Raw genomic sequence first — 72,089 nt, 5'->3', positions numbered from 1 at the left:
CTCCTGGCGGCAAGTGGCAACACACAGTCTTTGTAATAAAGTACCAGTCCAAGCACAATAAATCACAGTTCCAAGGCACACATGACCTGATACTTCAGGCTTAAGTAAATCCTGTTCGTGACGCCAAGTTGTAGCGCCCCCACCGCCGCAGGGCCGAGGGGTACCCGGTACCGGGCCTCTGAGTCTCTGCTCTGGGGTTGTCACGGTGGCTAGGCCCAGTCCGTGACCCTGCTGAGGGGCGTACAGTGAAAGAATAGATGTGGATGGTGGTGGTGGTGCGGTGCAGTAAATAACGAGGACACCAGGTTGCAGTCTCTTTACCTCTTTACTGAAGATCTCTGGGTCCTCAGTCCGGATTCCGGATAACCAGGCTGCGCAAGTCCGGCCGGTCCAATGGCACCTCCAGAGTTCTCTTTGCAGGTGGAAATCTGTGCCTTCCTGCTAGCGCTATGTGTTGTGGTCCTCCCCTGCTGTGCTTACGGAAAGTCCCCACAACTATTGTGTCTGTTTCTTATGTTCCCTCACAACTCGTTCGGATGATGTTCTTCTCCTCCGTCCCTCCCTGATGTTCTGGTTAGGATGGCACCCATATGACGAGTAGGCTCGGAGCTCTTCCGGGACCCTAGAGTCGCCCCTCTCCTAGTGCGCCCCCCATGTCTTCATAGGTGATGTATGTGAGACAGCCCGCCTGAGACTGATTGTCCTGCCGTTGGTTTGAAGTATTGCTTGGAGCTAGATATATAAATACTTCCTCGGCGTTCCGGCCGCCGGTTGTGCGCCTCAGTAGGATGTTGCCTCGGTCTTACAGCACGACTCCTAAAGGTATTTCTCCTCTTGCTTTGATCTCGTTTCTCACTCAGCACAATCTATCTCGCTTCCAATCCTTCCTTGGGCACCGCCGCTATACTGAGCAGGCACGGTCCCGTTACGTTCTCTCCAGTTGCCAGGCCTCTGTCAGGATCCCACCCCTGACAGGGACCCTACCGAATCTTCCCCCACAACACCCTCTGCCACAAGGTGTTGCCTGGTTCCAACCCAGTCAGCTTTCTCTCTAACTTCCTGCCTGACCCCCAGTTTTACCAGTATGTGAGGAGTGGCCTAATGCATAGAACCCTTAGCTCCCCCTGGAGGCCCGGCTGTGAAATGTATTGGTGTCTGTGATACCTGGTCAGATGAACTCCTTCAGTGCCATCAGACGTACCATAGCTCCCCTTAGCGGCGGAGCCACAGTACTGCAACGACCAGGACTCTGGGGCGCTGCACTCATAACGGCTTTATTTTTTTTTATCAACTTCTATATTGATGACATTTCGTATGAGAATCCCAATGCAAGTTGAGATATTCAAACGAGTCGTCAATGGGCAGAGGCTATGGACTTTGGCGCAGCCTCTGTTTGCATCTTGAAACGAAACATCATTAGTGCCCTCCAATTCAGAAGTTGGACTAATCCCTGTTCTACTGAGCATGCGCCAATTGTCAATTTTGACCTTGGTTCCGTATGTGCTCCCTTGTCACTGTGAGATATTATTTTCAATATACAGTGACAGTGCGCTCCCTCACTGGTTCTAGTGAGAAGTGGTGAGCTGGCAACAGAGCAACACTGTCAGTGTGCATTGTAAGGAAAGAAGATGATGAGCAGAGAGAACAGAGACCGGCCCTGCCCACAAAATAGACGCCATTGACAGTGCGCTCCCTCGCCAGCTGTAATGAGAAGTAACGAGCTGGCAACAGATCAAGACTGTCATTGTGCATTGTAAGGAGAGAAGATAATGAGCAGAGAGAGCAGAGACCAGCACCGCCCACGAAACAGACGTCATTAACAGTGCGCTCCTTCATCAGCTCTAATGAGAAGTGATGAGCTGGCAACAGATCAACACTGTCATTGTTTATTTTATGGAAAGAAGATAATGAGCAGAGAGAGCAGAGACCAGCCCTACCCACAAAACAGATGTCATTGACAATGCACTCCCTGACCAGCTCTAATGAGAAGTGACGAGCTGGCAACAGAGCAAAACTTTCAGTGTGCATTGTAAAGAGAGAAGATGATGAGCAGAGACCAGCCCTGTCCACGAAACAGATGTCATTGACAGTGCGCTCCCTTGATAGGTCTATTGAGAAGTAATGAGCTGGCAACAGAGCAACACTGTCATTGTGCATTGTAAAGAAAGAAGATAATGACCAGAGAGATCAGAGACCAGCTCCACCCACGAATGAGATGTCACTTTCAAGGATGGGGCTGGTCTCTTCTTGCCATATTCTCTCCTTTCAGTGTGCATTGACAGTGTGCTTTCTTGTTGGCTCACCACTTCTCATTAGAGCTGGCTAGGGAGTGCACTGTCACTATGCTTTGAACAGAATATGGCACAGTTTGAGGGAGCTCATATAGGAATTGACACTGACGTATGCTAAGTAGAGTATGGACTAGCCCAGTTCCTGAAATGAACATCACCCATGATGGTTCATTTCAATGGAATACCCCTTTATGAAGTCCCATTTGAGTACTTTAACATGTACTGGGAATTCTCAAATAAAATGTTAACATGGAAATAGGTAAAAAAAAAAAAAAAGCAATAGACAGATTAGAGAGGGACTTTTTTTAGTTAAAATATAATAGATTAACCCCCCCCCCAAATATAGTTAAAACGTTAATAAATAAATACATTAATAAATATGGAATACAAAAAATATATCCATAAAGATGTATATATTAAGTAAAAAAATAACAAAAAAATGTAAATAAATATATAAATAAGACACAAACAAACACAGGAAAAAAAATAGTAAAATCATGAATAAATACATTGATACATTAAATAAACATATGACAAAACTTTAAATATAAATAAAAGATGAATAAATATAGAAAACTCAATGAAAAAAAAAACCCTTACAAAATGAAAGATACTTAAAAAAAATAGTAAAATAATTTAAAAAAAATGTTTTTACACCTGAGGAATACTCCCCCATGCTTTTCATTTCTCCTCTAATAACCCTCAGTGACGGGACACAGGACTGAAGAGCTGGTGAAGTCGTTTTGCAGAGGGCAGCAGTTCTGACTTGCCATAAAACAATAGTGAGCTGATATCATTAGTGCGCATAGTTCCTTCGGTATTTCAGCTTCACAATAAAGTTTAATTACTATAGAAGTTGAAGAGCAACGACAACAGAACGACGGCGGATAATCGTCTTCTTGACACAGTCGGCAGAATTACTTAATCACCTGCTTGTAATTTGGCTAAGTGCAGACATTTTGCCGTCGCACACTGTCCCCGCGCTGCATCTTATCTTTACCCTTCTAGGATGTGACTTGGTGTTGACAGGCGACTGTCTGATTCTGATAGAATGGGGGTTTGGAAGACCCCAATTTGCAAAATAGTGATGGGTTCCAAAAATGTTACCCACATCTATTAATCATTTATTCCGGATATGCCATGAAAAATATAGGTAAAAAAGATACTTTGCGGCTTGGCATTTATTCCCCTGTTATTCCCCCAACAGTAAGAAAAGCTTAAGAACCTTAAGGGTAAGTTCACACAGGACGTTTTTGCTGCGTATATTTTTCTGCAGCAAGACCTGATCATCTTGGCAGGAAAGAAGCTGCGTCAAAAAAGCAGGTTTAGGTGCGTTTTTTGTTGCGTTTTTGTTGCGTTTTTTTTCTCTTTGTCCAGGCTAATATCCTTGGATTTTCAGCAGCAAAAACGCAGCAAATAATGATACCTGTGTTTTTGCTGCGTTTTTGCTGTGTGTTTTTCAACACCCATTCAAGTCAATGGGTGAAAAAACGCAGCAAAAACGCTGAAAGAAGTGACATGCTTTATGTAAAAAAAAACGCAGCAAAGCACAAAATACCGATCAAACAAAAAAAACAATGTGTGTGCATGAGATTTCAGAAATCTCATAGGCTTTGCTGGTATTGTAAAAAGCAGCTGAAAATTAGTATTAAAAAACGGAGCAAAAAAAGCAGCAAAAACCTCCTGTGTGAACTTACCCTTAGAATATATAAACATATGCAGACAATTGCTAATTCCACATAGTGATGGCTGCAGAAACCAAAAAAAAAGTATATTTTAACTTTGTGTCTGTGTAGATGTGAAGCCCAGTATCAGTGCTGCTCGTTCCCTTTTTTGCGCCTTCTCCGCATCGTCCTCTGCAGATCGGTTGAGTCTAAGTATAAAATGAATGTAGATTCCGACATTATTGTGAATCAGCGTCACAGGTTGTATGATGTTTCATGGGAGGAAGGGGCTGTGTGTCCTAAATAGGGTGCAGGCACAGTAAATATGAATGCTGCACTGCTTTCCCCGCTTCCGATAAATCAGCGCCCTTAGACAATGCATTAAATATTACGACCGTCCGCCCGCGCTCAGCGCTCTCTCCGGTTTACTGCTTGTTAAATCCAACATCTGAGCATTGTCAGGATCATGAAATTTACAGCACAAGAGATTTCATTCAAATCTGTCGCAAGGGCGGTCGGATAAATGTTTGTTGATGCACAAGGTTATTACCAGGAAAGGTTACAGATGTAGCGGAGACAAATGGATCGTTCCTGCTCTGCACTGGGATAACTTTGACTTATCGAGATTTCCATTATTATTTGTCCACCCTGGATCCAGCGCATCTGAAATAAAGAATGAAGCAACTTTGTAACTAATCTTAATTTGAAATCTTCTTTTAACATTCAGGTCAGTTCCTGTCCCCCTGTTTCCACGTCTGTCACAGAGCAGCATCGCAGTTTGTCAAAGGTGACGCAGAGCAGGGACTCTACAGTCCTGCTTAATTTCTGGGACTTTTGGGGCTGATCAGTCCCGGAGCTATGGGGATAATCCCTAGTTGTTTAGGTTGCTCTTTTTCTGTGAGCTGTTTCCTGTTTAATCTCCTGAACCTCTGACTCTCACTGCCAGTTATACATTAATCCACTCTGGTTCAGTCCTGTGATTTCAGCTCCTGCTTAGCTTGTCTGAATTCCTGTTGTTTGATCTTGTCTCATTTCCTGACCTTCTGATTTTGTACCTTGACCTGTACAGCTATATTCTCATTATCAGCATATCTGTCTCTTTTTGGTGCTTCCCATGATTTCCATTGCCTTGGCAGCGGCAGCCTGACACTGAGCACCACTAGTATCTCCAGGTCTCGATCTTTATCAGGGCCATGTTTGACCAGTGCTTTATTACTTAATATTTATTATAGCTGCAAAATATGTTGGTAGGAAAATAGATTTATCTACGTTGTTTTATTTGTAACTTCTGTCTCTTCCAGATTCCATAGTGATATTATATAGTGTCCGTCCAAAATTAGTATATATTTTACAGAATGCTGTGCCTCCATTATTCACAGCATTTCTAAGTGCAAATCTCCATAAAATGTTGAATATTTATGTAAATGGTATTGTTTGGGGTTGATCTTGTTAGATTCTGCCCCCTCCTCCATTCACATGCAAAGTCTCCAATGCCTCTTCAATTAATCTGTTTATGTGATCGTCCTGAGCATGGGACAAGGCATCTTAGCTGTAATCTACAATTGCCATCTGAGTTTCCACATTACACTGCATTCTGATAACAGGATTGCCGAGTTATGAATGCAGCTCTGGAGCTGATTGGAGTAGCAAACATTCACATTACACTGCATTCTGATAACAGGATTGCAGAATTATGAATGCAGCTCTGGAGAGGATTGGAGTAGCAAACATTCACATTACACCGTATTCTGATAACAGGATTGCAGAATTATGAATGCAGCTCTGGAGCTAATTGGAATATCAAACATTCACATTACACTGCATTATGATAACAAGATTGCAGAGTTATGAATGCAGCTCTGGAGAGGATTGGAGTAGCAAACATTTACAATACACCGTATTCTGATAACAGGATTGCAGAATTATGAATGCAGCTCTGGAGCTGATTGGAGTAGCAAACATTCACATTACACTGCATTATGATAACAAGATTGCAGAGTTATGAATGCAGCTCTGGAGCTGATTGGAGTAGCAAACATTCACATTACACTGCATTCTGATAACAGGATTGCAGAATTATGAATGCAGCTCTGGAGCTGTTTGGAATATCAAACATTCACATTACACTGCATTATGATAACAAGATTGCGGAGTTATGAATGCAGCTCTGGAGAGGATTGGATTAGCAAACTTTCACTTTACACCGTATTCTGATAACAGGATTGCAGAATTATGAATGCAGCTCTGGAGCTGATTGGAGTAGAAAACATTCACATTACACTGCATTATGATAACAAGATTGCAGAGTTATGAATGCAGCTCTGGAGAGGATTGGAGTAGCAAACATTTACATTACACTGCATTCTGATAACAGGATTGCAGAATTATGAATGCAGCTCTGGAGCTAATTGGAATATCAAACATTCACATTACACTGCATTCTGATAACAAGATTGCAGTGTTATGAATGCAGCTCTGGAGAGGATTGGAGTAGCAAACATTCACAATACACCATATTCTGATAACAGGATTGCAGAATTATGAATGCAGCTCTGGAGCTAATTGGAATATCAAACATTCACATTACACTGCATTCTGATAACAGGATTGCAGAGTTATGAATGCAGCTCTGGAGCTGATTGGAGTAGCAAACATTCACATTACACTGCATTATGATAACAAGATTGCAGAGTTATGAATGCAGCTCTGGAGCTGATTGGAGTAGCAAACATTCACATTACACCATATTCTGATAACAGGATTGCAGAGTTATGAATGCAGCTCTGGAGCTAATTGGAATATCAAACATTCACATTACACTGCATTCTGATAACAAGATTGCAGAGTTATGAATGCAGCTCTGGAGAGGATTGGAGTAGCAAACATTCACAATACACCGTATTCTGATAACAGGATTGCAGAATTATGAATGCAGCTCTGGAGCTAATTGGAATATCAAACATTCACATTACACTGCATTATGATAACAAGATTGCAGAGTTATGAATGCAGCTCTGGAGAGGATTGGAGTAGCAAACATTTACAATACACCGTATTCTGATAACAGGATTGCAGAATTATGAATGCAGCTCTGGAGCTGATTGGAGTAGCAAACATTCACATTACACTGCATTATGATAACAAGATTGCAGAGTTATGAATGCAGCTCTGGAGCTGATTGGAGTAGCAAACATTCACATTACACTGCATTCTGATAACAGGATTGCAGAATTATGAATGCAGCTCTGGAGCTGTTTGGAATATCAAACATTCACATTACACTGCATTATGATAACAAGATTGCGGAGTTATGAATGCAGCTCTGGAGAGGATTGGATTAGCAAACTTTCACTTTACACCGTATTCTGATAACAGGATTGCAGAATTATGAATGCAGCTCTGGAGCTGATTGGAGTAGCAAACATTCACATTACACTGCATTATGATAACAGGATTGCAGAATTATGAATGCAGCTCTGGAGCTGATTGGAATATCAAAGATTTAGGCAACTGAAAGAAAAGCAGTTTCCGCTGCAGAATTGCATGGACCTGACATCAACTAGGCAAGATATTTACTGTTTTAATTATTTTCAGATATTCCAGTTGACCTTTTGTCCTAACAGACATATTTCTGAGTCTCTGAGGAAGCGCTTTAAATGTAGAATCGTTACAGATTAGCGAATTGATTCGTTATGTTTGAGTTTCAGAATAAATAGTTCATCAGGACTCACATTAAAGGGGTTTCCCGAAAAATAGAAAAGTGGTAACCTTTGCATTATACTGCATCTGACTTCTGATATCTCACTGCAAATATTAGAGATAAGCAAATTAATTGATGAACTCTATATACTCTGGTCACTTCTCAAGATCCCTCCAAACTGCCTGCTACCTCCTGTCATCCCCAGCTCCTTTTATCATCATCCGGCATGGTGCAACATCATGTATCCATCAAGTCACAATGACTGCATTGCGTCAGGCCGACTAATACAAAGAGGGACACGTGACTGCAAGTATGCGATTTGCATACAAGCTGTCACATGCCGACTAGACGTGAATTGAGCTAGGCCAGACACGTCTAGTCGGAATGTGGCTAGAAGTATGCAAGTCTCATACTTGCAGTCAGATATTCGCCCGCTTCCAGCTCTGGCAAATCCTGACAGCATGCAGTGCTTGCGATATGAGGATTCGCAAGTCTTCCGTTCCATCTTTTTCTCTGAAGAGGCAATTTGCATAGACAAAATAGAAACATTAAATCATCTCCCCAATATCAATTTAGTGACCAATGCATTGGAAGAAAATTAGCTTTTAAAACTGGAGAAAAGTGATGGAGACTAATGGACTACGTTTGGGAATCTGTACATTTTTTCTCTGTGCTGCTCTCTAGTAAGATTTTTTAATTTTCCAGAGCTGGATTTACAGCTACACTGCTCAATACAACCACTGTATAATGTTCTCCATGCTGCTGCTGCTTTTCATAATGATGTACCCAAGCCCCAATTTTCTTTAAAAGTTTACAGAAGAGGCAGGACTCCCTAGTAAATACTTTATCTGACCCCAAATCTAGACTCACAGCTACACTCTTCTGTACATTTTTCTCTATGTTGCTGTTGGGGAATTTTGGGCTATTTTAGCATTTTCATCCAATAAGGACAGCTGCGATTCCTCATTCTGATTGGAGGAGATGATCTCTGGGATCAGAATCTGGTGATTTGCATTCACGTAAGTCCATGAACCATGATTCCTTAGCTTGTGGCTTCTTTGGCTTTGCCTAGAATGGAATATTCAGTGGATAGGCTACAATAATGAGAATGACCTCGAGGTCATTCTCATTGTTGTGATTTGCAGAAAAATGATATGAGGCCTTAATACTTCTGCCCCTCTCCACAGACGTAAAGATAAAATGCCCATACGTCGCGTTGTCGTTAATCACGTATAGCTTCGGCGTCCGTCGTGACTGGTGCCGTTTCGTAGTGGTAATCTCGTTATTTCCGCATGAACTTGTAGCGGATAAGGATTACTTCTCATCAGATGTTGTTGTAGAAAAGATGGATTTTGTAATAATTCTGGGGCTTGATTCTCTCGGAATGAATAAAAATTTATGTTTTCAGGCTCCCTAAGAATAAAATACACCGGAGATCGCATTATCCTGACATAATAGACTCCGATGTGAGTGAGAAAATTCATAGAATAGTCTAAAGCGAGAAAATGGAGAATATTTCACCTGTTTAACAGTCGATAAAGAACAGGAGGTGGCGCGCATGGATGTGCCAATAATATGGATGGCATGACACTGGGGAAAATGTGTCAAATCTTTGCATGCCTTAGGTGTAGGCGATGGGGCAGATTTACGGGATGGTTCAGCAAAGCTTTCATGCCACAAAACTGGTGGAAGAGCTGTGAAAAGTCAATTTGGAGTTGCACAAAAATTGGGCAAATTATGGTGTTTTCATAAAAATCTGAAGCTGATCTCCTGAAATGGACGGAGATGGGGAGGAGGCGGCAGAGAGCATAGCCAAGCATTTTCTACACCAGAATTGCTACTCCAATCCCTGACTGGAGTACAATTTCTGGAGAGGCACTGGACACTCAGAACATGCACCGGATTCATTAAGTTGCGAGTTTGCTACATTATACTCGAGATAGCAGTTCATTAAGACTGGTGGGTGCTACGCCAACCTTATGGAATTGGCCCCATAGTATTTATTCCTTAAGCTTAGCCTAAATGTAGATCTGACAAGTGGAAGAATGAATCAAAATGTATCTCAGTGGTGTTCATTGTGTGATAAATTATAGAGGTTGGCCACCAATATTTTATTGACCAGAAGTCCTCGGACGCTACCGGAACACAGTAACTCCATTGTTTCTATAGCGGTCTATGCCGGGTACTGTAGATCCACTACTTATACAAATGAATAGCGGGTGGATCTGTAGTACCCAGCTGCAACCACTAGAGTTTTGACGGAGATGCAGAGTTCCTATGGCATCGGAGAATTTCCACCCCACCGCCGGTATCATCTGGTTGGTGTTATAACCTGACCTCAGGATAGGCCATTAATAAAAAAGTATTGCCCCTTTACAGTCATCATATCATATAGCACTGTATTCTTACAATTGCTCATTTTGCCTTTCTACCCAGATAATTCTTCTCTTTTCCATTAGGTCTGTGATTTCCCAGGATCAAAAACTGACGAGCTGAATCCTTCTAAGCTATGTAGATAGAGGTTGTCTCGTTTCCCTGCATGAGTCATGAGTCACTGCAAAAAGTCCCTGGCAGGGGGAAAACCTGAGTCAGGAAGTGAAAAGGGGAATGATAAATGCAGGGAGAAGAGACTTCCTGCGTCTACATAGAGCAGAGAAAAGAGAAGAATTAACTGTGTAGAAGGGAAAAGGAGAAATAATAATAATAATATGATGACTGCAATATATTAAGAGGATCATGTAAACTATGATGGGAGGAGGAGGAGGAGGAGGAGGAGGAGTGCTTCTTTAATCGCTAGACATGTCAGACACTTTATATCACGCTTTGGTTAGCTGAGATTAGATGAATATGTGTCAAAAGTTCTGTGCAATGTGACACATGTTAACATCCTCCCTTTCTCGATGTCACAGTTACATTTTTTACACTATTCAAAAAAGTCTAGTGAAGGGAAACTGTATCTAAAATGCATATTAAATATGGAACCAGGCGTGAATGCTACTTTATTATTACAAATTGAGTTAGAGTTCTTGTGCATTTATCTTAGTAAATCTGTTTCAATATTTTTCTCAAAAGTAAATCCAGATTAATAATTTCCAACTGGATCTGCACCCTGAGAATACAGGGGCAGTGGAAAATATCATTGGCCAACAGCAAATCCGTCTTCTGTTGTAGTTGTACTCCATATCATATTGTTATGCTTTTAGATAGATGGATAGAGGAATGGATCAATCCATAGATTAACAGATAGATAAATAGATAGATAATACATAATACACTCACCGGCCACTTTATTAGGTACACCATGCTAGTAACGGGTTGGACCCCCTTTTGCCTTCAGAACTGCCTCAATTCTTCGTGGCATAGATTCAACAAGGTGCTGGAAGCATTCCTCAGAGATTTTAGTCCATATTGACATGATGGCATCACACAGTTGCCGCAGATTTGTCGGCTGCACATCCCAAAGATGCTCCATACAAGGCAGGATGGATCCATGCTTTCATGTTGTTTACCAAATTCTGACCCTACCATCCGAATGTCGCAGCAGAAATCGAGACTCATCAGACCAAGCAACGTTTTTCCAATCTTCTACTGTCCAATTTCGATGAGCTTGTACAAATTGTAGCCTCAGTTTCCTGTTCTTAGCTGAAAGGAGTGGTACCCGGTGTGGTCTTCTGCTGCTGTAGCCCATCTGCCTCAAAGTTCGACGCACTGTGCGTTCAGAGATGCTCTTAGGCCTACCTTGGTTGTAACGGGTGGCGATTTGAGTCACTGTTGCCTTTCTATCAGCTCGAACCAGTCTGCCCATTCTCCTCTGACCTCTGGCATCAACAAGGCATTTCCGCCCACAGAACTGCCGCTCACTGGATTTTTTTTCTTTTTCGGACCATTCTCTGTAAACCCTAGAGATGGTTGTGCGTGAAAATCCCAGTAGATCAGCAGTTTCTGAAATACTCAGACCAGCCCTTCTGGCACCAACAACCATGCCACGTTCAAAGGCACTCAAATCACCTTTCTTCCCCATACTGATGCTCGGTTTGAACTGCAGGAGATTGTCTTGACCATGTCTACATGCCTAAATGCACTGAGTTGCCGCCATGTGATTGGCTGATTAGAAATTAAGTGTTAACAAGAAGTTGGACAGGTGTACCTAATAAAGTGGCCAGTGAGTGTATATGGGTGATAGATCGATCGATAGGTAGGTAGATAGATAGATGATAGATAATAGATAGATAATTGATAGATAATAGATAGATAAGTAATAGACAGATAGATAATAGATAATGGATAAATGATATATAGATAATAGATAGACAATAGATAATAGATACATTGATAATAGATACATAATAGATGATAGATAAATAATAGATAGATAAGTAATAGATAGATAGATAATAGATAGATACCAGATAATAGATAGATAATAGATAATAGATAGATAGATAATAGATAGATAAGTAATAGATAGATAGATAGATAATAGATAGATACCAGATAATAGATAGATAATAGATAATAGATAGATAGATAATAGATAGATAATAGATAGATAATAGATAGATGATAGATAGATAGATAGATAGATAGATAGATAGATAAATAATGGATAAATAATATATAGATAATATATAGATAATAGATAAATTGTTAATAGATACATAATAGATGATAGACAGATAATAGATAGATAGATAGATAGATAGATAGATAGATAGATAGATAGATAGATAGATAGATAGAGTTGAAGTGCTGGGCATAACGTCCTTGTAATTAAAGATCATAGACACAGTATTATGTACAAATAATTGCATATTCCTAATCAATGAAGAAAGTTCCAGAATTCCAGAAAATGTCAGAGACCCATCAGTAGACTGCACTGTTTGGGGGTTCTTGCCCCCCATTAGTACAGAACACAACACTGTTTGGCTGAAGGAGGAAAGAGATGTATTAGAACACTGGATTTTACTGATGAAGGAACCCAGCTCTGTTCTGATGAGGTGCAAGGACCCAGAAACTGTGCAGTCTACACATGTGTCTCTGGGATGGCTGGTGTGACTTTTTGTACTTTGCAGAAAGAAGAAAACATGGATTTGTCAGTTGAAGAAAACCTGGCATTCTGAGGTCTGTAGAAAAATAGTTGACCATCCATATGGTATTGGTCACCTCTCCCCCAAGCAAATATGTAGCCGATTGGCAATCATTTAATGCCATATGTTGTGTTGTCTTGTATACACCTGTAATGTCCCATATTCTTGCCCCTAAATAGTAATAATGTGCCTCCATTGTGGCCCCCATACAATATAATATCTATCATTGAGACCCCCATACAGTTTAATATCTCCCATTCTGGCTCTAATATAGTATCCATGTCTCCCCTTCTTTCCTCCAAACAGCAATAATGTTCCCCATTTTGGCCCCAATATAATAATTCTCCAATTTTGGCTCCCATAGAATATAATAATTCACATCCAGGGCTTGATACAGTGTAATGTCCATCATTCCGGCTCATACAGCAATAATGTCCCTCTCTGTGGCCCCTATACAATGTAAGGTCCCTCTTTTTGGTCCCACTAAAGTATAATGTTTGCAATTCTGGCCCTCATATTAGTGTCATTTTACATATTCTGGTCTCCATACAGTAAAAGGTCCATCACTGTGGCCCTCACACAGTATAATGTCCCACACTGTAGCCCTCATGTAGAATAATGCCCCCCTCTATGGCCACCATACAGTATAATGTTCCCCTCTGTGGCCCCCATATAGTATAATTTCCCTCATTCTGGTCCCACACAGTACAATGTTCCTTTTTCTTGATTCCATATAGTATAATGTTCACCTCTGTGGGTCCCATATGGCATTATTACCCTTATTGGGCTCCACACAGTATAATGTCCCATTCTGTGTCCCCCAAACAGTAAATTTTCTCCTCTGTGGCTCCCATACAATATATTGTCCCTCATGCTAGCTTATACAGTCCCCCTCAGTTCCTCTCCATTCAGGGTAATGTCCCCCTTTGTGACCCCATAAAGTATAATGTCCCTCCTTTATAGTCCCTTGCAGTATAATGTCTTCCATTTTGGCCTCAATATAGTAATAATTCCCACCATTCCGGCCCCCATACAGTATAATCTTCCCCATTCTGCCCCCATATAGTACAATGACCCCAATTATGGCCTATTTACAGTATAATGTACCCCTCCATGACCTTCATTTTAATATAATGCCCCTTCTGTTGCTCTCTTACAGTATAATGCCCCATGCTGTTGCCCCCATCTACTATATAATTGTCTAAGGGGTACTTCCGTCTGTCTGTCTGTCCCGGATATTCATTGGTCGCGGCCTCTGTCTGTCATGGAATCCAAGTCGCTGATTGGTCTCGCCAGCTGCCTGTCATGGCTGCCGCGACCAATCAGCGATGGCCACAGTCCGATTAGTCCCTCTCTACTCCCCTGCAGTCAGTGCCTGGCGCCCGCTCCATACTCCCCGCAGTCAGTGCCCGGCGCCCGCTCCATACTCCGCTCCAGTCAACGCTCACACGGGGTTATTGCCAGTGGGTTAATGCCGCGGGTAACTCACTCCGTTATCGCCGCTATTAACCCTGTGTGACCAAATTTTTACTATTGATGCTGCCTATGCAGCATCAATAGTAAAAAGATCTAATGTTAAAAATAATTAAAAAAAAACAAAAAACCCTACTATTCTCACCTTCCGTAGTCCGACGATGCGCTCGTGCCTGCCGCCAGCTTCCGGTCCCAAAGATGCATTGCGAAATTACCCAGAACACTTAGCGGTCTCACGAGACCGCTAAGTGATCTGGGTAATTTCGCAATGCATCCTGGGAATGAAAGATGGCGGCAGCCGCGCACGCATCGCCAGAGGTTCGCTGGATCCCGGCGGGTGATTATATAACTATTTTTTATTTTAATTATTTTTTTTTAACAGGGATATGTGCCCACACTGCTAAATACTACGTGGGCTTTGTTAGATACCGCATGGCTGCTATATACTATCTGGCCAGTGTTAGAGACTATGTGGGCTGTGTTCTATACTGCGTGGGCTGTTATATACTACATGGCTGCTATATACTACGTGGGCAGTGTTATATACTACGTGGCTGTGTTCTATACTGCGTGCTATATACTACGTGGCCACTGTTAGATACTATGTGGGCTGTGCTATATATTACATGGGCTGTGTTATATATTACGTGGCCAGTGTTACATACTACGTGGGCTGTGTTATATACTGTGTGGCAGCTCTATACTGCGTGGCTGCTATATACTGTGTGGGCTGTGTTATATACTACGTGGGCTGTGTTATTTACTGTGTGCCCTATATTAACGCATTGGGTATTCTACAATATGTATGTATGTATATAGCAGCCACATGGTATATACCACAGGCCACGTAGTACTCCTTCATACTACGTGGCCTGTGTTATATACTATGTGGCTGCTATATACATACATACATATTCTAGAATACCCGATGCGTTAGAATCGAGCCACCATCTAGTGCAATATAATGTTATCCCCATAGAGTATAATTTCCCACTCTCTGGCCCTTATATACTATAACTTCTCTTTCTATGGCCCCTATACAAGATTTTGTCCCACTCTGTGGTCCCCATAAAGTATAATATAGTGTCCCGCTCTGTAGCATCAATATGGTATAATGCCCAATATGGCATACATTAGAGCAATGTATTGACGGCATTTTGCCGCCTGTGATGGGACATCGATGTCAGCTGCTGGTGCGGACCTCTAGTAGGCTGGAAGCATGTACCGGCATGGCGGGGCAGGGAGCCAATGGATCTCTGCTTAAAGTAGTTTTCAACTGAATGTGCACACATCCATCTGAGAATAGAGCTGGGCTGGCATTGGTGGGTCCTCCTCTACACCTTGCTCACGATCCTCTTGCCTCTGTCTGATAGGCTGTGATGGGCTGCTGTCACCCCCTGAGTTGTGATACTCATCTTGCCTCATGGCAGGAGTGGCCCTGCTCATCAGATACAGGGCATGTGCTCATCAGATATAATGCAACATCCTCATTAGATACTATGTAAGGACCTCATCAAGTCTAATGTATGTCCTCATCAAAGACAATGTAATACCCTCATCAAATACGACGCACATCCTCATCAGGAACAGCGTAACATCCTCATCAGATACAATATAATGTCCTCATTGGATACAATGTATGTCCTCATCAGAGATAATGTAACATGCTCATCAAATACAATGCAATTTCCTTGTCAGATACAACGTATGCCCTAATCAGACATAATGTATTATCCTCATCATATACAATGTTTGCCCTCATCAGACACAAAGTAACATGCAATGTATCTCTTAGACTTCTTCTATCTCCCCCCTGTGCCTTTCCAGTACTCTTTCTCGTAATTGGTGGATTCTTCATCTCAGCTCCTGGAGTTCTTACTTCTCCGCCTTAAGACAGCAGGATCTAAATGAAGCATAATGATGGTTCATTTGCTGTTTTAATGAGGATCAGAACCCAAATTCCCAGCTCTTGCTGAGCTCCCAGCTGCAAAAACCTATCGCTGCTCATCTGATGCCATGTCGTCCATATGTTGTGAATTGTGGCTAATGGTCGAGCCTGGATGGACATTATTTCTCCTTATTAGTGATGAGTGAATTCAGAATGAGTATTTCAAAAGTCATCAAAGCTTACATATCTAAATATTCTTGATAATTTTTGGACGCATAACCTAAAATGTTAATGGCAGGATAAGACCTCTGGTGCGGCTCGCCTCACTTTGCCATAATAATTTGCAACAAAATAACATAGCGCCAGTCATCAGGGATTACAAGCGTGAGGTCATTGATGACCTGTAGCCACTATAAAAGCCCAAGCATTTTGTAGGGAATGTGGGTAGAAGAGAGGACCTCAGAGCTCAGATAGGATGACATAGTCCACAGAAAGATATGTGCCATTGCACTATTTTTATTTGCACTGGTAACTGTGTAGTGTCTTTCTTCCGCACAGTCCCAATAATGCTACTACTTCTGGCTGCCATCTGCCCGTCCATCATGTTCTATACAGTACTGCTTTCACTGACAGAGCTGACAGTGCCATTTCTCCTACCCAGCCGGACATCTCTTGCCTGTCTATTCTCTTCCATGCTGCACTGGTGCTACTACCCCTGCCACTTTACAGCCACAAATCTCCTGCCTGTCCATCATGTTCCATATTTTAAAGCTGCTGCATGAAAGCGTCTATACTCTGCACATGGTAAATATGACAATAAAGCTAAAAAGCTCCAAAAACAGGGATAATTTTTGGACGGCTAAAACATGCCATTACTACTTCACTTTCCAAGCAACAAACCTGATAATTTTTGATCTGCCTTCCAAACAAAACATTGCTTTGCATGAACACAGTTACGGCAGGCACCTGCGCCCCCCAAAAAGCATAAATATGTGTACCTTTTATAATTTTACAAAGCATAACAATTTTCTCAGTACAGATTTTTTTTTAAACATGTTGTTTTTACTGGGTATCACGTTTACACACAGCCATATATGTTGATGTCACTTTGACATTATTAAGGTTGTCTTTGTATTAAAAAGCTTGAAAGGAATTGGATACAGTCCTAGAGACCTCTGAGTGTTACACATCATTTCAGGGCCATCAAAAGTCATCTCTACTTAATGGATGGCAATTTCTGCCAAAAATTATCAACCTCCATTTCCACATCTCACCGTTTCCATTGATAACTTCTCCACCATGACGCAAGATGCTGATCTGTTACATGTGAAACGGAATCTGACAGTAAGATCATTCCCCCTCAAAACACTATATGGGGCATGCAGATCTTTGAAATGTAACACCTTTATTTACTCCATCTGTTGCATTCCCAAGTAATTCATTTTTTTTATTAATATGTAAATATGGCATTAGGTGCTCTGGGCGTGACGGAGCACTTAGCAAGCCTTTGCCTCCCTAGGCCAATAGCTCGATATTTGTATGGCCTCAGAATCCAGACAGAGGGCTATCAATCAATCTCAAGAGGTTGGTGCCTGACAGGGAAGCAAACTAGGGACGCAAATGTTTGTTAAGTGCTCTGTCATGGCCCGGAGCACTTAACTTCTCATATACATAGTAATGAAAACATTAAATACTCTGGTATCCAGCAACAGGTGGAAGATAAAAATATATGTTGATAGATTTAGATAAAAATGACCTGCATGCCCATTCTGGGGAATGGTCGATCTTACTGACAAGTTCCCTTTAAGGAAACAAATCGATATCCAATGATCCGTAATCAGTCTGCTTCTTTGAAAATGTCAACTTCAAGTGATTAGCAATTGTTATTGGAAACTAAACAATCATGATCTGGGAATACTGAGTGTAAGGTGTACACTATGTGCAGAATTATTAGGCAAGTGGTATTTTAGAGGATTATTCTAATTATTGATCAACAACTATGTTCTCAATCAACCCAAAAGACTCATAAATACCAAAGCTTAATATTTTTGGAAGTTGGAGTGTTTTTTTTTAGATTTGGCTATCTTAGGAGGATATCTGTTTGTGCAGGTAACTATTACTGTGCAGAATTATTAGGCAACTTAATAAAAACCAAATATATTCCCATCTCACTTGTTTATTTTCACCAGGTAAACCAATATAACTGCACAAAATTTAGAAATAAACATGTCTGACATGCAAAAACAAAACGCCCAAAAATTAGTGCCCAATATAGCCCCATTTCTTTATGATGACACTCGGCAGCCTCCATCCATAGATTCCGTCAGTTGCTTGATCTGTTTACGACCAACATTGCGTGCAGCAGCCACCACAGCCTCCCAGACACTGTTCCGAGAGGTGGACCGTTTTCCCTCCTGTAGATCTCACATTTTATGAGGGACCACAGGTTCTCTATGGGGTTCAGATCAGGGGAACAAGGGGGCCATGTCATTATTTTTTCTTCTTTGAGACCTTTACTGGCCAGCCACGCTGTGGAGTAGTTGGAGGCATGTGATGGAGCATTGTCCTGCATGAAAATCATGTTTTCTTGAACGATACCGACTTCTTCCTGTACCACTGCTTGAAGAAGTTGCCTTCCAGAAACTGGCAGTAGGTCTGGGAGTTGAGCTTCACTCCATCCTCAACCCGAAAAGGTCCCACAAGTTCATCTTTGATGATCCCAGCCCATCCCAGTCCCCCACCTCCACCTTGCTGGCGTCTGAGTCGGAGTGGAGCTCTCTGCCCTTTACTGATCCAGCCTCTGGCCCATCCATCTGGCCCATCAAGAGTCACTCTCATCTCATCAGTCCATAAAACCTTTGAAAAGTCAGTCTTAAGATATTTCTTGGCCCAGTCTTGACGTTTTATCTTATGTTCCTTGTTCACAGGTGATCGTTTTTCAGCCTTCCTTACCTTGGCCATGTCCCTGAGTATCGCACTCCTTGTGCTTTTTGTTACTCCAGTAACATTGTATCTCTGAAATATGGCAAAACTGGTGGCAAATGGCATCTTGGCAGCTTCACACTTGATTTTCCTCAATTCACGGGCCGTTATTTTGTGCCTTTTTTGCCCAACACGCTTCTTGCGACCCTGTTGGCTATTTGCCATGAAACCCTTGATTGTTCGGTGATCACGCTTCAAAAGTTTGGCAATTTCAAGACTGCTGCATCCCTCTGCAAGACATCTCACAATTGTGGACTTTTCAGAGCCGTCAAATCTCTCTTCTGACCCATTTTGCCAAAGGAAAGGAAGTTGCCTAATAATTAAGCACACCTTATATAGGGTGTTGATGTCATTAGACAACACCCCTCCTCATTACAGAGATCCACATCAGATGATTTACTTAATTGGTAGTTGGCTCTCAAGCCTGAACAGCTTGGAGTAGGACAACATGTATAAAAAGTATCATGGGATCAAAATACAACTTGCTGAATAATTCTGCACACAATGTATGCTGTCTTAAGGGCTATATTAAGGCAAAGATTGCCAAATCCTTAAGTGAATGGGGTCCAGTTTAGCCCATAAAGAAGTGTGCATGTGTCTGTAGGTGTCCATCCGGTGCTTGGAATGTTACAGTCGATATTAAGATGTTGGGCTCATATACAGGGTGGGCCATTTATATGGATACACCTAAATAAAGTAGGAATGGTTGGTGACATCAACTTCCTGTTTGTGGAACATTAGTATAAGGGAGGGGGAAAACTTTTCAAGATGAGTGGTGACCATGGCGGCCATTTTGAAGTTGGCAATTTTGGATCCAACTTTATTTTTTCCAATGGGAAGAGGGTCATGTGACACATCAAACTTATTGAGAATTTCACAAGAAAAACAATGGTGTGCTTGGTTTTAATGTAACTTTATTCTTTCATGAGTTATTTACAAGTTTATGACCACTTATAAAATGTGTTCAAAGTGCTGCCCATTGTGTTGGATTGTCAATGCAACCCTCTTCTCCCACTCTTGACACACTGATAGCAACACCACAGAAGAAATGCTAGCACAGGATTCCAGTATACGTTGTTGCTCGCTGCCCTTTTGGTGTTGAATGGTAAAGTCGTACTGCTGGAAGGTGAGGCTCCAGAGTAGCAACCTTCCATTAGTACCAGACACGGTGTGCAGCCAACTGTTGTGGTTGGTCACGACGGTGAAGGTATGCCTGTACAAGTAGGGCTGCAAGTGTTGCAAGGCCCATACCATGGCCAGGGCCAGGCACTCCTTCTCTATAGTGGAATAGGCCATTTCCCTCGGCAGAAGCTTCCGGCTCATGCACAACACGGGGTGCTCTTGGGTCCCCGAGTTGACCTGGCTGAGCACAGCACCGAGGCCAAACTCGCTGGTGTCAGTCTGTACTAAGAACGGTCGACTGCAATCGATAGCCCTTAGCACAGGGGAGTTGCTCAAGGCAGTCTTCAAAGTCTGAAAGGCCACCTCACAGTCATTGGTCATGAGGTCCGTCAAAGTACCCTGCAATGCCCAAGAAGGGCATCACCTGCTTCTTAGTCCTGGGGCTGGGCCAGAATGCGATAACTGCCACTTTTCCAGGCTCTGGCTTCAGAGTGCCCTCACTTACCCGGTGCCCCAGGTAGTGGACCTCGCTCATGCCTGTCTGCCACTTTCCAGCTTGATGGTCAGGCCTGCTTGGTGAATGCGCCCGAGAACATGCTGCAGATGCTCGAGGTGATCTTCCCAGGTGGGAGTGAAGATGGCAATGCCATCCAGGTACACCACTGCATACCTCTACAGTCCCTGGAGCAGGTTGTTAACCATCTGCTGGAATGTAGCAGGGGCATCCTTCATGCCAAAAGGACTATGGACTGTTGAGCCCACTGTAGTCCACACAGAGCCGGGTGGTCCATTCCTTCTTTGGCACCAGGACTACAAGTGAGCCCCAAGCGCTCATAGGCAGTTTAATCACCCCCAACTTTAGCATCTCATCGATCTCCTGGCGGATGACATGCTACACCTCGTCCGAGGTGTCTGATAGGATGTCCACTGGATTGGGGTATGATTCCCGATGTCAACTTTGTGGACCGCTACCTCAGTCTTTACAGGCGTGTTGGTAAACACGAAATTTGCACATGTTTCATAATGGTGGGTGCCATAGGAAAAATAAAGTGAAGAGGTCATATAAATAAATTGAAAGAATAATCTTTATTAATCAATTTTTTTTTAATAAAAAGAGAGGAATTAAAAAGACATTGTATATAGCCTCCAAAAAAGAGGGGGATTTTGTTCCATGGCAGAAAATATATGTTACAAATACCATGGAATTATGTTGGAACCTTAGCTCAACAGGGGGGCATTGTTACATATATGCGCTGTGGTGGCATCATTTATGTGTATGAGGACAAATACGGTATATATGACAATATTATAGGGGCATATATTTATGTGTGTGGGGGCACATAGGGCACAAGAGGGGCTATTACACATGGAGAACAGGGGATATATATATTGGGACACTTCCCTTTATGACTATTCTTTGAACACTATGGCAGCATTTATGTGGACACAGTATGGTGATATTATACTGTTTAGTTCTCGTTGTTTCCTGACATGATCCAAGTCCCAGTTTTGTGTTCCCCAACTATTTTTAATCTACAAGGTGTTTTTTGGAAGGGATAGTCTGACTTGCCTCGACGACCGTCCTCAATTAGTTTAATAACGGTCATTTTATTCTTTAAGAAAAGCAATTTAGAAAACACGTTGGCGATACACAAAGCCTAATCTTTCATTTTGCGAAGTGTCCCCCTCCTCCTGCCTCATTCTCCTCCTGACACTATGAAAACACACAGGAGGCGAGAGCAGCCACCATTCCCACAAAGGAAAAAGTGGAGCATTTGACCTGAAAATATTACATTAACATTTAAATAAGCAGCCGGAGATGGAAAAAAGAGAAAAAGCACCCATGCTCTTCCTTTTTTTATTATTTGCCGGGAGAATCAGGATTGGGGTCTAGGAGCTGTTGACTGCTCGTAATGTACCAGGTCATGGATCTGCTGCTTGACAAAAGGTTTTCAGTTTTATGCAAATGACGTTTGATCAGGGTAGAAATGATGAAAAGTTCGGTAACTTTCTGAGATATTTTTTGATTCTTTCTCTTGCCATTTTTAAGGTCTTTGCTTGCTGTCTACTTTACATGTAAAGGTTGAAAAACTGTATCCAGTGTAGACGACGCTCTGAGCACAAATCTCTCTGCAGGTTTGCTACAATGTATCAGTCTGAAGTGCTCAGATTGTTGCCTACACTGGATACATTGTATACACAATTGTTGGTGTTATCCAATCTGATGATGGAAATGTCTGTTCCTTATATTTGTTTCTTTCTGTTTATTTGCAGGTAATTTCCCTTCCAGTTCAGTTACTTCTGTATCTACGTCACAGTAAGACATAACATCTACCCTGATCTTTGTGACTGTATATTTTATATATATCTTGTATCCTGAATGTATCACATCGTATGATGTGTCCTGCGCTATGGATGATATCTTGGTTCTCTGATCTTACGTTTCATCAATTGGAAACATTGTTTATTAGCCATGTCGAGGGGATCAGAAAACCAAACCGCACTATATGTTTTTCGGTTTGCTATATTTGTAGTGTATTCTTTTAGATTTTTCCATATCAGAGGATAATCTTTGGTTTCTACCTAATGAGTAGTATGGAAATAGATGCTGCCATGGTCTGGGCTGGGAGCGGCAGCCATGACGTCTTCTTCTTCAGTTATCTGAACTTTGAGGCCTTTAATTGGCAGCAGCATTCGCAAGACTGGAACGTCCGATCACATTGTTGGATGTGTCTCTTATAACACAACCAGCTCGTCACAGGACAAATGCAGCCAATCTCAAAAATTAAAGAACCATGGAAAGACCTATGAAAATTAAGATTATTGTTGTCAACATAGAGATTTATAAATGGTCATCTGCAAAAGGGTGACATCGCCTCACCTGGTCCTACTCCAGCAATGTCTACCTCTGTCACCACGTACTGGTGCACGTACTCTGGAGGTGAAGCTAAAAATTGAGTGACAATGCCATCATCACTGAGTGGTGCAGGCACTGTCCAGCCAAGGTTATTAATGTATTAGTGTGACTGGCAATTATGGGGGTGTCCAACCAAGGAATGTGAGTGGGTTTCTCCAGACCAGCTATTCAAAAAGTATAATTTGCTTTTACTGTGACTGATGGAGCAACACCACACCCTATTTAACCTCACCACAGCTTGCATACTGACCCAGGTTTGCTACTCCTGGTATGCCCTGATATCCAACCCAAGTCATTTGACTGACTTTCGCTTACTTACTTCAAATTGCCTATATTGTGACCTCATCCCTGCCTTCTGATTCTGTCTAGAACTTGCCCTTTGTAGTTTTGACCCAATTAGTTGACCTTCATCGGACAACTCACTTCACTGGCAAACAACCTGTCTATAGACATAACCCAGGGATCCCTATTCTAAGTCTAGATCCTGCATCTGACCTTGCCTATCTGCTGATCTCATCCCTGCTTTCTGATTTTGTCTAATACCAACTGTGGAGACATGGGGGGGGTCAGTAGGTACCTTCCAAATGCCTGATCTCCTTTTACTGTTGGCGTAATACTTATCAGACAACACAGGGTGAGGGTAAAGCAGTGTGGCAATACTTTATTGAACCACAAAACAGGACAACCTAACACATAGAACAGTCCCAGCAAAATACCGAAGATGGTTCAGATTACAGAGTGTCACCCTTCCACTGACACGCTGGGATAAGATCAGCTGTTACTTTTGAGCTTCCAGGGCCGACTACCCTACCTGTACCATGAACACAGAGAGGAGGTAATGATAAGGAAGATGACAGCCTATTGGGGTACAAGGCCAGTTGACCAGTGGGTCACTGCCTGGCTTCTCCGAACATCTCTGTGGAGTCAGGTGACCAGTGGGTCCCTTTCCTGGCTTTCTCAAATGTATCCATGGGGCTCAAGTGACCAGTGGATCCAAATCCTGACAACCCCAAAGGTATTCATGGTTCAATGATGGTCAGTGGAGCAGATCTGTATTTTTTCAGCCAGGGCCATGGTCCCCCAAGCTGACATCCTGTAGAATGTCAAATCTGTGTCACCTGTGATGGAGCCGTGATGTCTTGGTTGCTGTATTGTAAAGAGTATCTGGTTCTTTGGATGTCTAGAGGTATCTCTGTATCTGGAGGTATCTGTTACAAAGTTTTATACATCCTCTTTTCATAGTTAACAAGTCTCCTTCAAACCAGTATCCAGAGGTAAAGGTGAAGAATGGTGACAAGATCAACTTGCATTGTTTAATTATTTAATCTAGTTGCATAGTTTTTACTCTTCTGTTTTGCAAGTCAGTAAGCTAGCAGCCTGGACAATGTGTAAATCAACATATCAGTAAACATAATTGTTCAATTATCCTGCGTCTCTAGTCATCTAGTATAACAACACAATATGTTACATCAAATGTCAACTTACAAGTCAATAATACAGGCTTGTACAAACAAAAACCTGTGTTTTCTTGACCAACCAGAAAGAAGCACATAAATACATAAATTCAAAAGTCAACATATAGATAACGGTCAATGACTCCTGGCTTACTAAAATCAGAAGTCTGGCTAATTAAGATAAAATGCTGTGTCGTGACACGAACTCTATCTAGTCTTGACCTTGTTAGTTTACTTCCTTATGCCAGCTCATTCCACCGGTCAGCATCTTCTCAGTGGATAAAACCCAGGGGTCCCTATTCTAAATCCTGATCCTGGATCTGACCTTGCCTATCTCTTGATCTTGTCTCTGCTTCCTGACTGTGTGTAGTACCTGCCCTCCCTTGTTTTGACGTAGTTAGTTGATGTTCCTCTGCCAGGTCATACCACTGCCCAGTAGCTTTTCTGTGGACATAACCCAGGGATACCTATTCTAAGTCTAGATTGTTGTACAATATATACAATTACATAAAAAGTTGGATCGATTTGTGAATACACTCCTCAACATTGAAACTTTAACAACAGGAAGGAAAAGTCATGGAACGACGGAAATCACAGGATGAATAGACGTGTTAGTGATCTGCAAATGAAAAATGGAAACATAATTTTCTTTTCTTCAGTCTGGAGTCTGAGCCTAGTGCAGAAATCTTGACACTTCCAGCCTCGGCTGCTATCAGTGAGGTCATTAATGGTCGATTGAAGAAGGTTCTGCTGCTGAATGCACTCGGGCAAATCATCAGTATCCACTACTAGCTGTTCTTGTGTAATCATTGACCAATGACGTCCTCGATGTGCTTGATGGAGACAAGTCCAGAGTTTCCGGAGTTGGTAAAGCAATGGGGGCACATTCAGGCCATGCAGGCTACTTACAGTAACACCAGCAACATGCATCTTGGTATTGTCATGTTCAAAAACTTCTCCTGGGACATTTTAGAGAAGTGGCCGCACCACTGATTCAATTATCAAAATCATGCAATGCAATGTAATCCAGGAGCCAAAACATACGATAGAGGGCTCTGGTGCAAGAATCGTACATGGACCTTTTGAAGTCCAATAGTTCATCATGATGCATCAGTTAATGTGTCTCTATGGAGCTTCTTGCTGGTTTGGAGGGGAAAGTGCAGGTCCTCTTATCTTTTAGGCCCCTATCCCTTAGGGATCTTTTAGCAGGTGCACAGATTTTACCACTGTTTTTTTCCGTTCCTGCAATAGTCCTACGAGTAAGACTGCTGTGATGCTCCCTCAAGAATGCCTCTTTGTAGCATTACCGATGTGGTCTACAGAAAGTAACCGTAGGCTGGAAAGGAGCAATTAAGGCTGAGATAAAGGAACGGTATGTCCTCTTCAGTGATGAGTCCCGCATTTGTCTTGGACGCATTCATAACTGGAAATTGGTCTGAAGACCACGTGGGTACCTACATGGAGAAGCTGTCACGAGGGAACGTCACACCGGTCCAGCTCACAGAATTATGGTGTGAGATGGTGCAATGTGCAGTATTGGTCTGGATACTGCACATTGCGCCATCTCACACCATAATTCTGGGAGTTGGACCTTTGTGACAATCCCTCGTGACGGCTTCTCCATGTAGGTACCCACGTGGTCTTCAATTTTCAGCTATCAAGACAAAATCAGGACTCATCATTGAAGAGCCATTAGGCTTCAGTCCAGGTGCACTAACTGCCCTATGTTACATTGATTTGGTGATGGAACCAATGGTGCGGTCATTTCACCAAATGTCCTGGGAGCAATTTCTCAACACAACAATGCCAGTCCACATTTTTCTCGTGCTACTGTGAGCCATCTGCATGGCCTAAATATGCTCCCATGGCTGCACCATCTCTGGACTTGTCTCCCTTTGAAGACGTCATTGGTCAGTGATTGCACAGGAGCTGCCAGCAGCGGATCCTGATGATTTGCCCAAGTGCATTCAGTGGCATGGGGCTCACACTCATATTCCAGACTGAATAAATTCAGTTGCTTTGAAAATGTTGTTTCCATTTGTTCCACCATTTGCCAATTATTTACATTAAAGATAAGCAAACTGTTTATTTGAAATTGCGGGCTTCGACAAATTTTCCCCCAAAATTTGATTGGTCTTGAATTTCATTAGTTAAAGTTTCTAATTAAACAGTAAATGGGGAGAAAGAATTTTCAGCAACTAGAAGTATAAAAAAGATGCCTCCGTTTATTAACAGTAAGCAGAGGACTTGAAAAATGTAAGAAATTTAAGCACAATCTCCTAGGAAAGTGCATAATTCTTTAGGACCGGTCAATCCTTTGTAATGTTTTTTTCCACCTGTTCATCAATCGGATGTCTCCACGAAACGAGTTACAAACCTCTCTCTCCTTTACTTTTTTGAATTTTGCTGGAAGGATCTCTGCTTGAAAATTACAGTGCAATTTCTGCCTCAATCTCAGGACATTGAGGTTGACAGCGTCATACATTGTGTACCTCGGAGCAGCAGCAGCAGCGGGGAGAATCGTTTAGAGGTAGATTTTGTGCTTCGACTTCCCAGTTACAAAACGTCTTATTCCAGACCACCTCGGGACCTGTTTGTTTGGCAAAATATCCTGATCAAAGTTATCATGGCTGATTTTTCTTTGTGCACAGAGCAGAATTTTTCCACATAGACTGAATGTTCTGAATGCTGCGTTTGCATGGTTGTAGTTGGATACTTGGAACATGCCGATAATGGGGATCGTTCCGTTGGGACTTACCATAGATTAAAGGTTTATTTCTAATCAATCAAGTTATCCCTTATCTATAGAATTGGTAATAACGTGCTGATCGCTAGCTATCTGATCACTGGGACCCACAAAGTTGCCGAGACTGGCCATCTGGAACCCTGAGAACGTAGCTCTTCAGCCCCATCAGTAATGAAGCATGGGGCATATGCACGAGCTCCACTCCAATCCCGGCATCTTAATCCCCTCCATCCCTGACTAGGTCATTCTACTACTATGGTCCAGCATCTTCATCTGCTCCATTATTGACTAGGCCACTCTCCTGCTATTTCCCAGCATCTTAATCCCCTGCATCTCTGACTAGGTCATTCTACTGCTACATCCCAGCATCTTCATCTGCTCCATCTTTGACTAGGCCACTCTCCTGCTATGTTCTGGCATCTTCATCTGCTCCATGTCGGACTAGGCCACTCTTCTGTCAGGACCCGGCATCTTCATCTGCTCTATCTCTGACAAGGTCACTCTCCTGTCATGTCTCGGCATCTTCATCCGCTCCAGCTCTGTCTAGGCCACTCTCTTGTATGTCCCGGCAACTTCATATGCTCCATCACTGACTAGGCCATTCACTTGCTACGTCCCGGCATCTTCATCTGCTTCATCTCTGACTAGGCCACTCTCCTGCCATGTCTCGGCATCTTCATCCGCTCCAGCTCTGTCTAGGCCACTCTCTTGCTATGTCCCGGCAACTTCATATGCTCCATCACTGACTAGGCCATTCACTTGCTACGTCCCGGCATCTTCATCTGCTTCATCTCTGACTAGGCCACTCTCCTGCTATGTTCTGGCATCTTCATCTGCTCCATCACTGACTAGGCCACTCTCCTGCTATGTCCTGACATCTTCATGGGCTCCATGTCTGACTAGGCCACTCTCCTACTATGTCCTGACATCTTCATGGGCTCCATATCAGACTAGGCCACTCTCCTGCTATGTCCTAGCATCTTCATCCCTCCATCTCTGACTAGGCCATTCTCCTGCTATGTTCTGGCATCTTTATCCCCTCTATCTCTTATTAGGTCATTATCCGGCCATGTCCTAGCATCTTCAGCCCCACCATCTCTCCTTAGACTACTCTCTCAAAACGTCCTTGCATTTTCAGCCACTCCATCTTTCGTTAGGCCACTCACCCGCTATGTTCCGGCATGTTCAGCCCATCAAACTTTGTCTAAGTCACTCTCCCGCTACATCCCAGCATCTTCGGCCCTTCCATCTCTCACTTTGCCTTTAGAAGAAATAATAAGGTCAAGGTTGAATGGTAAAAAAGGCAGGAAAAATGGCTAAAGAGTAAGACCAGAGTGGAACGGGAAATGGTGAGTGTATCTGGACCGATGAGTGCCGCGGCAAAATTATTTTATTTATTTTTTCTTCTTATCCTATATTTATTATGACCTGGGATCTTCGGGCAGATTCGATGCTCAGAAAATAAACTTGTTGCAAAGTAGACTTCCTTTCCACATTCAAGCAGATCACTTCATCAAACTTGCTCATTACTAGGTCTGACCATAGGGTCCCCCATCATCCCCGTAAGTGGGCATCTTAAATGCATTGGTGAGCATCACCCCTGCATTCCTTTTCCATAAAGGTTACAAAGTGTCCAATTTTGAACCCTCTTCTTGTGATCAGTGGGGACCTACAGCAATCAAAAAGGTATCTCTTATCCCATGATTAAGTGATCATTTTCAATATTGCAAAAAATCCTCCAGCTTATACCTCTGATTCCCATCCTTCCCTTTAGTGCTGCCATCTTGCTGTGTAGAAGGATGACATTTGAACACTCTACAGTATATTGGCTATACTTTCTGCTTTGCTATTTTTGGATAACTTCCTGAAGGATCCTCCAAACTACTGTAGATCGATCTTTAAAAACAAGTCAATCTCAAAGTGATGTAATGGTTATCCATTTTATCGGTCATGGAAAGGGAAAATAACCTCACAGTGTGACCATGGATCAATCTTCATCACAATTTGCCAGTGGCAGAAGAAAATGAAGAGCAGTAGGGGGAAAGAAAACAATTATGGCCAGAGAAAACCCAGTGGAGCCATGTTTGAAGACCCTTCTAATTGTGTTGGTCTAGATTATTAAAGGTGATTAGTCCATTGAGGCTCTTGATTAATGGATGGAATGGTTGTAAACTTCATTGGGGTCTATACTAGTGCCTGTAATAAGGATTTAATAGGGTTTATTTCTCCTCATTAGCACAGTTAAAGATGTCTGTCTTCTTTTAAAGTAATGGTGTTTAGGTAGGATATGTCTTTACTTATATGGTGGGAGGCTGACCTGTAGAACCCAAAGTGTCCTAGGAATGGTGGAGCATTGCACTGATGAAGCACTGAATCCATACTCAGCAGCTTTTCCATGAGCTTATATGATCCACATGGCAGCTCCCCGAGCAGCTGGGTGGCCGGGAGCATCAATGTGACTTTCAAGCGGCCTCAGTGCTGTGTCGGTGCTATGCTTTTTTATTCTTTGGATGGTAGGACCCCAACATCTCCCCATATCCTAGGGATATGCTATCACTTTATAAGATTTAAAAAAAATTAGCTTTTTCGTCTGTAGCTGATATCCAGAACTGTTACTATTCTGCACTGTTGGATCAATACCATAACTGGCCTCCAGCCCCCGCAGAGTTAATAGAAATACCATTGCGAAAAACACACAGAACACTGAAAATACATTTGCTCTGGCCAAATTTGTCGGAAATGCGTGTTGATATGAATCCTTTCATTTTCCCAATGACTCAGCAGTCGGTGAATAAGATCCAAGTGACGAGAGACCCAAAATGTCCTCCTCTGTTCACCCGCTCACGAAGCGTTAGGGCTTTAAATGAATCCTGACTTGGCTGGAGCACATTCTGTATACCATAATTCAAGAGCATCGCCAGGGACAGGAGCGTAACACGGAAAGAAAATCAATGCGTCTTTATATAGTGCCCTAATGGTGGAGGGAAGTCAAGCGAGTGATGGGGACCACACGTGGGAAAGAAAAATTGTAATCATAAGTTGGATTGATGTTGGGCAAAAAAACAGACCCCGAGGAGGTGGGGAGAAGGGAAGAAGCCAAAAGTGACAAGGCTGAGTGCATAATACGAAGAATGTACTGCTCATACAGGAAAACCATGACTTTATGTGCAAACGTTCTGCTGTGCGTTGGTGGAGAACCAAGATGTTAAAGGTGCCTTGTAGTTAAGGAAGACCTCACAACCTTTCTCTTATGGAATACTAAGATGTTCTTCCTCATGTTCCTCTTCCATATATCTCTAGGCGAGTGTAGCATAATAATTAGCTTTAGTCAAAAGAAAGAAAACACGATTTTGTGATACTCTGTTGGGAGATGTTTATGTTACATATGTCTTATATGTGTTGTCCCTCAGTGGTTGTGATGTAGATTGCAGTCGGATGGAAATATGTCTCAACTTTTTATTGTGGTTCATAAGGAAATTTGTGGAAATAAAAGAGTGGACTCCTCTGTATACGTCCATTGTATGGATGTCCTCCACCAGTAATGACCAACTGGACGTATGAGGAGGATTCCATGTGGCCCATATGTTTGGTGACATCCAAGAACCAGGTGGGGTCCAGATTTCACATAACAGAAAAGTAGTCAAGTCTTCACTCCTCTTCTCTTCTCAAAGCCTCTTGTACCTTACAAGAAAGGAGTCATTGATCCATAACCCAAAGTAACTCCGTAGAGGCTGCATTGGAATGAAAAGGTTGAAGAATCTACAGAGTTTTCGGAAGTTTTTTGTTGTTGTTGCTGAGATGGGCATAAGGCTACTGTCCACAATAGATAGGACTATGGAAATCAAACTGGAAAAAATGTAAATTAATTTGACTTTTTACTCTTATCTTCAAAAGTTGCACGCGCAGCTTCTATCAGGAGACCACAAAAGTTTGGAAGCTTTCCTATCGGCTATAATGAGATCAGCCTTACGTAGCATCAATCTCCTTGAGTATCAGTGCTTGACTTGTGATGCATAACAAGGAGCTGGTTGGGTCATGTCATTAGCTAAGCCAACTGCTTTCTCCATCTTGGTTGTCCCAATGCAGAGAGGACTCATGGAAGGAACATAGATGGCAAATAAACCCTATAAGTGACCCACTAAAGCTTAGGTTCTCTATGTATGGTCCATGGATGAGGTATCTGCCCTGTCCTTCTGATTTGCTCTTAATAGCTAGCAAAGTGTCATCGCCTCATAGGAGCATTAGTCTCATAGGTTGCATTTTTGCTTCTCATAAAGTTTCAGAAACAGATGTCAACCTAACGGACTATATAATTAGTCACATAAAGGTGGTATCTCACATCTCACAGGATCGTTAATAAATGTTTAATCCGTAGGTATCTGACCACTGGGACCCCCACCATTTCTAAGGACAAGGGTCCTGTGTCATCTTGAGAATACAGTGATAATTAATGCTTTTTATAGCCCGTGAATGGTGGTGGTAGGACATGTTTACTGTCGGTTTCTTTCATTCTCGGAATTTATGTTAACATTTCTCAACTATTTTGTGGATAGATGATGCATTTTTTTTAATTAAAAAGTTGCAAGTTTCCAATAGAATGGAATCTTCTCTGCCAATAACTTCTGGAAGAACTGGTTGTAGGAACCATTTTTTTGGATTGTCTTTCTCTATTTCATTCCATGTCATTGTACAAATCTATTTTTTTCTAGGAGAACTTACTCCATGGGAGATTGGGAGGGTGCCTCATGGTGGGACAGTACTATGCCTACTGGTTTATACAGAGCTACCCAAGTCTATTGGTATGAGACCTTCTCGTAGTCCTGGTCCTCCACAGCGGCTATATTATACTTGACTGGGAGCATCAATACATCCAATCTTCTGGATAGATATGTGGACGCCTTGCAATCATCGCTGTCAAAGCCTCAATATCTGACGGTAAATCAAACCTGATATCTTCTCATTGAGTACAAGCAACATCACCAGGGAGAGCTTCACATCTGATCGCTCGGAGAAAATCCAGAATGTTTCAGAGCCATTTAAGCCATGTGAAATATTGTCATATATTTCAATCAGATAGCTATGCACCGCTGTCCTATTGTGGATGAACATCGATCGGGCTATGAGACCCTGACTAATTAAATCACACAGTGCTTGAAACTATGGATTTTTTTTTTTTTTGCCTGTCAGTAAACAAGATAAGACTTGAAAAATCACTGGAGAGGACCAAGCATGTCTGCCGCCTAACCACACCAGCCAGAAATCACACACAGAGGCTGAGAATTCGAAAGCAGATCTCATGTCCTGGTGTGTGGGATCTTCACAATCATGTCACTCTTCTACAGGATTCATTGGTATTTGTCGGTGTAAATGTCCATCGTACATTCAGGTGAGATGCAAAGTTCTGGTGCCATCTAAGGATGAGACGATTTGATTCCAAATTAATCAAATTTGTTAAGGATTTCCCAAAAGTTGCAGATTCTAGCTAGTCTAAAAGTTTAGGTACTGCTGAATTCATATGGGCCGGGAAAAATGGATGAAGGGGTCTTATACGTTCAGAAAAACAGATCTCAACTTATCGAATACATAAAATAACACAAACTCATCTTCCCCGTGTCCAGTACTGCTGCTCGGATTTCCGTGTTTTGGCTGCAGCGGTGACGTCACATTAACAAGTGCGTATTACAAATAAAAGCGAATCACTGAGTTTGGTGACGGTTCCAAAAAAGATAGCACAAGCCACTAAGTGATTGGTTAAAGTGGAAATGCTCGCGGCTGACGTCACCACTGAAGCCAAAACAGTAAGACCAGAGCAGTGGTGAGGAACCGATGCCGAATCCAGGGAGGGCGAGTATCTGCACTGTTTCTTATCGTAAATATTTTAGACTATTTTGACTTGACATTCCTGAAAGTGGAAAACCCCTATAAATAACAAAATAATAAAAATATTTAAAAAAATCATACTCATCTAGCCCCTCACCTGTTCCTATCCCCGGTCCGCTGCTCGTTTCCTAGGTCCCCGTGTTGCTTTGGTGCAAATCTCCTTTCTTCCGGCACTGGCTATGTCTTGAGCTACTTTCTGACGTCATAACATGCACAGGGCCATACGACCACATGTCGATGCTTAGCCGATGCCATCAGGGCAGATGAGGAGTGAAAAGATCAGTTTAGGAAGCTAGCAGGCCAGTAGAGCATCAGCGGTTAGGTGCGGCAGCAGGAATACGTGAGGGGCTGGATGAACATCGATTTTGATGGTTTTTTTAACCTCTTTCCAGCCTCTCTTATATGTTTTGAGTCCAAAGCATAGCAAATGGGTTTTATTTGGGGGAATCAAGGCTTAATCCATTAAACTCAAAATTTGATTTGCATTTTTTTTGTTAACAAATCTGCAGAATTATAATTTTGGCAGATTCGCTCATCTCAGCTGCTCTATAAGTCAAAGTTCAATCTGTAAAGAACCTGGAAACAAGACTTAGTATATTTACCCAAACCAGTTTTCTCTAAAAAAAATTAAATTAAAGACCCTTATCTGCAAAACAGCTGTATCGGCGTTCCTTACCTTCGTCGGTGCTGAGCATTACTGATTGGATGGCTGGGTAAGTGGTCATTGATGTAGGTCCTGAACGATACCCAAAAATGCCGCCGTCTGCACATGAGAAACTTTTCCTTTTGTAGAAGCCAAAGCTTGTTAGAAGGTCGTACATTGACTTTTTGGTGGAGATTCCTCAAATAGCTGGCACCAAACATCTACCGGTAGAAGACAATATTTGCATTTCTTTTATTCAGGGAGCAACCCTATTAGTCTCTCTATACCAATTTGCATGGAGAAATAGCATCTTTGAGAGCACGATAAGGAGGAGACATGTTGGTTTGTTCATTGCTGATTGTCTTTTCCCTGAATCAATTGTACTGATCTCATTGTATCAGCTTCTCGCATTTGTCCTTGGTTTCAGGACTGTCTTGGTTCGATTGCATTAAAAGAGGCATTCATTGTGAATTCCTTCTCCGATCTATCCCTCATGATGTTATCGCCCGGCAATGGCATAATGGCTTCTATTTCTACAGTATGCTTGATGAATATTGCCGATCCACTGTAGTTTCACATGATTCGTCATGAGGTGTAAATGATATGTCACAGTCTAGCATGACCCATTATGGTCCATCCTGATTATATATGATCTGTTATGACCTGCCACGGTATATCATGACCCATTGTTGTCCATTACGATCCATCGTGATCTGTCATGATGTTTCAAATCTTAATATTTCATCAAAATCTGTTATTATCTTTTATGCTCTATCCATCATGATTCCTCATGATCTGTTAATACGTCATGGTCTATCTGGATCCATTGTAGTTCAACATGATCTGCTTTGATTTGTCGCGATCTGTTTTAAACTGCCGCGATCTACTATAATCTGTCATGCTACTTTATAGATCTTCATTAATCATCCTTGTCCGTTATGCGTGACGCTAAGTCATTTCTCATGGACAAGACGTTAGATGAAGAAGTTAAAAAGTCTGAGGTCAAGAGCCAGGAAGGTGCATATAAGACAAAGGAATAAGAAAAATGGATAGTCAGAGGTAAAGTCCGGGGTCAGGTAGCTAAGGTCATAGTGCATCAAAGACAAAAGGACTAATACAAACAGTAGTCAAAAGGTAAATCCAAGGTCCGATAACAAAGATCAGAAAATCAGAACATAGATCAAACACATCACAGAGCAAGGCTATTGTTCTGATCATTGCCGGCCAGCTAAATAGTCCTGTAATCACTCTGAATGGGTGACATCTGGAGAAAATCCCACCGGTCTGGACAGAATGGACAGCTGGGCTGTCATTCACAATACTGACAGCCCAGCATATCCCTGCTTAAGATTGGATGACTGGCCTGTCATTCACAATACTGACAGTCCAGCAAGCCCTTGCTTTTATAGGGCAGTTGAGTTATCACTCACAGCATCCCTAGGACATTGTAATTGGTGGAATCATGACATTTCGGATCATTTTGGTCCTTCATGATTCGTCATGATCAATTTTAACCAGCCATGATCTACATGATCAGGCATAATTATGGACCTTCATGAGTCATCCTGGTCTGTTATGATCCATTGTGGTTCATTAAGGTCCTTCATGATTCGTCATGATCTGCTTTGACCTGCCGCAACCTACTATTATCTGCCATGGTCTGTCATCCTTGATTATGGACCTTCATGAATCATTCTGGTCTGTTATGGTCCATTGTAGTTCATTATGGTCCTTCGTGATTCATCATGGCCTATTTTGATCTGCCAGGATCTGCTATTATCTGCCGTGCTCTATCATGCTATATTATGCTCCATCATAAATCGTCATGATACATTTAGATCTGCCACGCTCTATCACGATCCGTTATCAGGCCCAGATTGAGAATAAATTGTTCCTTTACTTGTACAAAGTTTACATTTTCTACCCCAGCCCTGTATCTCTAGACCCTAACCAAGACATTGTTGGCACTCAACATTTATAGGCAAAAAAGCCTGCCGGATAACTATGCTCCTGATGAAGCCTCATATCTTCAGGTGTGCCTTAGCATTTGTGGCTCTTGCTCTGACTCGAGAATATTTAGTCAATAAAATGTTAGAAAATATCAAGGATCGGAGAGCCAATATAATTTACATAGTGATTCAGATTATTTCATTAACTGCTCGATTCATTGAGATTCCATCAAGTATTATATGCGTTATCTCTCTTCTAATAAAACAATGGACACTTTATCGAAAGGAAAAAAAAAATATCTTGATGCTCAGGATGTCCTGGAGGCTTTTATTTTTTTTTCTTAATGCTGACTATAATTACCCTTCAATTAAGAGGCAGAGGGAAAAACATATAAATGAAAAGTCTTTATTTGAAGACATCAATCAGATCCGAGGCGAGTTGAATGAATAATTACCGTCCCTGTTAATTACAAATGCCGCCTTTACTTTTATGAAATATGTCATTTTCAATTCCTCTTCCTGTCAGTTTTTCTACATCATAACTCACTTACACGGCCCACTGTCAATGGAGAAAAGTAGGAAAAGGTTCAATTATAGGACCGGTTTATTGAGCCTCAGCAAAGCCTTGTGTGATGGAAGTGCATTGGTAATGTCGAAATTGCCCTTATAGAAAACCATTCATCACTTTGCGCTTGAGTCCTGGTCACCACATAGATGATGTTCCTACAGAATGTCTTTCTTTTGTTGGGTTCTTCAGTATTGAAAGAGTCTCTTCCCAACCGTAATCAGGGAAATAATCACTCGAATTACAAAATTTGCCTATAGGACCAACCTTTACTACAACTTTGTTTAGGTCTAACTACTGGACTTAGGCGCCCATTGCAGGTCAAGTCATCCTGGATAATGTCTAGCAGGATTATAACCAGGTACAATGGGCCATAAAAGATGATTCACAGAGGGTCAAAAGGAGAGACCAGTGTCCTAGAGCATAAACAATCAATCCATGGGTTTGATAGCAGTGAAAAAATTAGAATTCAAAAGCCTAGGTATGAAAACCAAACTAGCAAACTATAGAACCGATTGTAACGGGGTCTACCATGTTAGAATACCTCTTTCAGTACCACCCTGTGTTTCAGGAGGTCCACTCTGCTTTGGCTGGAGTCTGAATGAAGGACGCTGGCTGGAATTGCTTGGTTACATGGGCGCATATAAAAGATCACTGCTTCTCCACGTTTTTCCAGTATGACAACACTTTACTCACAGGACACAGAATATATCACACAGTTACAGAGGGCGGGCCAATTGAAAAGCGGCAGGCCAGACATACATTACAATAGCCGCAGGTGGCCGGAGCCTGACGATATTTACTGTGGGAATTACAAAGGTGGGGGAGGTCAGAAGGGGGATATCTTGTCCCCTCTGCCCAGGGGCGCAGCCTGTGGGCTGATGCATTAGGGACATACATCTCACATGGAACCTTTTATACATACATATAACTGCACAACATATTCTGGGTGCTGGGGGGTTCCGTAACACCGATAAATGCTTATACCTTTAGCAAGCCTTGCCAAATAACGTAGGATAAAAGCCAAACCAGACTCTCAATTTGCACACACATGTTTTGGGGTGTTTGCCCCTCCTCAGTGCAAAGTGCATGAGATTAATTTCACTGTTTCAGAGGCTTCTGACTAGGGGGCTAACAGGTAACATGTCTCCTTGTGGAGAGTGACATGCCAGTGTAAGGAGACTTATATGCCATGCAGTGCTCCTCTGAGAAATTAAATATGCCAATTGCCTCTTCAGTGAGGAAGAAGACTGGAATTTTAGTGCCATCTAATGAAAGTAGTAATCCTAAAAGTCAATATTGACCCTTTCCACATGACTTAAAATAAAAGCCAAGCCAGACTGTCAATTTCTGGTTCGGCCTTTACCTTAAGTCAGGTGATACTAGAGTTGCAGTCCTCTCTGAGGAAGCAATTTGCATATTTAATTATTTTTCCCAGAGGAGAATTGCCTGGCCTACAAGTCTCCCTACACTGGCATGTCACTCTCCACAATAAGAGACGTTACCCCTTAAAGAGAATCAGTCATCAATATGGGTTTGGCTCCCGGTGCCAACATGGTTGATATTTGTACAACATGTCCACTCTTTTTTTAGAGTTCTTCAGAGTTGAAATAGTCTATTTCCAAGGCAATCAGGGAAATAATCAACCAGATTGCAAAATGTATCTATAGCACCAGCTTTTATCAAAACTTTGGGTATGGTTAAGAACTTACGTGACACTTGCCTGTTAATTTGTCCAGTTTAATGTCGAGCAGGAATGGAGCCAGATCCAAAGAATATAGATGTTATAAAGAGCGTAGGAAGGTGAGACCACCCCGGTAGGAAGCGTAGGAAGGTGAGACCAACCCCTATGGAGCATAGTCCGACAATCCATGGATCAGATGATGGTGATGAGGCAAAATAGGGTAAATGATAATACTAAAAGCATACCAACAAAAAACGGCTTATGAAACTTGGTGCTGTCGGGCAGTGCAATGGTGCCGTAAGCTTACTTTGATTAACCAATCAAGTAGACACTATTTGCAAGATTCACCAGGCATTCCTCACGACTGGTTTCATCGCCTTTGTTGGTGGAGGGGAGAAGAAGAGTATGGAAGGATAAGTATGATACAAGTCGATATCTTTTCTTCTCCAATGATTTTGGTCTTACTTTTGAAACAAAAAGTCAACTTTACATATAGGCAAGGAGTCACCAACCTATAAAGCAGTGTTGTTGGCACGCACTGCTGTCTCTGCCGGGAGGTGGAGAAGGTGAGCTGTTTCCATTCATTATTATTATTGGGGTGATCCTGAGCTTTCTGCCATCGGCTTTACAAGAGGTGATGCTTTTTGTTTTAATGCTAAACTTTGGTGGTTGCTAATTCTAGCACCGTGAACACTGCACGAGGTAAAAAGTTACGGGGACCATCAGCCTATTGTCAGGGCTCAAGAAAAATGTAATATTTCAAAATATTTTCAGAATGGTTTTCTACTGAATGCACTGCATGAATAACATGTCCCTGATGGCCAGGACAGGTTCTGGTTTGGCTTGTCGAACATGCCAGGTTCTTTTTAATGATAGAATACAATGCACTCTACTCGTGCCATCCAGTAGACGTAGACATCCCAGTAATAACAGTCTTGGTCACATCAGATGGAAGGAAAGGATTTTTCAGATCTGCAGCGACTGCCGCACTCCTCCTTTCCTTCACTAACCACAGAGTTGATGCAAGATTAAAGATTGCGTTCCATGTGGCGTGCTCAGGGCTAAGAGGGTAAATACCATGTTGCGGTTTGCAGCAGAGTTAAACTGTATTTGTTTACAAGCCTATAATCATGATCACAAATTTGTGCACGAGGTTGCACCCGATAAATACCATTCTGTCCGTCTCGTAGAGTTTCTTGAAACACCATTCACCATCGGTGCTCTCTGCTGCAGGGAAGAGAAGATGTGGATGGCATATGAAATGGGGGGAAGGTTTCCAATGTGTCCTCCTGATAACGGATGATCTTCTAGCATTTAGGCTCTACTCACACTTGTCAGAGATTGTATTGCTGCCGCCATCACCAATTTTGTCATAATTGATGTCAAGAATAGCAAAATATGCAGAAATATCCACGGGACGAAGCCCAGGCAAAACCTGTTGTAAGCCAAGGGGGTCCACCAAGCCCCACTCTTACCCACCATATGTCCGATCCATCAATGTCAACAAACATCGTGTGCTCTGCGTGCTGTGAGGATTCTCCATTGCTGGCACAGGAAGTGGCGGGCACAGGACCCCCGTTATTTGATTTGCATACATGTGGTCACAGTCTAGTCGGAATGTGTCTGGAAGTATGCAAATCATGGTCACATTTCTATGAAGATTCACAAGTCTGCAGTCACGTTGACTTGTAGACTAAGGCCGGAAAACCTCATTAAAACTAAAGCTTTACCCATGGCAGGAACAGAAGATCCAAAGTTACGACTACTCTTTCTGAAAGACCTGTCCTTACTCCTGACATATCTATATTAGTAAATAATTATTTTCCTCATAAAAAAAAAATATCCCAGAGTAACTGTACGCTGCCTCACTCCTCTGTTGAGTCTCCTGAAAATGTATGCATAAATAGTTAACTGGCTGCTACATTTGTCAAAGCGGTGTGTCCCTACACAGTCTATCATTGTAGCCATGTAGCCATGGATTGGACAGTGTCAGGGTTCCCAGAGATCCATCCCTAACTAGTAACACCCAACAGTTCATTTTGCCATCAGGAAGTTGTCGAATTGTTATTTTAGGGAAAACACAAATATTTGCAAAAAAAAATGGAGGAAAAGAGCGATTACAGGTCCTTCATAAGACCATTGCGTAGAATTAGTTAGTGCTATAAGACCTAATCGCTAAGGGGTACAGGTACAATTAGTCATTGGTGTAATGATGGAAAAGGGAAGTAAAATATCAAAAGCAAATTTCTGGGAGAACAAAAAGACGAGGAAAAGCAGGTCAAAATATTCATCAGCCTTTCAATCCCTGAGATTACTTGCAGCTGGAGTTAGTGATGTCGAAAACCCCATTACAAATTTTAATCTTTGCATTTCATAAATATTTGTTTTCTTTTCAAAACCCAAGCAATATCAAAAAAAGCCTTCCAAAAAACAATGGGAGGTAATTGTAATCTTTAGGACCAACGTGTTAAAGGGGTGTAAGAACATGCAAATAGTCAAGAAAGGTAATCAAAGCATTTAAAGAAGGTTTCACACCAATAACTTGTGAATTGGACAATGATAACAAATTTGCACAAAATAATTGATTACTTTTCTTGCCGTTTGTCAAATTTGTGAAATTTTTGTGAAAACTTGGTGCTCAAACTTAGATTTCTGTCTTGGAGCTCAAAATGCACCAAATTTATTAAAAGTTTAATAAATGTAATGCATATCCAACTTTCTTTTCCACTATGACCAGCGTAAGAAAATGTGTTGTCATAGAGTCTGATTGGTGGGGGTCCAAATTTAGGAACTTATGCAAATTTCAAAAATTGTAGCCCTCAATCATTCTTCTTCCCAGTGCACTCATGAAGCCATTTCCTATCTCCTATATATATATACGAGGGGCGATCCAAAAGTAATGATAATCAATACTAAACACAATGAATATAGTCCAAAATTTTTTTTATTTTTCTACATAGTCTCCTAACAAGTCTATACATTTAGTCCATCTCTTTTCTAAACTTAGAATTCCCATCGAAAAAAATTCTTGATCTTGACCCTCAAAAAAATCCCCAACAGCAGTTATCACGTCGCTATTGTCGTCAAATTTCTTGCCCCGGAGGTGTTCCTTGAGCCGAGGAAAGATAAATAAGTCACTGGGGGCTAGATCTGGCGAATGGGGTGGTGTTCCACCAGTTCAAAGCCCGCTTCTTGAATGGTAGCCATGGCAACTGCAGCTTTGTGAGCCGGCGCGTTATCTTGGTGAAACAGCACTCCAGCCCGCAGTTTGCCGCGCCTTTTCTCCTTGATAGCCTCCCGCAATCTTCTTATTTGTTCTGCGTAGTAGGAGCCCGTAATAGTGGCTCCCTTCTTCAAATAGGCCACCATAATAATTCCTTCAGCGTCCCAAAAAACGGACGCCATAACCTTCCCTGCTGAGCTTGACACTTTGAATTTCTTCGGCGTAGGTTCATCGGCTCGTTCCCATGTCATCAATTGTTGTTTAGTTTCGGGATCAAAGTGGTGGATCCAGGTCTCGTCCATGGTAAAAAAAACGTGACAAAAAATTTTCCTTGTCTGCTTGGAACTTTTCGAGATTTGCTTTTGAAATGTCAACTCGTTTCTTCTTTTGCTCGTCGGTTAACATTTTTGGCACCCAACGCGCGGAGACCTTTCTCATATGCAATCCTTTTGCAACGATTCTTTGAATACTGCCATATGAGATCCCTGTGACCTCAGCTACATGCCTGATAGTCACTCTTCGATCTGCCAATACAACTTCTTCAACTTTTTTCACGTTTTCTTCATTGAGGGACGTGGATGGGTGTCCTTCACGATGTTCATCTTCCGTTGATGTTCTTCCCAGCTTAAATTCCTTGGCCCAGCGTGCAACTGTGGAATATGGAGGAGAAGAGTCCCCCAATGTTTCCACCAAGTCGCTGTGTATGTCTTTGGTAGTCATTTTTTTCAAGCAGAGGTATTTGATGACAGCTCTGAGCTCGTTTTCTTCCATTTTGGTGTTCACTCCTCGGCAGTTAATATTCAAATGAATGTAGCTCCCGGGAATCGTGGTCTATTTAAGTGATTTTTTTTTCCTGGACTAGTGGGTACCTAAGAGAGAAGAAAACATTTTATTTTAATTTCTGTGTGCAATAGAAATAACTGATTATCATTACTTTTGGATCGCCCCTCGTATATATATATATATATATATATATATATATATATATATATATATATATAATTGTCTAAGGGTTTTTCCGTCTGTCTGTCTGTCTCTCTGTCTTTCTGTCTGTCTGTCTGTCTGTCCTGGAAATCCCGCGTCTCTGATTGGTCAAGGCCGCCAGGCCTCGACCAATCAGCGACGGGCACAGCATGGCGACGATGATGTCATAATGGAAATCCCGCGTGTCAATCAGCGACGGGCCCAGAATCAACGTAGATGTCATAATGGTTGCCATGGCGACAATGATGTCATAAAGGTTGCCTCGACCAATCAGCGACGGGCACAGTCTGCCGTGAATTCTGGAATCATCATTGTCCATATACTACGGGGACATGCATATTCTAGAATACCCGATGCATTAGAATCGGGCCACAGTCTAGTATATATATATATAATTGTCTAAGGGTTTTTCTGTCTGTCTGTCTGTCCTGGAAATCCCGCGTCTCTGATTGGTCGAGGCCGCCAGGCCTCGACCAATCAGCGACGGGCACAGCATGGCGACGATGATGTCATAAAGGTTGCCTCAACCAATCAGCGACGGGCACAGTCTGCCGCGAATTCTGGAATCATCATTGTCCATATACTATGGGGACATGCATATTCTAGAATACCCGATGCATTAGAATCGGGCCACAGTCTAGTATATATATATTTCCTATATGGGTCATAATAATCTTCTGTCGGAAAACCATTTTAATGAAGACTTGTGAAAGCTGAAAAATATAGACTTTAACTTCATGATGATGTGACAACATGATCTTCCTCTCTTGGGATAGTCTCCATCAAGCTTTCGATGTGTAAACACAACTTTTTACTTTGACGAAGGATTTAAAGAATTTTTCCATTTCTTCCTTCGAAGAATAAGAGGATTTATAATGAACACCATCTATGTTGCAAAATCCCAAAACTGTCCTTGTTTGCGGTAGACAAATCTGCACCATCTTAAACCTCTGACTTTATTTTCTAAAATTTCCATGTTCTTTTTTGCTGATTAACTTTTAAAATAGATGGTTTCTTTTTCAGTCTTCTTCCCGAGAAGCCAATGCAATCAGACACATTAATTAAGACAAGAGTTGTCATGGAAATTACAAAATCCAGCGAAAGAATTAAAATGAAAGGAAAAATGTAAGATAATGAGGTGCCGCGTGCTCCGAGGTTCTGCCGCAACGTTCGCATTGGCTCTACACGGAGGAGTCATTTCAGGATTATCTCGCCTTTTTGGAACGAGTTGTGTAATATTATGAGCAGGGTGCACCTTTCGGTTTCAGTCTTCGCCGAGTGATTAAACGAGCTTTAAATGCACCTGTCATCCCAACGAAAATTCACCGAACCGAATGGAACAGAGAGGAGTGAATATGCTTGAGGGAGGCAGTGAAGCATAGGGAACCTAAAGTGTTCCTGGACGGAATGGCTCTCTGTTATCGATGAGTTTGAGTTTGCAAGACAAGAAGATGGGCTCAGAAAACTATTGGCCATTGCCACATTAGTGAATTAGTGGATTGGACAAATGCAAAAATGCAATAGTAGGCAAGGCTGATGAAGTTCAGTAGACCCAAAAAATTGAGGGGGCCCTCTAGGATGCAAGAACCATACTAGCTGGGTTATGTCTCTTTCCTTTAGTTGAGTAAGGTCATAATTAGAGTTGAGTGAATATGTTCGGAATCGGTAGCAGTATCTGAATTTGCCATATTGGTACCCGATTCGTGACGAAATTTATGTTTGATGATCAGTTCTGAACATATTTGGTAATTTCTACTCCCATTGACTCTAATTACAATTGGCTGTGTTCGATGAATATTGCAAAAACAATATTCGCTGCCGATCGTAATTGGAACTGAATTTTGAAAAATTCACTGAACTGTAGTCATAATATAATTGGAAGGTGCCATGGTGGATAAGCACCCTGGATAATAAAACTGGAAGTTCTTCCTGCGTGGACCTCCCTCATATGGCGTCAAATTGTCCTTATGGAGCAAAAACTAAAGGGCTATTTGCATCTATTGGTATTAGGTCATTATTTTATCATGAGGTCATATGAATTCCAGTTATACCCCTGATACTTCGGCTGTAATTAAACTTGAGCAAAGTTCTGAGCTTTTATATTCCTTCCAGGCAATAAGACTCCAGATAATTCCATGGCCTTTGATGTTTTTTATGCCCATTTTGTGATCGATTTGACAATCACAGAGGTAATCATCGCAGCTGGAGGCAACTTTGTTTCTTGGTAGCTGAATGATGTATAATTATTATTATACATTTTTTATAGCGCCATTTATTCCATGGCGCTTTACATGGGAATGGGGCAAGTATAGACAAATACCATAAACATGAGCAAAAACAAGGCACTAACAGGTACAGAAGAAGAGAGGACCCTGCCCGCGAGGGCTCGCAATCTACAAGGGATGGGTGAGGATACACTAGGAGAGGGTAGACCTGGTCGTGCAGTGCTTCAGTAGGTTGAAGATCACTGCAGGCTTGTCGGAAGAGGTGAGTCTCAGGTTCTTTTTTATGTATGGCACATAATGGTAAGAATGGAAAAAACGGAAATGTATATTACAGTCATGAAGACGAGACATGATATATAGCAGCCAAACTCATCCCCAGCTTCAGTCTAAAATCTTGTACATAGATCCCATAATGGGTCCAATGGACCCATGGACCTTTCTCTCCACCAATATCATGTAAAGACAGTTTTATAATGTGGCCCTTCTCTCATCTCCACACTATTGAGGAATAACATTGTAACCATTTGACAATTGAAGAATCTCCATGATGAGAAAGTCCCGAATAGGACAATGGCCATCTTCTTGGAACTTTTTGCTACAAAATCTATATTTTAGGAACTACAAATATCACTTGATTCCCGGCTGTTGACACCTGCAAAAATGGATGTGCACTAGAGACAGGCGAGCATGCTCGGCACTGCTCGATCTTCGATCAAGCATCGGGGTCTTCGATTGAGTATCTAGCAGTGCTGAGCACTGTGCTCGGGTCCATGTAAGAAGCTCATTTTGGTCACTTGAGCTGCTTCCCGCACTGACGGGACTCCTGCATCACCAGGACTCTTTGTGAGCTGTAGAACGAGAGAGAGAGAGAGATATAACCTCCGTAAAAATGCCAGAGTTTCACATTCTCTTCCATAATGCTCGATTCGAGCACATCTGAGCATCTGGCCTGCTCATTTTGAGTACCGAGCATTCGATCATTTCAGTGCTCAATCTACACCAATGTGCACAAATTTTCCAGGAATTTTGTAGCATTAGTGTCTTGTGATAGACAGTATCACCTGATGTGTCGAGCTGAAGGGGTTACAAATAGCAGAAAGACCCTATTATAATCCGAAAGCTACATACAGCTATGATCTTGATATAATGATGAGCCATCCATGATGATATCATGTGACCAAATTGACTAGTAGTCAGTTCTGTTGGAAAGAAGCCACTATTGAACATCGACCTCGATGATTGCATCATGGACGATGCTTAAACATGTGAAAATCAGGACAACTGAGCAGAGGGATCAACAATAGTGAGAACGGAGGAAAATCTTCTTTGTTCTATAAAACATAATCCCTTCTGTTTATGATCTTGACACAATCAAGAGTTGGCAATGATGACATCACTTGACCAAGGTGGCCTTACCATCAAAGAAAGTCGCTACTGACAAAACATTTCAGCAGAGATTGGCCGTCAAGATCACATGGTGTCGTTATGGAGAACTTTACGTCAAGGTCACACCAATAGGGCGTCTTGGACTCTGGGAGGTCCTGTGGTTGTAGGTTACAAAATGCATTGCAGTATAAAGTGCAAGCACTCAAACCATTATAGGTTCAAGACCCTAGGGGATCTTTTAAAAAAAGTAAGTAAAAACTTTTCTTAAAATAATAATAAAATTCAATAAAAAAAAAAAAAATAAAGTTTCATTTTTTCAACATAAAAATAAAGTAATCAAAAAGTAAAAGAAAAATGAAAAAGCAGATATAATGGTCCATTCTTTCATAATATAATTTTATATAACTTATTTGGAACATGCCAAAAGGAAACATAAAAATTCCAGAATTGCCATTTATCGATCACCACTCCTCCCAAAAAAAATGCAAAAAAAAAAATCAGAATATGGTATATTCTCCAAAATGGTACTAAATAAAAACCATACGCTCGCCACTCAAAAAACAAAGTTCTATCGGCAGAAAAATTAAAAAGTTACAGGTCTAAAAAATGGCAACATAAATCAATTTGTTTTGCAAAATTCAGATTAAAAAAAAAAACAGAAACTAAAATGTCAGTAAAAATAGACAAGTTTGCTATCACCGTAAATGTACTGAACTGAAGAATTATCACAAGGTCAGTTTTACTGCTCAATGAATGACGTAAAAGCGAGGCCACCCAAAAAATGTCAGATTTAAAAAAAAAAAAAATTTACCATTTCACCCCACTTTCGATTTTTTTTCCCCTTTTTTTGTACGTATGATCGTAAAGTGAAACATATCATACAAAAGTACATCTTGTCCCGCCATAAATCAAGCCCTCATGTGACTATGTTGATGGAAATATAAAAACATTATGGATCTTGATAGACAGGATGTAAAACTCAAACACACAAAAACAAAATTAGTCCTATAGGGAAGGGGTAAGTCCTAGCCTTTTCTAGTTACGCCCCTGCTTAAAGTTATCACAGCCGGCCTCTGAATAATGCAGAAAACACCAATTGTTACAGATGGAGTGGAACATATTACATTTTACAGTGATTATGCAACAAAATCTCCCACCCGCCCAACTCGGTGGTGCAAAATGGCAAAACGGGCCGATGGGATATCACGTGATACAATAAATTCTGCTGCTCCAGCGCGATGTGTGGTATTGATGGTATAATTTAACATGATTTTTCCCTTTCTGACAACCCTTGGATTACACTAAGGCTCATTGTGGAGATTGAGCTGACAGCTAGCGGTGCTTATACGATCCGTCGTTTTTTCCGCTTGTCTGTGTGCGGACTGACTGCCAACAGCCTCTAAGCCTGGCCATGTTTTCCCTTTTGTGTCTACATAATACAGCATTAAAATCCCATTTTGGGAGGCAGTCATCATCAGGAAATATGCACTGCCTCCGGCTTTCCACAGCCATAATATATTTAAATATCTGTATTTTTCTCTCTATCACAAGCCTGGTAGCATTTACAGTCCCCATAGACTTCCCACAGATGTTCTATTAAAAAACAGAGGAGAAAGGAGGTTTTACTTGCAGAAATGAAAACTATGCTCAGTCTTCCAAAATAAACTTGGAAATGACCTGCACAACACCAGCGCCATCATTTCGGTTTGGTATCGGTGCCCATGAGCAGTGCCGTACGGGAACTTGTCTACAGGGTTATTTAGTCTCATGCAGATGATTGTATTCTGGAGCCATATTGTTCAGCAATGGCCCATTGTTTGGTAGAGGTGTTCCATGGATTTATATTCTCTGCTCCTATGTGTGCGGAGAACATGCTCTCACATGTTGTCTACACGGTGGACACACACCATTTGTGTGCAAAGATTTCCTGAGCCATCCTCCTCCTTCTCTACAGAACATGTCACATCCACTTCAAGTTGCATTATATTCTTTGTGGAATGATAGAATTGGTTATTAATAAAAGATACCAAAGGAAAGTGGCCATAGAGACACATAATTGTCCCAAAGTCACCTCCAGGTGGGTATCTTTATCTTGCACTCTGGGGAACTTATTTCAGAGCTTGGAATTACCATTTCTGGTACTCTACTGAGCCTGTCCAAATGCACCCTGGAAAATGGACCAAACACACCCTGGATACTGGGCCAAATGCATCCTGGGCAATGGAGAAAATGTACCCTGGATACTGGACCAAATGTACCCTGGATACTGGACCAAATGTACCCTGGATACAGGAAATAATGCACCCTGGATACTGGACCAAATGTAGCCTGGATACGGGAAATAATGTGGAGCGCCCCCACACCGCCGCAGGGCCGAGGGGTACCCGGAGCCGGGCCTCTGGGATCTCAGTCCTGGGGTTGTCACGATGGCTAGACCCGGTCCGTGGCCCTGTCCGTCAGTGGGGGACGTCCGGTGCAATAAGTGGTGCTAATGGTGGTGTAGCGGTGCAGTTGTGGGGTGCAGGTCGCGGTAAATAACGAGGACACCAGGTTGCAGTCTCTTTACCTCTTTACTGGAGATCTCTGAGTCCTCAGTCCAGAACACGGTTCACCAGGCTACGCAAGTCCAGCCGGTCCAATGGCACCTCCAGAGTCCTCCTCTCAGGTGGAAATCTGTGCCTTCCTTCTAGCGCTATGTGTTGTAGTCCTTCCCTGCTGTGCTCACGGAAAGTGACCCCACAACGGTTGTGTCTGTTTCTTAAGTTCCCTCACAACTCGATTTGATGTTCCTCTGTAATCCACCCCTCCCTGTATTCAGGTTGGAATGGCACCCGTTTGTCAGGTAGGCCTGGAGTTCTTCCGGGACCCTAGAGACGCCCCTCTCCCGCAATTGCCCCCCAAGACTTCATAGGTGATATGTGGTAGACAGCCCGCCTGAGACCGACTGTCCTGCCGCTGTTTGGAGTATGGCTTGAAGCTGTATTCTAATCCACTCCCTCGGCGTTCCGGCCACCGGTATTGCGCCTCAGCAGGGTGCTGCCTCTTTCAACAAAACCCCTGCTGGTATTCGCCTTCTGCTTGATCTCGTTTCTCACTCAGCACAATCTGCCTCGCTTCTAGTCCTTTCTTGGGCACCGCCGCTAAGCTGAGCAGGCACGGTCCCGTTACGTTCTCTCAATGCCAAGCCTCTGCCAGGGTCCCACCCCTGGCAGAGACCCTACAGTCTCTCCCTTCACAACACCCTCTGCCACAAGGTGTTGCTCCGTTCAATCCCGTCAGCGTTCTTTCTAACTTCCTGCCTGACCCCCAGTTTACCCACTATGGTGGGGAGTGGCCTAATGAATAGCACCCTTAGCTCCGCCCGGAGGCCCTGCGGTGAAACATATTGGTGTCTGTGATACCTGATTGGAGGAACTCCTTCAGTGCCATCGAACGTACCATGGCTCCCCTTAGTGGCGGAGCCACAGTACTGCAACGACCAGGACTCTGGGGCGCTGCAAATGCACCCTGGATAGTGGAACAAATGCATCCTGGGCAATGGACCAAATGCATCCTGGGCAATGGACCAAAAACATCCTGGAAACTGGACCAAATGAACCCTAGACAGTGGACCAAATGTGCCATGGAAACTGGACGAAATCCATCCTGGAAAATGGACCAAATGCACCCTAGATACAGGACCAAATGCATCCTGGGCAATGGACCAAATGTACCCTGGATACTGGACCAAATGTACCCTGGATACTGGACCAAATGCACCCTAGATACTGGACCAAATGCATCCTGGGCAATGGACCAAATGTACCCTGGATACTGGACCAAATGTACCCTGGATACGGGAAATAATGCACCCTGGATACTGGACCAAATGTACCCTGGATTCGGGAAATAATGCACAACGGATACTGGAACAAATGCATCCTGGGCAATGGACCAAATGCATCCTGGGCAATGGACCAAATGCATCCTGGGCAATGGACTAAATGCATCCTGGAAACTGGACCAAATGAACCCTAGACAGTGGACCAAATGCATCCTGGAAAATGGACCAAATGCACCCTGGATACTGGACCACATATATGCTGGTCACTGGACCAAATGCATCCTAGACAATAAAGCAAGTGCATCCTGGAAACTGGACCAAATGTATCCTGAACATGGGACCAATTATTCCCTGGACATAGGGCCACATGTATCCTGGACACTGGAGGGCTCATTCCATTTATTCATAGGATAAAAGCCAAACTCGCACCTCTCCTATGCTGGCCGCATGCCACACATGTGCCACTCACACAGGATACAAGTCACAAATTAAACACATGCTATCCACTCACCACTGAAACATGACAGATACCTGCTACACATACACGTAACACATGCATCATCCAATGGACATACTGTAAGCCAAACAGGTAACATTCACACATCAGACACGTGCCTCTGTCCCGGGGATCCCGGGCTCTGCTCCCTTCTCCTTTTTCCGCTGCCCACTGTTGTGCTCCACGTCAGGTGTTGCTGGATGCCCGGCGTGGATCAATGACATAATCTCCCTAGACCTATTAAAGGCCCATTCACACACACATCTGTGTCTTTGTGTCTTGGGATTGGGAATCTGGTGTACCTTGTTTGGTATGCTCCATTACCTGTAGTACTGGGTTCCACTCCATCTGTCCGTCTGAGCCTCAGTTGTCAAAGTCCACACGATTTCATGTGTCCTCTGGAAGCTGCACCAATGCCCTGGTCCATGTGCCCACCGGACCAGAGGCTTAGTGGATCCATCTCGCCTGGTGTGCCCTTGTAAAATAATTATAGACTATTGTCAGCAGGAGACCCAGGGTTTCTAAGGTTGAGGGGAATGCTTGGGTCCCTTGATATTAAGTTTGTGCAGGCCTTCCCTCTCCAGAAACAAAAAGTAGTTTTAGGGGGACTTTTTGTTAGAAATTCCTAGTCTGGGGAAGATTGTTTCCCGATTGTTGATGAGCGCTCTAAGCCATGTACATCCTGTCCAAACTCTGCTCACTTTTCTAAAAATGTGGTGGAACTGGTCGAAAATTGCAAAATTTTACAAAATTTGGTGATATTTCAAGCAGCTTTTGCCAGAATTTGCCGGTGTAAATTTCTTGCTGAATCAGGCCCTATGTCTGAACTGAAAGAAAACTGTGGCACCTTGTTCACTTCTTGAAGCCAAATTTATCGCAAATCGTATTATTACATTTTTTATTGCCTTTTTTCACTGCTTTTTGGATTTGTTGATTATTTAAAAGAAAAATAAACATAAAAAATTAAATTTTATATTCTTAAAAATAAAAATAATGCCGTAAGGTTGCAAGCTCAAATTGTTAAAATGGATCATAAAAGCTTTCAGGCATGGCCCCGACTCGCTCAGTGTACGGCAAGGAGGAAACAGATGCTATAAAATCCTTATGACTTTTAAAATTGCTCAAATATGTAAAAAACAGATGGAAGGAGAAATAAAACAGAAATTGAAACAGCAACAGCGTTCAGGACCCCTGATAATTCTGAAATTCGTTCTGGGTACTTGATGCAAAAAAAAAAAAAGTAAATGCAGACGGGATTTAACGAGAATTGGGCAACAAATCCAGATGTGATGACTTCTGCTGGGATGTGGATAATTGGACAATGAACTGGATGATTTTTCTTAGCTGAATTGATCTGGAAAGAAAATAGTTAATGAGTCCCAGAGTACATTGTCATATGCATGATGAATAATACTATTTTGGGCCATTATATGACTGGTATCCTGCATCTTTTTCCAGTTTTCCTCTCTGCAGACAATATTTCTAATATTCTGTTATCTCTGAGCTGCTGTGTAGAGACTAGCTGCTATCATGTATTTATACATAGCAAATAGACATGAGGAATTCCCGCTTTCATGTCTCTATGTGATGCATACTCAGAAGCAGCAGCAGAAGCATGGTGGATATTATGCAGCAGTATTGTGCTGTGTAGCTGTGAATCCAGCATCCAATTCTGGAGAGAGAGAAAAAATTACCAGAAAGTAGAAGCAACATGGAGGACATTATATAACAGTACTGAGCAGTGTAGCGGTGAATCAATCTCAGAGATGACATAAACACTAGAAGGCATTAGCATGAAGGATGTTATACAGCAGAACTGAGCAGGTTAGCTGTGAATCCAGCACTAGGGTGAAATCCACTGCTAAAAAAAAAGAACACTAAAATACCACATCCTGGATATCACTGAATTAAATGTTCCTGTTGAAAATCTTTATTAATTAAATATTGGAATGCGTTGAGAACAATATAACATAAAAATGATCAATATAAATCAAAATGAATATTCCATGAAGATCTGCATTTGTAATGATACGCAAAATCAAAGTGGCAAATCAAATTACATGCCGATCCAACTTCAGTGGAAATATCTCAAGACAAAGAAATGATGCTCAGTAGTGTGTGTGGCCTCCATGTGCCTGTATGATCTCCCTACAATGCCTGGGCATAGTTCTGATGAGGGGGCAATTGTTCTCCTGAGGGGTCTCCTCCCAGACCTGCAATAAAGCATCCGCCAACTCCTGGACAGTCTGTGGTGCAACGTGACGTTGGTGAATATTCTCTGATATTAGCAAAGCCAAATTAGCTTGTAAAGAAGGAAAGTAAGAATATTGCCAATTATAAATGTCATGATTGGATTGGCTTCACATATCACTATATTATGGGCCAAATTAGATGACAAGGGGCAGATTTCAGCGATGATCACCTGCTGCAGCTCTGCTAGTCCTCACCATGATGAGATCTGTACAACCCCGTTCAAACAGAGACTGACTTTCTGCCTAGTCTGTGCATAGGACAGCACAGTGAGAGGACTAGCAGAGCTGCAGCAGATCGAACAGTGTTTTACCAAAACTACAGGAAAAAAAAAGGAAGTGACCCCCCGCTGAAATCAGGGTCTCAGTCTTGACTATATTCTTCTCTCAGATAGGAAATCACCAGAAATCAAGTGACAGATTCTCTTTTCGCTTGTTCAACCAGAACAATTTTCTTCCAGTCGGATAATCTTGGTTTGCTCATCTTCCCTTTTCTTGGCAGGAGCTGTATTTCTTGAACGGTCTTGCTATCTTTTTCACGTCCTGGGGGGACTTATTAGTGATTCCCATTCCTCCAAGTTTGATAACTCCTGAAAAGAATCAGATCAATATTGTCAGATACCTAATCTGAAGACAAATTACCAAACTGTCAGAGGAACTGTCGGCAGCTCGCAGCTCCACACTTGTGTTAGTAGAGCTTCCCTCTAAGCTGCCATTAGAGTTCCTCTACGGTTTGTGTTTTCTCTTGTGCTGTTTCTATATTTAATGGGCAAAAGTTCTCTTGTGTTCCTTCTGGAACCTTCAGGTAATAGAAAGTTGCGTCCTGCAAAATCTTCCAGGTCTATAGGACCACACAGGGATCTGTAGTTTCCAGTTGCATGTTTCTTACATCGGCTCGTTTTTGTTGAACCTTAACAAAAGTTGAGGTTGATACAACTGGACTTCACCATTGAGTGCTGTGGACACATGAAGACATTGGAAGCTTCCTTAATGCCCATGCTCCGGTCTTCAGACGTGACCACTAGACATTAACAAAATTGTTGAAGGTGAATTACATTTTTCTTGAATTTTATAAAGAGTTTCGATTTTGCTGAATTTAATTTTTTTTGCAATTCTCTTTGGGCAAATTCAAGAAAAAAATTGTTGGCAATTTTACTGCCCTTTTTCCCAGATTGTAGAGGGGTTAGAGAAAAATGCAATAGTCACCTCAACACTCATCGCCCTGTCATCTGTACTCTTCTTTCCTCCTTGTCTATGTATCAGAGGTTATTTGGAGCTTGAAGCCCTGGCACGAGTGGAGACATAAGGACACATATCATGAACATGTCTCAAAAGGATATTTCAAAATCATGTTCCATTAAATAAAAATCCCCGAGTATCTCGCTCCAGTTCTCCTGGGATATGCCGAGTCAGGAGGAATTATAAAATAACTAGAAACTTTTTTTTTACTCGGAACTCTGTATTGTAGGTGCCACAAAGAGGTTGTATTGGTTCCCGGAGACGCCAGTGTTAAGCGTCTTTGTTTTTTTCGCATTTTGATATTGATATATTTGTAACTTTGTGGCATTTAGTCTTTTCTATGTTGTATCTTCAAATTTGCACAATTCTCATTTTTAGCTTAGTTCTCACTTATGGTGAACAAAAATTCCAACCTGAAATCCCCTAACGGCATGGACCGTGCCTTCTACAATGTAGACCTAGGGTCCATTCATTCTACTATAGGTGTTAGTTTTATTAAGGGCTCGATATCAGGACTGATTTCAGGGGAGAGTTTTATATTAGACTTTCCTTTGAACAAGATGAATCCAAATGGAAGCAGAGATGAGCCTCTTGTTTCTATGTTGAGTTTTCTACTAATACTTTATTTGGTAAAGAGTAGACCCGTTCTTACAAACCCCATATCACTAACTTCTTCTACTAGTTTCTTCTCTTTTAATACAATGTTTCTAGATTTACATGTATTTCTTCACTTGAATTGCTTTCTATAAAATTGTATTCTCTCCTCCTTCTTCTTATCCTTCCTTTTATTTACTCTTCTTCAATCTGTAGTCTTCTTCCTCGTCTTCTCCTCCACCTCCATGTGCCCCTTCTATTTCTTCTCCTTCTTCTTCTTCACCTTCTTCTCTCTCTATGTTTCCATTCTGCATGTTCTCTTTCTTCTTTTTGTCCTTCTCATTCTTCTCTTATATCTTCACCTTCACTTCTATTCTCTCATTGTTTTCCCTTCTCGTTTTCTCCTCCTCACTCTTTTTTCTACTCCTTTCCTTTCCCTTTCTCCAAACCTCCTGCTCCTTATCCATATTATATTTCTTCTCCTTTTTTCATTCCCTTCTTCTTTCTCTTCTTATTCTTTTACTTCTCCTTTTCTCCTTCCTTTCACCCATTATTTTGTCTTGCTTTCCTTCTTGTTTCACTTCCCTTTCACAATGTCGGTCTTCTTTTCCTTCTTTTTTTTTATTGTCTTCTTTTTTTTTTCTTCTTCTCCTTATCCTTCTTATCTTTCTTGTTCTTATCCCTCTTATTCTCTTTTTTCTTCTTCTCCTTCCACTTTTCTCACTTCTTCTCCATCCCCGTTCTCTGTTCCGTTTCTCTTTCTTCTCCTCTCTCCGACACTCCAACCTTGAGTCATCTTCTTCTTCTCAGTCTAGTCAACCTTCTTCCACCTTCTCCAACCTAGACTTTTCCAAACATTGCAAACCTCTACTCAGTGACTGTCTTGGCATCTAGGGACGTATAGATTTGTAACAGATGGAGAGCCACACGGTGGAGACCTTTGCCATTGGGGATGTGGGCCACCAATCTCCACCATATTAGGCACCTTGGAAGCTTACCGACAATATAACATGGTCATAGAATTAAATGAATGTAACGTGCAGCGTCGAGGTTAGGAATGATTCTTCTTTGCAGTGTGAACAATTCTTGGTACATTACAGCCATCTAATTAAAGTTAATGGACATTCATGATAAAGGATATCGCGTCCAGCTCTTTTATAGTCTCCGTGTCTGTCCTGCCCTCTCTTCTCCTCTTTGTTATTGTGCCTAACCAGGACTGTGCTCGCTTTACTGGTAATGGTGCCTATTGGTCCATGGTCAGCTGGGCAAGATGTGCGGAGAATGCCAAGGCCAGGAAGCCAGAGCAGCCATTGTTTCATTAACACAATAAAAACTAATGATGCATACTGCAAAGTTAATGGCTTTTCATCCAGTTTATGGGCTAAGATGTTCTTATAAATGTTAAGGAAATGAACTCTCTATAAAAAGGAATATCTCATTTACCATACTGGACTCCAATTGAAAGAGCGGAATGAACCCATGCAGACTAATTCTCATCTGTATCAATGATATGTCACTTAGTTAACCAGTAAATCTATTAACAACTGATATTGATACAATGAAAATCCTCATATACATGGAGTAAATAATCCCTCCCATCATATATCTGGATAACACACATATTTCATATTCTTTGTATCCTGGTAGAAGTCTTTTTCTTAGAGTCGCTCCGTTGCACTGTATAATATCTGCTCAATAGTTGGGGAAGTAAAATTGTCAACTACTTATAGCACCATGCGTAACCCCTGAGGAAGCTTCTGCCTGGCGCTCATTCCCATATGGTAAAATTGTATCTGTAAATTGAATTTCTCAAAACTTTCACTTTTAGTGGTAACATTGTGCCCAGCAATAGAGCAATTGCATCAGACAAGCCCTGTTACATATGAACAACTGTGCCATATTGTATCTATATTACCTACTTAGAGCCATGAATTCGATTTTCACAGACTGATAAAATAAAGAAGGTGGAGACATTTTTTTGCTCCACCTCCAAGAAAATTGGATCAAGCTCTAATCAGAGTCTCATCAGAGCCTGAGTAGCATAATCGGGCCAACTTTATCGGTTGAGAGAAAAATGATCGTGTGACCCTACCCTATGTGAAAGTCTCCTTTTTAGGGATGAGCAGACTCGATAAGTTCTGGTTCTGTTACCCAAACCGAACTTTGGACTAATGTTCGGTTCAGGTACCAGAATTGTACCCGAATTTGAACCCGATTGAAATCAATGAGAAGCCGGACTTTGGATCTGGAAAATTCTCTCTATCTCTCAACTGTAAAATGGACTTCCAAGAGAAATCCATGCTCGTAGTTCAACACCAGACACTAGGTGTCCAATACGAACCCCAAACTTTACAGTTCGGGTTCACTCATCTCTACTCCCTTTCAGTCAGACACTACCGGTCCACTGAATGGCTGCCATGTATTATTATATTGCATTTTCTCTATAAATCCCTCCTGCAAATAGTGGCTGTTCCCAACAAATTGCAAAAAGGTCAACTCTTAAAAGAAAACATAGAACAAAGGAAGGACGAGGGTTACATGCAGATGTTGGTGAGAGCCAAGCCAGGATCAATGGGTTAAGAAGTGTAAACATCCTCAAAAGCAATATGAAGAAGAACAAAGATGAAGTGGGATGTAAACCGGATGGAAGAGGTGCCAACGTGCCACTTTGGTTCCATCAGACTAGGTTCATTCAGGGCTGGGATAGCAAACTGAATATTTACCCATTTAAAATGTTTAGCTACAGAGTAGAGATGACCTTACCCAAACCTGGTGTCCGGTGCTGAATTCCGAACACAGACTTCTCTTGGAAGTCCGTTTTAGTGTTCGGAGTTACATCAGAACTGTGTTGCTCGGAGAGAGAGCCATTTAACAGCACCAAAGTTCAGATTTCCATTGACTTCTTTTGGGTTAATGTTCAAGCTCTTGTAGAGTTCTGGTACCCGAACATTTGCCAAAAGTTTGGTAGAACCTGAACATCCACTGGTCCGCTCATCCCCACTACAGATGCAACGTTGGGGTGATCTCTTAAGGTAAGACCTTTTGTGACTGCCTGTTCCTGACCAAAATATAACCGAGTGCGCACATAAAAGAGACACACCAGACCCAGAGTCGGATGTATTCTCCTTCCTCGGCGAAGGCTGGCACACAACTGTACTTTATTCTTAGAACAAAAGAATGTTGTAACATGCAGGAAGTGGGTGTTGTACAACTTGTGAATAGTAATGGTGTCAGTCTATGATAGGTCGATGCCAACTCCACTCCATATATGGTATTCAATCTTCTGTGTCCAGTGTCTGCTTCACATTCCAAAAATTCATTCCAGGGTGTTGCTCCAGGAAATAGACGCCATTTTGCCACATTACATCTGAGCTGGCTTATGTAAGGTTTAATAATTGATTTTGTTAGCCAATCTATCCTTCACAGCAACATTGGCCCACTTTGGTGATAGTGTGGGGCTTCTAAACTTCTAGAATTCAGGCCATTGCCTAATTGAGATTGACTTTGCTACATAAAGAGAGCGAACTTCAAGACTTGTAGCCGGTGTGTTTGTAGGGCTACATCTCCATAAACCTTGATTCACAATAAGCCATTAGTGATGAGTGGACGTTCTCGGACAAGGTGTTATCCGAGCATGTTCGGGGGATAACCGAGTGTCCTCGGCATGCTTGAAAAATGTGTCCGAGACCTCGTAGCTGAAAGTCTCACGGCTGTTCGACATCCACAACACGTATAGGGATTGCCTAACAAATATCTATTTTCGACACTGGGTTAGCTCCCGATCACGCTCAGATGATACATTATCCGAGCAGGTTCACCCATCACTACAAGCCATCAAAGTTCTGGATTATGGGGGCTTTTTATCCCATAAATATTTTTTCATCCTTAAAATGACAAAGACAGAAAAACAAACGGAGCAAACAAATCAGGCAAATAACAAAAATGGCACCACACTGTGCTATAACACATAACATCCGGCGTTCCGCCTGTAATGGATTCACGATGTAGGGGACGGGATGAGGCTTTCGGCTTTGTCTCCATTTAGTAGCAGCGGTGGAATCTGAGTTGCACGCTCGGCTGGCTCTCCGTGGGATTCTCCAAGTGGCGGAGGAGTATGAAACTCTTAACAGAACGAATGAAAAAAAAAATTACAAAGCAAACAGGAACCGTACTAAGCGACGGAGCAGTAATTTTCACAAATGCATTATATTTCTACTTTGGCGCGCGAACATCCCAGGTGCCAGATTTCTTCTAAAGATAATAATTTAGCCAAGGAACAAAACAGATTTGAATTGAATTATGAGGCAATAACGCTCGCAGTGTTATTTTATACTGGAAAAGCAGGATCGGCAACCAGGAGTCGGGAGGAGGAATTGTTTAAGGAAATAATAAAAGAAGCTGCGGCTGTAATAAGTGAAAGGAAACTGAGGAGCTGGAGAATGGCCACCATTTATATTCCAGCGGGGGCATTATAAAGATGACCTGTCGCCTCTCCTGACATGTATGTTTAGTAAATGAAAGCATTCGCTGTATAAACACAAACTATGTTCAGCTTTTCCTCTGTTATTCTCGCTGGCAGGGTATAAATCCAACAACAACTGGGAGTTATGTCCAGTTACCCCCCCATGTGACGTCTGCTCCCCATCATGTCCGTGTAAGGGTGCTGGACTGAACCATCGCGTTTCTACCCCTGAAGACACCAATCGCGTTGTGTGTATATTATGCCATGTGTCTTTTGTTTATATTGTGTCATATGAATTGTGTTGCAATACGTTGTTGTAAATATTAGTAATGTCTGACGTAGGATGTGATGATGTAAGGTGTTACAGTGTAGAGCAGTGTGCGATATGTTTTGATAGTATAGTGTAAGGTATAGCGTTATAACTTAGGTAGTGTAGAATGTAGATAGTTGACATTAGGGTAAGAGAGTTGATTTTTGGGTGTAGCCCACATTGGGAAGGGTTAGTGTTAGGAAAGGAGACTGCTTCCTGTTAGTTGGGAACAAGGAGTTTGGAATGAGTAGTAGTGAGCAGAGCTGCATAGAAGGGTGACCCTGAGTGAGGGGAGACCGAACAACGAGAGATAGCATGATCCTGAAGAAAAGTGACCTATGGCCTTCCAGACAAGGGTTCTAGGAGAGGATGTCTAACCACGAGACCAGGAGTTTGGAACACAAAAGGAAAAAGGCCTTAGCGCTACTGAAAGATGGGGACTAGTTAAGGGCCTCAATCAGTTGATCCAGGGCACCAATAGTGGAAGACATAAGATGGAGGACCACTAAGCACATACAGGAAGCATCCATAAGACTTTGTACCCACTAACCTTATATATAACCCTGATTAAGTTCCCGTTCAGTGAAGAGGTTATTTTGGAATGGTGTTCTGCCTCACTGAACTGTGAAACACATGGTCCTGGCAAACCAGAAACATGAGTTACATGCGGCCTGCACGGGCGTAGGGTCCTCACATCACAAGTCCTCATGCCCAGCGAGGACCGCCAGGTTACGTATCCACACGGTTGTCATCGATCCTGTTACTTTGTCACTTTCATCGCTCTTCGCTTTACATCCGTGACACATAATAACCACGAGAGTGGACGACGACGCGACGGCCGAAGCTTCTTACCGATTCAGAGGGAAACAAATCCATCTACAGTCCAGATCTCTGCAAGAATAGACTGTGAAATCATTGAGGGATGAAGAATCGGCGCCTTTCTCTTGTGCCTCCGGCTTCTAAATATCAATACTTGTAACAGACTTAGACTAAAAATGTGGCATTGATAAGAGGCACTTTACACGGCCGGGGCGCACCGAGTATGGCCGCACAATTCCTCGTCATGACACGCTTTGTTCATTCCTGACAATAATCCCGTCTGTCACACTCCATCCTCCGATGATCTCCATTACCCGCAGTCCGCGCGCTCAACAAAGGGCCATGTACATGAGGTACTAAGAAGCGGAAATATCAGGATGTCCCCAGGTGCCGATACAATGGAAGATTAGAATTCTAAGCGGCGGCATAAAACATTTGCTGACCCATCTGGAAAGTATTAACCCCTTCCCGACCTTTGACGCATACGCTGCGTCATGAAAGTCGGTGCCAATCCGACCTATGACGCAGCGTATGCGTCATGGAATGATCGCGTCCCTGCAGATCGGGTGAAAGGGTTAACTCCGATTTTACCCGATCTGCAGAGACAGGGGGAGTGGTGCTTCAGCCCAGGGGGGGTGGCTTCACCCCCCCGTGGCTACGATCGCTCTGATTGGCTGTTGAAAGTGAAACTGCCAATCAGAGCGATTTGTAATATTTCACCTAAAAAACTGGTGAAATATTACAATCCAGCCATGGCCGATGCTGCAATATCATCGGCCATGGCTGGAAATACTCAAGTGACCCCCCCCACACCCACCGATCGCCCCCCCAGTCCTCCGTTATGGGGTCCGGTCCCCTCCGTCCGCCTGCCGGCTCCCCCGTCCTCCTGTCCGCTCCCTCCTTGTTTATATTCACCCCCCCTGTGCTCCGATTACCCCCCCCCTGTGCTCCGATCCACCCCCCCACCACCCCTTCATACTTACCGATCCTCCCGGTGTCCGTACGTCTCCTCGCTGGGCGCCGCCATCTTCCAAAATGGCGGGCGCATGCTCAGTGCGCCCGCCGAATCTGCCAGCCGGCAGATTCCTTACAGGTACATTTTGATCGCTGTGATAGGTTCTATCACAGCGATCAAAATAAAAAAAATAATAAATAAACCCCCCCCTTTATCACCCCCATAGGGCCACTAATAAAATAAAGAAAACATTTTTTTTTTTTTTTCGTTTTCCACTAGGGTTAGGGTTAGAACTAGGGTTAGAACTAGGGGTAGGGTTAGGGGTAGGGTTAGGGTTACGGATAGGGTTAGGGTTAGGGGTAGGGTTAGGGTTATGGCATGTGCACACAGTGCGGATTTGGCTGCGGATCCACAGCGGATTGCCGCGGATCCGCAGCGGATTGGCCGCGGATCCGCAGCGGATTGGCCGCGGATCCGCAGCGGATTGGCCGCGGATCCGCAGCGGATTGGCCGCTGCGAATTCGCCGCTGTGAATTCGTAGCAGTTTTCCATCAGGTTTACAGTACCATGTACACCTATGGAAAACCAAATCCACTGTGCACATGGTGCGGAAAATTCCGTGCAGAAACGCTGCGTTGTATTTTCCGCAGCATGTCAATTATTTGTGCGGATTCCGCAGCGTTTTACACCTGTTCCTCAATAGGAATCCGCAGGTGAAATCCGCACAAAAAAACCACTGGAAATCTGCTGTAAATCTGCAGGTAAAACGCAGTGCCTTTTACCTGCAGATTTTTCAAAAATCGTGCGGAAAAATCTCACACGAATCCGCAACGTGGGCACATAGCCTTAGGGTTAGGGTTGGAATTAGAGTTAGGGTTGGAAATAGGGCTAGGGTTGGAAATAGGGTTAAGATTAGGCTTGTGGTTAGGGTTACGGATAGGGTTAGGGGTGTGTTGGGGTTACAGTTGTGGTTAGGGTTGGGATTAGGGTTAGGATTAGGGTTAGGGTTGGAATTAGGGTTACGGGTGTGTTGCGGTTAGGGTTGTGGTTAGGGGTGTGTTGGGGATAGGGTTGTGATTAGGGTTATGGCTACAGTTGGGATTAGGATTAGGGGTGTGTTGGGGTTAGTGTTGAAGTTAGAATTGAGGGGTTTCCACTGTTTAGGCACATCAGGGGTCTCCAAACGCAACATGGCGCCACCATTGATTCCAGCCAATCTTGCGTTCAAAAAGTCAAATGGTGCTCCCTCCCTTCCAAGCCCCAACGTGCGCCCAAACAGTGGTTTACCCCCACATTTGGGGTACCAGCGTACTCAGGACAAACTGGGCAACAACTGTTGGGGTCCAATTTCTCCTGTTACCCTTGCAAAAATAAAAAATTGCTTGCTAAAACATATTTTTTGAGGAAAGAAAAATGATTTTTTATTTTCACGGCTCTGCGTTGTAAACTTCTGTGAAGCACTTGGGGGTTGAACGTGCTCATCACACATCTAGATAAGTTCCTTGGGGGGTCTAGTTTCCAAAATGGGGTCACTTGTGGGGTGTTTCTACTGTTTAGGCACATCAGGGGCTCTGCAAATGCAACGTGACGCCCGCAGACCATTCCATGAAAGTCTGCATTTCAAATGCCACTACTTCCCTTCCGAGCCCCGGCATATGCCCAAACAGTGGTCTACCCCCACATATAGGGTATCAGCGTACTCACAACAAACTGGGCAACAAATATTGGGGTCCAATTTCTCCTGTTACCCTTGTGAAAATAAAAAATTGCTTGCTAAAACATCTTTTTTGAGGAAAGAAAAATGATTTTTTAGTTTCACGGCTGTGCGTTGTAAACTTCTGTGAAGCACTTGGGGGTTGAACGTGCTCATCACACATCTAGATAAGTTCCTTGGGGGGTCTAGTTTCCAAAATGGGGTCACTTGTGGGGTGTTTCTACTGTTTAGGCATATCAGGGGCTCTGCAAATGCAACGTGACGCCCGCAGACCATTCCATCAAAGTCTGCATTTCAAATGCCACTACTTCCCTTCCGAGCCCCGGCATATGCCCAAACAATGGTCTACCCCCACATATGGGGTATCAGTGTACTCACAACAAACTGGGCAACAAATATTGGGGTCCAAATTCTCCTGTTACCCTTGTGAAAATAAAAAATTGCTTGCTAAAACATCTTTTTTGAGGAAAGAAAAATGATTTTTTATTTTCACGGCTCTGCGTTGTAAACTTCTGTGAAGCACTTGGGGGTTGAACGTGCTCACCACACATCTATATAAGTTCCTTGGGGGGTCTAGTTTCCAAAATGGGGTCAATTGTGGGGGGTTTCTACTGTTTAGGCATATCAGGGGCTCTGCACACATAACATGATGCCCGCAGACCATTCCATCAAAGTCTGCATTCCAAAACGTCACTACTTCCATTCTGAGCCCCGGCATATGCCCAAACAGTGGTTTACCCCCACATATGGGGTATCAGCGTACTCAGGAGAAACTGGACAACAACTTTTGGGGTCCAATTTCTCCTGATACTCTTGCAAAAATAAAAAATTCTGGGCTAAAAAATATTTTTGAGGAAAGGAAACACATTTATTATTTTCATGGCTCTGCGTTATAAACTTCTGTGAAGCACTTGGGGGTTCAAAGTGCTCACCACACATCTAGATAAGTTCCCTTGGGGGTCTAGTTTCCAAAGTGGAGTCACTTGTGGGGAGTTCCTACTGTTTAGGCACATCAGGGGCTCTGCAAACGCAACCTGACGCCCGCAGAGCATTCCATCAAAGTCTGCATTTCAAAACGTCACTACTTCCCTTCCGAACCCCGACGTGTGCCAAAACAGTGGTTTACCCCCACATATGGGGTATCAGCATACTCAGGAGAAACTGGACAACAACTTTTGGGGTCCAATTTCTCCTGTTACCCTTGGGAAAATAAAAAATTGTGGGCTAAAAAATCATTTTTGAGAAAAGAAAAATTATTTTTTATTTTCATGGCTCTGCGTTATAAACTTCTGTGAAGCACTTGGGGGTTCAAAGTGCTCACCACACATCTAGATTAGTTCCTTTGGAAGTCTAGTTTCCAAAATGGGGTCACTTGTGTGGGAGCTCCAATGTTTAGGCACACAGGGGCTCTCCAAACGCGACATGGTGTCCGCTAATGATTGGAGCTAATTTTCCATTCAAAAAGCCAAATGGCGTGCCTTCCCTTCCGAGCCCTGCCGTGCGCCCAAACAGTGGTTTACCCCCACATATGGGGTATCATCGTACTCAGGACAAACTGGACAACAACATTTGGGGTCCAATTTCTCCTATTACCCTTGGGAAAATAAAAAATTCTGGGCTAAAAATCATTTTTGAGGAAAGAAAAATTATTTTTTATTTTCACGGCTCTGCGTTATAAACTTCTGTGAAGCACCTGGGGGTTATAAGTGCTCACTATGCATCTAGATAAGTTCCTTGGGGGGTCTAGTTTCCAAAATGGGGTCACTTGTAGGGGAGCTCCAATGTTTAGGCATACAGGGGCTCTCCAAACGCGACATGGTGTCCGCTAACGATTGGAGCTAATTTTCCATTCAAAAAGTCAAATGGCACGCCTCCCCTTCCGAGCCTTGCCGTGCACCCAAACAGTGGTTTACCCCCACATATGAGGTATCGGCGTACTCAGGAGAAATTGCCCAACAAATTTTAGGATCCATTTTATCCTGTTGCCCATGTGAAAATGAAAGAATTGAGGCTAAAAGAAATTTTGTGTGAAAAAAAAGTACTTTTTCATTTTTGCGGATCAATTTGTGAAGTACCTGGGGGTTTAAAGTGCTCACTATGCCTCTAGATAAGTTCCTTGGGGGGTCTAGTTTCCAAAATGGGGTCACTTGCGGAGGAGCTCCAATGTTTAGGCACACGGGGGCTTTCCAAACGCGACATGGTGTCCGCTAACGATGGAGATAATTTTTCATTCAAAAAGTCAAATGGCGCTCCTTCCCTTCCGAGCCTTACCATGTGCCCAAACAGTGGTTTACCCCCACATGTGAGGTATTTTTGTACTCAGGAGAAATTGTCCAACAAATTTTAGGATCCATTTTATCCTGTTGCCCATGTGAAAATGAAAAAATTGAGGCTAAAATAATTTTTTTGTGAAAAAAAAGTACTTTTTCATTTTTACGGAACAATTTGTGAAGCACCTGGGGGTTTAAAGTGCTCACTATGCTTCTAGATAAGTTCCTTGGGGGGTCTAGTTTCCAAAATGGGGTCATTTGTGGGGGAGCTCCAATGTTTAGGCACACGGGGGCTCTCCAAACGCGACATGGTGTCCGCTAAAGATTGGAGCCAATTTTTCATTCAAAAAGTCAAATGGCGCTCCTTCCCTTCCGAGCCCTGCCGTGCGCCCAAACAGTGGTTTACCCCCACATATGAGGTATCAGCATACTCAGGACAAATTGTACAACAACGTCCATGGTCCAGTTTCTCCTTTTACCCTTGGGAAAATAAAAAAATTGTTGCTAAAAATCATTTTTGTGACTAAAAAGTTAAATGTTCATTTTTTACTTCCATGTTGCTTCTGCTGCTGTGAAACACCTGAAGGGTTAATAAACTTCTTGAATGTGGTTTTGAGCACCTTGAGGGGTGCAGTTTTTAGAATGGTGTCACTTTTGGGTATTTTCAGCCATATAGAACCCTCAAACTGACTTCAAATGTGAGGTGGTCCCTAAAAAAAATGGTTTTGTAAATTTTGTTGTAAAAATGAGAAATCACTGGTCAAATTTTAACCCTTATAACTTCCTAGCAAAAAAAAAATTTGTTTCCAAAATTGTGCTGATGTAAAGTAGACATGTGGGAAATGTTATTTATTAACTATTTTGTGTCACATAACTCTGTGGTTTAACAGAATAAAAATTCAAAATGTGAAAATTGCAAAATTTTCAAAATTTTCGCCAAATTTCCGTTTTTTTCACAAATAAACTCAGAAATTATCGACCTAAATTTACCACTAACATGAAGCCCAATATGTCACGAAAAAACAGTCTCAGAATCGCTAGGATCCGTTGAAGCGTTCCGGAGTTATTACCTCATAAAGGGACACTGGTCAGAATTGCAAAAAACGGCAAGGTCATTAAGGCCAAAATAGGCTGGGTCATGAAGGGGTTAAGGGGACAACCGTCAAAAAGTACAGACCCACCAAACCCTAGAAGGGCAGGGGCCACATCCTCCAAGGGAAAGGTATCTCCTTGGTTTTCAGAGGTCTGAATTATTGGGGGGATCCGGTTTAGAGTTTATTCTACTTCGGGGTATCTGATTGGAGGTCTATATTATTTAGGGGATCTAGTCTGAGTCTATATTTATTTAGGAAGGCTGTTATACATAGAGGGTCTGGTCTGGAAGTCTATATTTAGGGGCCCTGTTATGGGATCTGGTCTGGATTAGTTTAAGGGGTCCAGTCTTAGTTGTGTATTTATTTAGAAATTTGTTCCGGGCTTTATATTTATTTATGGGGACTGGTTTGGAGTATGTATTGATTTAGGGGATTTGTTTGGGTTCTGTATTTATGTAAAGGGCCTGGTCTGGGATCTGTACAGATAATTCTCGTTTGGGGTCTGTATTTACTTAGGAGACTGGTCTGGAGTCTGTATTAGTTTAAGGGGTCTGGTCTTAGGTGTCTATTTTTTGGGGGGTCTATTTTTTTTTTTTAGGTCTGGTTTGGAGTGTGTATTGGTTTAAGGGATTTGTTTGGGTTCTGTATTTATGTAAAGGGCCTGGTCTGGGATCTGTACATCTGAGAGAATTCTGGTTTGGGGTCTGTATTTTTTTTAGGAGTCTGGTCTGGAGTCTGTATTGGTTTAGGGGATTTGTTTGGGTTCTGGATTTATGTAAGGGGCCTGGTCTGCGATCTGTACATCAGAGAGAATTTTGGTTTGGAATCTGTATTTAGGGGTATGGTATGGAGTCTGTATTAGTTTAAGGGGTCTGGTCTTAGGTGTGTATTTATTTAGAGATTTGTTCCAGGATCTATATTTTTTATGGGGTCTGGTTTGGTGTCTGTATTGATTTAGGGGATTTGTTTGGGTTCTGTATTTTTGTAAGGGGCCTGGTCTGGGATCTGTACATCAGAGAGAATTCTGGTTTGGGGTCTGTATTTATTTAGGGGTCTGGTCTGGAGTCTGCATTAGTTTAAGGCATTTGGTCTTAGGTGTCTATTTATTTAGGGATTTGTTCCCCAGTCTATATTTATTTATGAGGTCTGGTTTGGAGTGTGTACTGATTTAGGGGATTTGTTTGGGTTCTGTATTTATGTAAGGGGCCTTGTCTGGGTGTCTGTAATGCTATGAGGCTTCTTTTTGGGGGTCTGTATTTATTGTGGCATAGAAGGGCTCATATTCACAACAACATTTTTCTGATTAGTTCACTTTATAAATATCCATTTTCAGAATCTCCATCTTCTCTGATACGTTGTCGAGCGGTTGTTTATTAGGCAGCTTATCCTGAATGACCCTGTGACTCTGCCACAAATTCCAAAATGGTCTCTAAAATGTGGGACAGGAGGAGAATGGGAACGCCTGACTGCAGGATGGGTTTTGTTTGTGACTATAAGCACACATGGGTCTGCACAGGGGATGTGTAACTTTCTACCCAGCACTTTATCTTTGTATATTTTTATATATTCTTTTATATAAAGTTGTGCATTGTTTATTTTGGATACATTGTTAGCAAGTTGTAAACAGTTTCTCTTCTCTTTTACAACATCTTATGTTGTCGGGAATGGCAGATGTCTGGCTTCATCAGATGCCAAAAAGCAACCTCTGAAGCCTCAGTCAGCCGCCACATTGTAGTAAGCTTCGGTAGCGGCAGATTTCGGAGTGCAGCTTTTGTTGTGACTGGAGTAGAATATAAAGTGACGCTTTCCATATACAGTTACACAACGGAGTTAATTATCTTCCCCGAGTAGATAACCGACCGTATTAAGCGTCCACCGGAGGCGAACCTTTTCCTCCGCAGTCATAAACGGGGCTCTGCTGCCATTTCATCTTTTATAATGCCAATTTTTTAAATAAATCATACTTTATGGTTCTAAACTTAGATCCCGTACACAGCGGTGGCAGCGGCGGCGGCGGCAGCAACTCCGTGCCGGAATGATTAATACATTGTGTTGGTGCATGAAACCAAACCCTTTGATTAATGACGGTGACATCATGATTTTTAAACATTCTATTAATTCCGAGCTTTGACAAACGACGCGCCGGGCTGAAGCTTCAATGGCATTTACATCGTTAGATTGAAAACCTTAAGGAGATTTTTATTTTTTTTGCTGAAAAGACTAATGGTTACTATTAGCGAGATAGAATAGTTCCCTTCTTCTTCTTCCACATTCGCGGCTGTTAAAGTGACCCTACACCTTTATTAAACATTGGTTCCATCCTTAGAGGAGAATTCCCAAATTCACAGGATATGCCATAAATGTCATTTACATGTCGGTCCCGTATTTTTGACCCATCCCCACGTGGAGGACAGGGGTCCTCCGATGATGCAGCCAAGCCCCTGACCACACACCGAAGACGCTCTCCCCATTCATTGCTCTAGGAGCCACCAACTCAGCCGAGGACCCACATGTGCGGCCCCCTCTCCATTCATTCTCTGCTTGGATGAAGCAATTAGCGGTTTTCTCACCAGGTGGGCCGCAGGACCTCCGCTCTCCTCATAGGTCTTATAGTGGGGACCAGCAGCTGTCAGATGTCTATGGCGAACCCCGGGATAGGAATCCCCCTTGAAGCCTCCAATACACTTGTTTTCTGTGTTCATGTACAAAAAAGTTATGATTTTCTTTCTTTTAATAGAAGAACTGTGGCCTGAATTTAATTAGGGGGGATCCGGTCTGGGATCTGCAATTATCTATAAGGTTTATTTGAATTTATTTAGGATTTAGTTTAATTTGTATTCTGCTGGTCTTGTCTGGGATCTATTTTTCTTTAGATGGGCTCCTCTGAGGTCTATTTATTTTAATGGGGGTCTGCTTTGGGGTCTGTATTTATTTAGGGGTCTGGTCTGGGGTCTGTATTTATTGATTGGTCTGATTTGGGGTCTGTGTCGATTTAGGGGTCTGTTCTGGGGTCTGTCTCAATTTAGGGGTCTGGTCTGGGTTCTGTATTTATTCAGGACTCTGATTTGGGGTCTGTATCAATTTAGGGGTCTCGTCTGGGGTCTGTCTTGATTTAGGGGTCTATTCTGGGGTCTATCTTGATTTAGGGGTCTCGTCTGGGGTTTGTCTTTATTTAGGGATCTGTTCTGGGGTCTGCCTTGAGTTATGAGTCTGGTCTGGAGTATATCTTTATTTAGGTGTCTGATCTAGGGGTCTGTTTATTTCAGAGTATGGGGTCTTTCTTGATTTCGGGGTTTGAGTCTGGGGTCTGTTTTTATTTAGCCGAGACATCAGACGTCCTCTGGGGAGAGTGAAGAAGACGATGATGAGGAGGTCGCGTAACGGGGAAGGTGGGAAGCAGAAGCCAGGTAGAGATCCACAGCGCACGAAGTGAGTGGCAAGGTGAGTATTAATTTTTTTTTTCTGCAACCCTTTACCCGATTGTCTACAATTCGGCAAAATGGCGAATTTCGAAACAATTCTTTTTTGGAAAAGTCAAGGCTCAGCTCTATTGAGGGGCCACACATAGACACATAGGACAAACGTCTCCCAACAGAGTATCGTAAAATCAGATATAATTTTTTTTTAAAAGTTTGTCTTCTTACAGAAGTCATCTTGGAATATGTTGAGCCAAAATTAAGGAGTGTAAAATTGTGCCGCACAGTTACAATTCTACAGCACGGCACTATGAATAGGATGCTGGGAGTAGTGGTTGATATGGCCACAACTCCCTCTGAGATCTCTATGTTTCTTAGACAGTTTTCCATCCACATAGTAACAATCGAGGCAAAGTGTTTAGAAAGGCGAGCGGCGGTGAAAGCGCAATGTGAAAGTTGCAGCTGCATCGGGGTTAATCATGTTGAGCGGTAGCTCGTGTGCCAACACCGCGATGTTCGGGGCGAGCACCGAGCCACAGCCACCATCATCGCAGACATCATAAGTCACAGACGAGGATGAGGAGGTATAGGTAAACCACAGGAGGGAGAGTGCGCAGGTGAAGGGGGGCTCCGGGCAAAGCGGCAGCTCGCTAATCCTACGTACTATCTGAGAAGATTTGCCAAGGCTTAATTACATTTAATTAGGATGGCACAGCTGTCTTACCATTCGAAGAAAGCAACACAAGGAAATGAGCCTACTTAATCACATCCTCGTTTAGAAGCGCACTTTCGTATTCGCACCGTCACTTACGGTTGCGCCAAAGCACTAAGTGGAAGTTTAAGACTTTAACTTCCCCTAACAGGGAACACTTGGCAAACGACGGAGTCTGGACTCTCCTCTTTATTTGTATCGCATCTATAGCTTTGGTTATGAAAATAGTTAAAAATGTAACAAAAACAAAAAATACAATATTGGTAGTAACCAAACAGTTTAGCTCTACTTTTAATCATCCTCTTCCTTCCTACCAGAATTATTCTGGTCTCCACTTTCTATACCGATGGTGGTTCTGGTGATGTATTCATGTACTGAAGGTAGTTCTGATGATGTATTCCTGTACTGATGGTGGTTCTTGTGCTGTATTTTTGTACCGATAGTGGTTCTGGTGATGTATTCATGTACTGTAGGTAGTTCTGATGATGCATTCCTGTACTGAAGGTAGTTCTGATGATGTATTCCTGTACTGAGGGTGGTTCTTGTGATGTATTTCTGTACTAATGGTGGTTGTGATGCTGGATTTCTATAATGATGATGTTCTTGTGTTGTGTTTTTGTACTACTGATGGCTCTGGTGATGAATGTCAGTACTGAAGGTGGTTGTGGTGGTGTACTGTATTTCTATAATATCGCTTACTGCTCCTAGTGGTCCAGAGAGTAAGGAGAAGTGATACTTTAGCTCTCAGGTGGACAGAGCTGATATGTCACAGCTCTCCCTACTGAATCTGTTTTTGAACAGGAGATATAGTGTCAAAAGTCAAGTGTTCTGGGTCAGACTGGTCCACCAAGGAATCAGAGGATCGTCTATCAGAATATAAGCAATTATAGCCCCATGTATAGCTGAGAAACCAGGAGCAAATTGCTACAGAATCAATTGAATTTCACACAAAAAAAAACGTGGATTGGCCATAATCTGAATTTTTTGTTATTTGATTTACGCAATTTAGAAGAGCTTTGTACCATAAGTTTGATTGCAGATTTTCAGCAAAGTATTGACAGAAAAACGCTACTTAAAATGCACACTTTTTTTTGCAATTTTTAGATGTATTTTTGATGCATTTACTTATGTTTCTGACACACTCATTTGAAGAGTAAATAATGCTCCAAAAACACTGAAATAACTGAAACGCTGCAGATGTGAAAAAAACCACTTTGATCGTTCAAATCTGCAAGTAAAAGATAAGTAGCGTGTGCAGAAAATTTCAGAGAGCATCTGTTTTAACTTTTAGGGGTTGTTTTCTGAGCTCTTTTTTGACATTTTGATCACCATTTTTAGCTGTTTTTGGTGCGTCTTTTGTACCAACATCTTCTGGAGTTTTTTTTTCAACTCTATTCAACAATTAACAAACCACTGACAGTTTATTCGCTGACGTTCAAAACATTCCATAGTAATATCGCAGGATACAATGATGGTCTTATGTGTGGAACGTACAATGTAGCAGGTTTATGTGGGCACTACATAGCTGTGTTATGTAAGCTTTGTGTATGGCAGCATTATTGTGGCACGCTATGGCTATATTACTGACGTGAGTATTGAATAGAAGCTGTACGCATGTGTATTATGTGACTTGTGTACAGAGGTATTATGTTTGCACCATGTGGCAGTATTGTAGGGGCAGTACTATGTGTGCACCCTATGACTATATTATGTTGCTTCTACATGTCATGGCATGTGATATGTAACAAATATCAGTGTTATGTAGACAAATTATATAGATTATATTGGTTCTGTATAGTGGTGCTAGGGGTGTACTATATGCAGCCTTATCTGATCAAAGTATGGTGATATTATATGTGTCCTTTATGGCTTTATTATGTAGGGAGAGATAGAAGTATTAGCTTTGCACTATATGGTGGCATTATGTGGGCATAATGCGATATTGCGATATTGTTTGGGCACAATATGGCTATATTATATTATATAGTTCTGTGAAGAAGTATTAGCTCTGCACCATATGGCAGTATTATATTTGCTACATTGTATACGTTTTGTAAAGAAGTAACAGCTGAG

Source organism: Ranitomeya variabilis, chromosome 3 (assembly GCF_051348905.1).
Source record: "Ranitomeya variabilis isolate aRanVar5 chromosome 3, aRanVar5.hap1, whole genome shotgun sequence".
Taxonomy (NCBI): Eukaryota; Metazoa; Chordata; class Amphibia; order Anura; family Dendrobatidae; genus Ranitomeya; species Ranitomeya variabilis.
Note: the sequence above shows the minus strand (reverse complement) of the source record.